Below are 72089 nucleotides of genomic sequence, written 5' to 3'. Positions count from 1 at the left end.
CTTAGCCCTGCAAATACTATTCTAAGTGCCCTTTTATTTAACACACACTTCAAAAGTCACTCTCTTTGAACTGTTTCTAACTCAAACCAGAGGGGATCATCCACAAACATCGCATCTTTACCAAGTCCATTCCTGTTTATCATATCATATTGTAACTACTTGTTCACATGACTGTCAACCCACATTGCTGTGACCAGCAGTGCTAACTTATTCATCCCATTCTCCATAGAGTGACACACAGTGGGTGGTGGATAAATATTGGTATGAATTGGTACCGTGCTTTCAAGTTAGAATGACTTACCCATTATTCAGGATATGTGCCTGTATCTGAACTTGCCCCAGACAGCCTTGCTTTTTGTTTTGGTTATTGGTATTTTTCCTGCTTACATTCATCTGTGAACTATAAAAGCAATTTATCGACACAAAATTTAAGTTCTGTCAAAGATAGCAGCGGGCAGGCTCGGAAAGAAGGCCTGAGTGCTTCCACCGAAAGTCAAAGAATTGAGTTGAACTTTTAGTGCACAAACTCTGTGATGTCGATCTGGTCTTCACAGCTGTGTGCCAGGTGGATGAAGTTTCTAGGTTAAATGATCTAAAGGTAAACTTCCTCAACAAAAAGTAAACTGATTCTGTTTGAGCACAGGCACAGCTTAAAGGCAAACTGCTTTATTCACGGCATCCTATATTTGTCTGCTCAGGACAATTCTATCCAGAGGCTGATCTGTATCACTACTGTCAAATTTTAAACACAGAGCCTACAAGATAAATTCAAAACACAGCATGGTTCTTACACAGTTTTATGAGACACCAGTAGATTAGACCTTCACTTGCAGAATGAAGGCTAGTTTTCTGTGCAAATACTTATGTGGATTCACTGTGGAGCTATATCTATCACTCTGTTGGAGGCCATCGTGGGCTAATTTCATTTAACAGTTTTCAGAGTGGGATCCGAGGGTCCCTGGTTGGGAAGGAGGTCTCCAAGGCCCTTCCAAGAGATCCAAGAGGACACAACTGTTTTCATAATACAAAGATACCAGTTGCCTTGTTCACTCGTATTGTCTTGAGTGTACAGTGGAGTTTTCCAGAGCTACGTGACCCAGGAGGACATCCCCACTCTGACAGCTAATGGAATGCGTGCTTGCATGGTTTTGTGTTTTAACACTTTCTCAGTTCTAACATCTGATACAGTAATTATTGACAGATAAAGCCCAAATAAGCAAAAGCTCTTTGGGGGTCTTCAATAAATGTTAATTTTAATTTTGTCCTGAGACAGTCCAGAGGAAATGCTGAAATATTTGGACTGCGTTCTGTACCAACTGCTGCAAAGACACCTTCAAATCACAACTAATCGAGTCCTTCATTTAATCCTCAAAATCACCCCACTGGGGGGGGTAACTTTAGGATCCCCGCTTCATGCATGAGGAAATGGGGGCTGCGTATGTAGGTATTAGTCCCTGTGTACACACATATCCAGTTACTAAGTGTCAGAGCCAGTCCCAGCTACATAATGTATGTGGGGTCCAAGGCAAAATGAAAATGTAGGAACCCTTGCTCAAAAATTATTAACAATAAAGATTTTCCAATTAAAGAAACAATCCTATTTACCAGCACATCAAAAAGAATAAAATACCTAGGAATAAACCTACCTAAGGAGGTAAAAGACCTGTACAGAAAACTACAAGACACTGATGAAAGAAATCAAAGATGACACAAACAGATGGAGAGATATACCGTGTTCTTGGATTGGAAGAATCAATATTGTGAAAATGACTATACTACCCAAAGCAATCTACAAATTCAGTGCAATCCCTATCAAACTACCAATGGCATTTTTCACAGAACTAGAACAAATAATCTTAAAACTTGTATGGAGACACAGAAGACCCCAAATAGCCAAAGCAATCTTAAGAAAGAAACACGGAGCTGGAGGAATCAGGGTCCCTGACTTCAGACTGTACTACAAAGCTACAGTAATCAAGACAATATGGTACTGGCACAGAAACAGAAATATAGATCAATGGAACAGGATAGAAAGCCCAGAGATAAACCCACGCACCTATGGTCAACTAATCTGTGACAAAGGAGGCAAGGATATACAATGGAGAAAAGACAGTCTCTTCAATAAGTGGTGCTGGGAAAACTGGACAGCTGTATGTAAAAGAATGAAATTAGAACACTCCTTAACACCATACACAAAAATAAACTCAAAATGGATTAAAGACCTAAATGTAAGGCTGGATACTATAAATCTCTTAAAGGAAAACATAGGCAAAACACTCTCTGACATAAATCACAGCAGGATCTTTTTTGATCCACCTCCTAGAGTAACGGAAATAAAAACAAAAATAAACAAATGGGACCTAATGAAACTTAAAAGCTTTTGCACAGCAAAGGAAACCATAAGCAAAATGAAAAGACTACCCTCAGAATGGGAGAAAATATTTGCAAACGAAGCAACCGACAAGGCAGTAATCTCCAAAATGTACAAGCAGCTCATGCAGCTCAATATCAAAAAAACAAACAACCCAATCCAAAAATGGGCAGAAGACCCAAATAGACATTTCTCCAAATAAGATATACAGATTGCCAACAAACACATGAAAGGATGCTCAACATCACTAATCATTAGAGAAATGCAAATCAAAACTACAATGAGGTATCACCTCACATGGGTCAGAATGGCCACCATCAAAAAGTCTACAGACAATAAGTGCTGGAGAGGGTGTGGAGAAAAGGGAACCCTCTACACTGTTGGTGGGAATGTAAATTGGTACAACCATTATGGAGAACAGTATGGAGGTTCCTTAAGAAACTAAAAATAGAGCTACCATATGATCCAGCAATCCCACTCCTGGGCATCCAGAGAAAACCATGGTTTGAACGGAAACATGCACCCCAGTGTTCACTGCAGCACTGTTTACAATAGCCACGACATGGAAGCAACCTAAACGTCCATCAACAGATGAATGGATCAAGAAGATTTGGTACATATATACAATGGAATATACTCAGCCACTAAAAAGAAGGAAATAATGCCAATTGCAGCAACGTGGATGGACCTGGAGATTACCATACTAAGCGAACTAAGTCAGAGAGAGAAAGACAAATATCAGATGATATCGCTTCTATGCAGAATCTAAAAAAAAGATACAAATGAACTTATTTACAAAACAGAAACAGACTCAGACTTTGAAAACAAACTTATAGTTACCAAAGGGTAAAGGTGGGGGGGAGGGATAAATTGGAATTAAAATATATGCATTACTATATATAAAATAGATAACCAACAAGGACCTACTGTATAGCACAGGGAACTATACTCAGTATTCTGTAAGAACCTAAATGGGAAAAGAATTTGGAAAAGAACAGATACATATATATGTATAACTGAATCACTTTACGGTACCCCTGAAACTAACACAACACTGTAAATTAACTATACTCCAACATAAAATAAAAATTAAAAAAATTTTTTTCCAGATGGCAACACCAGAGCATTAAACTAAGAAGTTTAGTTTACGCAGGACCCTCCTAAGTAGGGGACCCATCTAAGCACAAGGCCCAACACAGCAGCACAGGGGGCAAGCCAGGAAGCTGGCACTGGCTATAGTTAAATCCAGATCTGTGTAATCCCACTGGTTAACACTGCCTCCCACTGGTTTTCACAGTAAGCACTCCTGTCCTTTCTGTCTTCGGACTGTGTTTTGCTTTCTGTACTTTCTCATTCAATTCCAAAGTTTTAATTTCTTAAAGTCCTGTGGTTTTGTGCTTCCATTATTCCCCAGGATTAATGGATACTGAAGCTTTAGCTCTGTTTTCCTTCCTGCCGTAATGATTTTGAAGGGAAGCTTCACTTCCTTCATAGTGACAGGGTTATACCTCTGCATTGCATTGTTAGTTATGATTTTTAAAACAACATCGTAAAAGCAAAACAACAATAATTGTAATTATATGAAGTAGTAAAAAGTGTAATTAAATGGCCATAAGTATTATACACACTGATGATACAAGGAACCTCAACGTGTCTTAAAATGAATATAGACAGAGCCACCTGAAAACATTACTGAATGTCGGGAACTTAAAGTACTTTCATTTCTTCGAGGCACAGACAGGGGAAGATGAAAATAAACAGCACAGCGCTAGTTAAGGAAGTATTGCTCTCAGTGGGGCCCTTTGAGAAAGTGGCAAACAAACTACCAAAACCAGTGAATTTATACAGTATTCTTGTTTTAGCTAAGTTGTAAATTACCTGTATCACTTTTTCACCAAGTCCCTGTAATTTGAAGTGCAAATGCATGAAACTTGACAAACATCCTTTAATCCTACTTAATTCCTAAACTTCTGAAAGAGAATGGCCTTTCTTTTTTCAGTCTTTAAAAACTGATACTTTAAAGTATGTATGCATTTGATTGATTTGACCTAGTTTCTAGTCCTGTTTAAAGTCTTATTTTGTAGGTACTTCCTTTTATTTAGGTACTTATTTAAGAATGGCTAAACACAGGAAAGGCAACCCAAGCAAAGGCCAGAGTAATCCCACACGGAGTGCACAGTGCCTAGTAAAATACATAATACCTGACTTTCCTATCTGTATGGCTATGGTTAGCTTGAAGCGGGAAAAAAAAATCCTAACAGTTTCACTAGAGCAGGTTTAGCAAAGATTAAAGGGTTCAGTTCTTCCCCTATTGAAAAAAAATCCATACAAATGATTGGGGGCGGGGTGGGGAATTCCTAGCTCTGCTAAAATGAGAAGGTAAACCCGGTTCAGTTTAGAATCTGAAGAAAGACAACATGATGAACAAGAACAAAAAAATACAGTGAATCAGAGGTAATAGAGCAATCATAATTGGATTTTGAAATAATATGCTCAGAGATCTAAAGGAAGACCATATGAGATGAATTAAAAACGTATTAAGAAACAGGAACAAATCAGAGGCTAAGAAATGGAAAATATGAGAGATGGGCTAGTAGTACAATGGACAAAACCGCAGTCAGACTCGGATATGGAAGCCAGATACAGAAGTTCTAACATCGGTCTAAGGGTGTGATCCATGGAGAGAGAAAAAAGATGAAAGAGGAAGAAATTAATAGCTGAAAAAAAAATAATGGCTGAGATTCTCTAAGAACTGAATAAAGGGATGAGTTCTTAAAATGAATTATCAGGATACAATGAACAATAACATTCAGAGAGAAGATCTGAATACCATAATTAACAAGGCTGATCTAATAGTGACATATAAAAGTATGTACCCCATCGACAGATGAATGGGATAAAGAAGATGTGGTACATATATACAATGGAATATTACTCAGCTATAAGAAAGAATGAAATAATGACATTTGCAGTAACATGGATAGACCTAGAGATTATCACACTAAGTCAGTCAGACAAAGACAAATACCATATGATAATCACTTATGTGGAATCTAAGATATGGCACAAATGCACCTATCTACAAAACAGAAACAGACTCACAGACACAGAGATCGGACTTGTGGTTGCCAAGGGGAAGAGGGGGAAGGAGAGGGATGGACTGGGAGTTTGGGGTTGGTACATGCAAACAATTGTATACAGAATGGATACACAACAAGTTCCTACTGTATAGCACAGGGAACTATATCCAGTCTCCTGGGATAAGTCATAATGGAAAAGAATATTTTTTTAAAAATGTATTTATATATGTGTATAACTGAGTCACTTTGCTGTACAGCAGAGACTGGCACAACACTGTAAATCAACTAAACTTCAATAAAATAAATAGAATTTAGAAATAAACATTTCTAAAATTAAATACATAAATAAATACATATTAAGAGTATGTACCCAAGAGAGACTTATGGAGAGACCATATAGTCTCTTCAAACACAAATAGTTTATTCATAATTACTGACCATAAATGGAATTTTAATATATTCCAAAAAACTGATATCATACAAGGCCACGTTCATTGATTATATGCATTAAATTAGAAACGAACAATGAAATGAGACCCCAAATTCTTATACCCAGACACTGAAGTCCTTATGGCTAGAATTAGAGATAATTGATGGTTTAAAGAGGTAATGAAAATAGAAATTACGGACTCCTAAAACTAAATGATAATGAAGGCACTGCATTTCAAAACCTGATAGGATATATACTCAGAGAAAAAATGTATAGCCTAAGCCTCATATATTGGAGAAAAATTTTAAAATAAACTAAGCTTTCAACTCGAGAAGCCAGAAAAAGAACCAAATAATTCCACAAAAAGTACAAGGAATTAAAAGAAAAGCAAACAGTAATGAAATGGGGGCAAGGAGGTGACAGACTTCATTGCTTAAATTTTACTAACAAAAGACACAACTTTGGAAATTGGTGAAAAAAAGGCGGCGTAATTTATCATTGGGAAGAAAAAAAATTTACCATTTATCTGTAGTTCTCAAATGTTTTAAAAATTGTTAATTTACATAGGTGTGATAATACCTTATCTTTTAGAGTTTTATGCTAAATTATTAATGAATAAAATACCTGGGGTTTGCTTCAAAATACATGGGGAGGAAATTGACATGAAACAACACCAGCTATGAGCTGATGATTGTTTCAGTTTAGTGATGGTGCAGTGAGGGTTACTATGCCTTGTATACATTTGATATTTTCTTTAATAAAAGGTTAAAAACAATAGAAGTATTTTAAAGGAAATGAAATAAACATTTAAAACTATTTATAACTCTATACCAATAAATTTTTAAGCCTACCTAATCAAAGTAAATGATATTTAGTGAACACAATGTACCAGTCAGTCTCTGTTCTGAGCCATTGACATGTATCAGCTCAAATGTAAGCTCTAGTCTCCCGAACTATGAGACCTTGGCCAGTTACTTCCCCTGGATGTGCCTTGTTTCTTCAACCTCAAAATGGGGATACTAATAGTACCTGTAGTACTGGGTTATTCTGAGAATTAAGTTGACACATGTAAAGTACTTATAAGAGAGCCTGGCACATAGAGTTTTCAACCCATTAAGGCCCACTAAGTTTTGACCAGTCTACGTTTGAACAACAGCACACAGAGAGAACATTTAATGTAACCTTGATTAAGAAGACAAACAAGGCTAGCACCAGAATGGAACAGTATAAGCCAATGTTACTTACTTGAATATGGGTACAAAGGTCTAAAAAAAATACTGTCAAAAACCCAGTGTGTTATAGTAAGAGAATTATATACATCATGAAAAAGATTTATCCTAGGAATATAGAGCTGCTTAAATGGTACCAAAAATTGCTCTCAGTGAATTCAGAACATTATTAAAGGAATTTTTTTTAAATCAGTAGATGTTCAAAAACATACAATAAAATAACACCCATTCATAATCCCCTTCCCCAAAAGAAAACACTCTTAGCAAACGAAAAGTCAAAAGCAGTCTCTTTAACTTGATGTTACTTCTCAGAAGCCTATAGCAAATATTTTTATTTAATATTAAAAAATTAGAAGCTTTACCATTAAAGAACACAATATGACACCTCTTCACAGTGTTAGAATGCAAAACTATTGTATCCTAGCCAATACAGTAAAAGCAAAAGATGTAAGAAGTATAAAAGAAAGAGACAAGTGGCGTTGCTAGCAGATAAAGATGTAGCCAACTTCCCAGAGAATCCACAAATTATTAGAACTTAAGAAGAGTCCTGCATGGCTGGATACAAGTTCACCACGTGAAAATCAATAACTTTCCTATATATCAACTGAAACCAAACAGTAATGTCGCAAAAAGAGGCCATTCTTTGGAGTAACAGAAACTACCTAGGATTTACCCTAAAATGAAATTGGCAAAAGACTACGTAGAAAACTGTAAAATCTAATTGAAAACTATAAAAGCCCTGAATAAATGGAGAAAAGACATCGTGTTCATGAACAGAAAAACTCAAAAAGATGTTAATTTCCTCAGATCTATCTATATATTCAGTGCAGCCTAACCAAAGTCCCAACAAAACTTTTTGTGTTCCTTGACAGCCCAGTATCAATCAACATGAAACAGGATGGGATGCAGTAGAAGCGTAGAGGTATATGGAAACGAGTGTACAAGTGAAAAATGAAAATATGTATGTTTGAAGCACTAAAAGTGAAACAATAAATATAGAGGCAGCCAAGACTATTGTGCAAACTTGCTTTATCCGGTATCAAGACTTACTAAAAACCTATGGGAATTTAAACGAATGTGGGGAAATACAGTATAAAAAAACAGACAAGCAGATTAAAGGGCCAAAATAGAGAGTTCAGAAATAGGGCTGCATATATGAGAATTTAGACTATTAAAAAGGCAGCTCAAATCAATGAGGAAACATGAGGCAATTCAATAAAAAATGCTGGCACAGAGGGAGCGAAGACTGCTGCCATGTCCTGCATGTCCTGCCTGCTGCAGTCTGCGCATACAGTGGGATGTCGCTCCAGGACCCTGCTTCAGACATGTAAGCTCCCCCATCCATTAAACCTTCGGCGTCTCTGTTGCTGACTCTGGCTCTTTCTTTGGTCTTGAGGCTGGGCAAGTACAGGGCCTGCAGGCCTGTGGCGTGCAGCCCAACAACCGTGAACTCAGGTAATCTTGTCAATGTAGCAGGCGTCAATCCCATATGTGGAAAGTGAAAGAAAGAGTATGTGTGAGATGGAAAAGATTCAGAAAAGGCTCAACATGTTTATGGAGCATAGAAGACTAGTTATCAAGGTATAGTTGGATTGCCAGATGTATTAGGAAGTTACTGGGTTTTGTGATTCTGTGTTTAGAAGAGGATCAATATTCTAATCATGTGCTTCATCTGAAGCACCCACTGAATAGGGAACAATTTTGAGTCACTGGGATTGGTGTCTTGATCATGAGATACAGTAAAAGGTCAGATAGACTTAGGAATCATTTGTCTTAATAAATATAGGTTTAAATAAGTAAATGGGGATGAAATTAGGCTAGGCAGTAGGAATGAGGAACGTTAGGGGCTGATGGATGGAAAGTGGGGAATGGAATATTGGATTCCCATGTGGTAGGAGAGCTTGTACATGGGGAGTGATCCTGTGAATGAGCTGGAAGTAGACAATGTTGTGGTTCCTGGATGTGGTCTCTGATAATTGATTTTATAGGTCACATTCATGGTGAAAGCTAAGTGTGGTATGTATTCCTAAAGATGACCATTTTTATAAACGTTAGGTTGGAAAACAAAGCAAAATTTGCACTATAGTTGTGGCATTGTCTAACCATGGAATTTGGTGATATTATGCCTTCTGAACCTTTGTTCACATTATTTGTTAAATAAACCAAATCAGCACATTTTAAAATGAGGATTAATAAAGCAAATATATGTTAAAAAAATGCTGGCACAAGTGGTTATCCATTGGAAAAATAACTAAATTCAGACCCCTACCTTACATCAAAACAAGAATAAGATTCCAATGAATTAAACAATTACATGTAAAAAAAAAAAAAAGTAGAAAAATATAGGAGAATATTTTTTAAATACTGGGGTAAAGAAAGCATTAACAAACAAGATTCCAAAAAAGCTAAAGATTGATAAATTTGATTATATCTAAACTACATTTCAGCATTAACAGAAACAACCACAAACAATGCTAAGAGAAAGTAGAGACTGAAAAAAATACTTGCAACATGTACTGCAGATAATATAAAATAACTCCTAGAAATTCATTTAAAAGAGACATACCCAATAGAAAAATGGCCGAAGTATATTAATAGGCAGTTTCAGAAGAGGAAATACAGATGGGTCAATAAACATAGAAAGATATTCAACTCCCCTGGTAACCAAGGAAATGCAAATTAAACCAACAGTAAGATTCAAGTTTTCACACATCAGACTGGCAAAAGCCAAACTTTAAAATGATGAGGAGAAACTAGTATTCTCTGGCTGGGAGGAGTATGGACAGGTAACAACACGTGGGAGAGAAATACCGCAGTGTCTTTAAAACTAAATGGGCATACCCGTGACCTAGCTCTTCTCCTCATGGTAAGGTGCAACTCTGTACTACTCTGCTATGTGCACAAGGCACAAACAACCTAAATGTCCATCCATGGGGAAGTGAGGACATCCGATATGCATGCAGCAGATGAAATAATGAGCCAGATCGACATGTACTGATATCCTTAAATCTAGGAAGGCTGTACCTAAATGCATAACAGTTTTTTCCCTTAGACAGATTACCTCTGAAGTTGGGGTGGTGGTTAGGGAGACGTTGGCTTTATTTGCATTACAGAAGTAAAAACATCTGTACTGTTTTAATTTCATGTAAGAATAAATTTAGAAACAATATTTAATAGTTATTAACAGAACAGTGGACACAGGGCATCTAAATTCTAGTCTTATTTCTGCCACCAACCAGCAACACCTCCTTGAACAATTCATTTAATCCATCTGTTTTCTCATCATTAATAGGGAAACTATGTGCCACACAGGTTCCTGTAAAAACTGAAGATGCCAACCTGGCCTGATGAAAAAGTCTGCTACCCTTCTAAGCCTTTTTTGTGCCTGTGTGTGAAGCAAAGAGAACCATATTTTTCCAAGAATTTTATAGAAGGTGCTCATACTTGGAAACTTCCACTTCAGTGCCAAAAATAATTACTAAATATGAAACTCATTTTGGAAATTCTCTGACTGCATTTTAAGCCACATATTTCCATTTTTATTCATATTCTGGAAGTTCAATTTAGCCCTTCGGGATTGTTAAAAAAATTTTTTCCAGAGCCTTTCACCACTTTCTACTTGTCTCATAGCCTCTAGTTAAAATTCTCGTATTATTTTTCCTACTATATCACCCAGCTTGTCCCCGACATCAAATCTTCTTACAGCCCTCCCAAGTCTAATTTTGAACTTCTAACTTCATATTAGACATCAAGCTAAACATCTGGTAAGCCCGTCTGAGAGATGTCACATTCAGAAACAAATGTCACCTTTATGCTAACCTCTAAATCCCTGCCCTTGTCCAGCATTTCATTCATTTTTGTGTTCTAGAGTAGATATCAATACAGTCTACCTAGCTTCTACGGAAATAGGTGATGGTAATTTTGTTCCAATATATTCTGTCCTTTAGTGAATCTGAAATAGCTTTTTTTTGCCTTCCCAAGGTACGGCGCAGTTTCCGCAGGAATGCTGTGTGCCCTTACCACCTTGTCTCAGCAACTGGAGAATGAAAATGCTGTGGATGTGTTCCAGGTTGCAAAAATGATCAATCTGATGAGGCCTGGAGTATTCACAGACATTGTAAGTACTTTGCTTATTTGTGACACTTGTACATCATTTGAAACTCAGCCTCACCCTTTAGAACAGTGGTTCTGATTGGGGGTGACTTTGCCCCCCGGGGAATGTTGGGCAATGTCTGGAGACCTTTTTTGGTTGTCACAGCCGGAGATGGAGTTAAGTGAGTAGAGCCCAGGATGCTGGTAAACGTCCTGCAACGCCTAAGACAGCCCCCCACAATAAAGAATTAGCTGGCCCACGTGTCCAAAGGGCTGAGGTTGAGAAACTCTGCTTTCTAAAATGTAGTATCCTCTGATTATAAAATATGGATATCCTATTATCTTAGTGGACTGTCAACACTGAGAATTCATTCCAAGGTAACAGAGATCAAAAGGACATGAAGAAGGTGTAGGTCTTGATTATAAAGGACTCAAGAGATTATTTTTTAAGTGTCTGAACTAGCAGAGACATAATTCCTGTTTCTCTAGTATATTTTTCACATTTACATTTTTAGTCAGTATTTCCACCTGAGATGAAATAAATGATTAAGCTGCTCTTTGGCTCAAAAACTGTCTCCCTCTTGTTTTCCAGGAACAATACCAGTTTGTCTACAAAGCAATGCTCAGCTTGGTCAGCACTAAAGAAAATGGAAATGGTCCCATGACAGTGGACAAAAATGGTGCTGTTCTCATGGCAGATGAATCGGACCCTGCCGAGAGCATGGAATCTCTAGTGTGATCAGAATCCTGAAAGGGCGCTTCATTTGTAAAACTTCTGAAGACTGAGAACTTTTTTGAGGCCTTTTTTTGCCAGACTCTACGTTATACAATAACCCGGTTACTTTTTTACACTGATAAAAGTTTTGATATTTATTTTTTGCCATTTTATGTCTTAATGGTATCCTACTGAGCATTTGCACCTCTGTTCATTTCACACAGTGAAACGCGGTTTTACCTAGTTTGCACTATCTGATCAGTGTTACTGCCTATAATCTAATACTAAAGCAAACCCTGATGTGACATTCCATGACAGCACACATGCTACTTTTTAATTCAGTACAGTGAAGGTCTTTGTTATGACAGTGAATCTTGGTTCTTTTAATTATTATTATTATTGTTGCTAAAGCAGTTGCATTCTACTAGCGGGCAAGGCTGTACTTTTCCTCAGATCTCCTCTTCTGTTTTTTCAAGGCACTGTTCAATACTGTATGCCTTCTGTATTTTAATGGAGTGGATGAGCATTGTTTTCTTTTAAAGAATTGCAGGTGTGGGGAAGCTACTCTGAAGGTCTGTCAAACCTCATGGCCTTGAAACAGTTCCATTTATGATGGTGAAGATAGCCATTAAGAAATTAGAAGGTTTGAGTTGTTTCATGTGAACATCACTTATTAGTTACAAAAGTTATATTCATAGCTTAAAAAAATGCCCAATTGTGTCAAAATAAAAGATATCTCTGTATTACAGTTTTCACAGTAGCTATGTGGACAGTGTGTGTTGTTTCCATTTTGACTCTCTGAAATAGCTACACCCCAAAATCAGGGCCATCTTTTACCAAAGAGAGATGGCAATATTTTATATAACTCCAGATATGAAACCCTTTAGTGAATCTCCATTAATGCTTCATGGTTTATAATACCATACCCTCATGGCAGGTGGAATAATGAAAATCTTTGCAGGTGTGTAATTTTGAAACTAGTCCTCTAAAATATTCCTATTACTCCTATAGCAATCTAATAAAAACTACCTATATAGCTAACATTCTTACATTCTTTTCTTTCCTTTTTTTGCCAAATGTTTCATGATAAATCTCATAATTACATGCATTCTTCTACTTCTTAGGATTAAACTGAGAATACTGTATTAGCAAAAGTCTTTGGGACTATCTAGATTCCCACACATGGGTAAACCTGATTTGGAGAGAGAAAATTAGAATCTTGAGTGAAAGGTGATAGTGACATTTTCAAACAATTTTTAAAAATAGGAGACAGCTTTGTAATGCTTTTGTGTAGTTTAGCCTCAAAAACAGATAAAAAGACACTGCTCATCATGACACAGAGCCCAAGGAAGTAATTTCTTGGAGCCATATTCACCCTGCTGTACATCATGGGAAAATTAGGAGCATTAATAAGAAATTTCAGTTCAGTTATTTAGAAAAATAAGCTACTTACTGAGATCTGTTTCTTCGACTACACATTTGCTCTTGAGGGATGACTTCTGTCAGAAGTGAAACCATCAGCAGAACTGGGCCTGTTAAGAAGAAAAGGGTTTTGGTTATTTTTTATGTCAATAAACTTCAACCAAAAGTCCATACTGGCTATTATCATACCATCTGGATAGGCATTAAAACATTCATGATAATCAGCCTTGAGATTCTGTTTATCTTGAGTTGGGTTTCTATGAAGTTTGTCAGAGTGGACCTGAAGGAGCAAAGCTGCTAAGGAGAGAGAGGCTACAGGACTAGCCCAGGATTTCTAACACATAGGCCAGGTCAACGGAGTTTTCGTGAACTACATAACTTGCCAGGGTTCATCTCGTCTTTTCATCACATAGATTCAGCCACACAGAACAGTCCACTGTTCACGAACTGTGTAGGCTAGGTTGAGAAAAGCTGTACAAGTGAGCCAAGTTTGCTAAACTGTATGTGCTAGAGGACACAGACACCTTTACCGCCCCTCTGCTCCCATCCGAGGTGACACAAGGAAGCTCTGCCTAACACTTAAGAAAAAAAGCTTTAACGTAGGAACACTACAGTTGCCGGCTGGCTGAGGGAAATCAGTAAGGGAAAGGTTTCACATCATGGCAAGAGCTGGATCATTTTACTCAATTAAGTAGGTTCCTCTAGTTGTATAGAGTATTGATATGAGCTAATTCTCAATAGATGGTACAGTGGACTTGAGTTTCAGAAGTAACATTCAAGTTGGGGTTCATGGTCCCTCTGTCATTTTTTCTTAACAAAAGTAAACACTGGTTACAAGACACATGGCAAGTATTCCCTTCTGTGCTATTACAGAGGGGTCAATTCATGGAAATGCATACCCTCCAATTCTGTGACCATCTCTTCCAGAGGTATCAGAATCATGATAAAAGAGAGATAGCTAGTAAATACAATAGAAACATTACAAGGATGGCTTATAAGTTTTCTGTGAGCAATTGTGTGTCTGTAGCGGTCTTGAACCAAAGTCTACAAATCCCGACACACTGAACTATGAGCAATTGCTATTTGCCCATCTTGCCAAAGTGGTCCAAACACACTTCACTGAGGATAGTTATATTCAGCCGTTCCTCACTTTGACCATGGAGTGTATCCTCACTATTATTCTTCATCTGTTATTGGCAAATATATGCTTGCATCTTTCCAGAGGCAAAGATGGTGTTCTCTTTGAGACATAAGCACATTGCTTAACTACATAACAAGGTTATTACCACTTGCACTCAGGAGGAAAGGAAATAGCTATTGCAAATTAATCTGTGCTATGTTATAAAAATAAGCTTTTGGGAGTGTATGAATTTAGCTCTAGGTAAGCAGAATGCACACATCATTCAAAACTGAATTGCAAAGATCAGAACAAGTGGCCATGCTGGACATCAGAAAAAACACACCTTATTGCCATCAAGAGAACTCTCCTTCATCTAAAGGCCACAATATCATCTTTTATATTTTAAAAAAAAGTTTCCTTCTGAAATTCAACATGGTTAAAATTAGGTGAATTGGTTTTCCTAATTTTTATGTCTTGGCGCTTTTAGAGTCTATTTCGAGTTGAAAAGTCCAGCAAGGTCAGAGAAGGTTATGGCATTTAAGGTCTGGCTGTTGGAGTTTTTAGCCCAGAGTGACATACTGAAATCAACAAATAACCTTAATTACTTTATAATGACAAAGCACAACTGCCTTGTTATGAATTTTTTCTTAAATGCATATACACTGTATTTAAAAATTAAAATATAGATACCAATTTACCAAAGATACATACTACTAATTCTAAGCAAAAAATTAAAAGAAGAAACCCAAACTCATCATAATTTAAGAAATAATAATCAAAATGTAGTTTGTCTTAAGAATTTAGCAGTTATACTGGAAAATGCATTTTCAACTCCTATGTCCTAAAGTTTATGTTCAAATGGTGCCAGTGAATTTTTATATGAAGGGAAAATGCCTGCTTTTTTTTTTTTTTTTAAACAGCTGTAATTTCACTTACCCCTTTGCGCTTGCCCTTAGTTGCCACTTAACATGCAATATTGGCTTTACTTATCTCTAGAAAGAAGGCATGCTACAAATAGGAAGGAATTGTAATAATGATATTTGGCCTCTACTTTGTCTTAGCTGTTAAACTGTTTTTAGTATTTTTGTTAAATATTTGCAAAGGGAAGCATTTTCTACAGAGGATAATTAATTTCAAGAAAAATATCTTGAGTTTTAAGAAATAAACATCTCCAGAAAAGGAGACGGCCGATTTTATAAAATGTCGCAACTCTCCAACATTTGGGGTAGCGACTCCTTTTTTGTTAGGACGTTTGAAACTAGCAAGCAGCCATTGTTTCTAAAAAAAAAAAAATTCAGCCTTCATGTTGATTCATGTTTCTTTCACTTCATTTTGAAATAGCTAAAATCATTAAAACTGTAAATATTTTGTTGCTTGGATAAGCATCTTCTGGGAACTTTGTATCTATGGTATATAATCATAGAATTTTATATTTTCATATAAAGCTAATTTTTTTCTAGTTTCAACTCTGTCATAGTTTTTTTTTTTTTTTTTTCCTTTGTGGTGGATATGTGAATTCAACTTTCTGTGTATTGAAGTAGCAAGAACCATCTTTGCATTCCAAAAGAATCCAACATGTGTTATTTCTTTGAGGAAGTGATTGTGAAAGTTGGGTTTTCCTTTTTAATTTCATTGACCATTTGTGCAATAGGAATTAGACATAATTAGTCACTGAATACAGTCGTTGCATTGACCCATTTGGAAAAAGTGGTTTTTTTGGTTTTTTGGTTTTTTAATTTGTTCGGGGGGTTTTGTAACCTGAAAATTTTCCCTTTTTTCTTCTGTTTAAAACTATATCAAATCATTCTATTATAGTGTTATTTAATATGTAAATTGTATTGCTATACATAAAATAAAGTATGGTTTTTGATGTATTCATTAGTGCTGAGCATTTCTATGAAAATATCTACATCCAATAAAATCAGATTACTCGTTTCTCTTAATAGATCACATTTATACCCACAGACCCTTGGTCTTCGTTTTCATGGTAGTAAAATGATTATTAGGAGCCATTTTACATAGGCAGAAAACCAGAAGTGTCTTTTCTGAGTTCCTCCTGCTTTAAAGAGTAAACAGTGACCACATTGTAACTGCATGTTGAGTCAAACTTTATTCGCTTTATGAGTCTGCTGCTAAGTTATAAGTAGAATTATTATTTTCTCCAGTGTATCAACTAGATTTGTAGCAAGTTCTCCCTCTTAATTTTTACTGTGTAGGATGAAGGATATCTCTTGGCAAGACTTTGGGAGAATCTATGAAATACATATATAGGATCGCTATGATTGCTTCTACTTATGAGGAATTTTGCCATTTCCAAACAGGAGTCCCAAACTTGGCAGCTTGGGTCCACCATTATCTCTCAACTTTTAGAGGCCCCACATCAGGAATTCAACTCTCATTATCAGGGCTCCAATTTTTCTTTCCACAAAGATAAAGAACTGATAGTTCATTCTCCATAACTAACTGGGAATTTAAGAAACAGTGTATTAACCTTTTCCAGTAGTATCTAGAAGAAAGACCAACTCACCACAAAAGAATGAACCTCTCTAATTATATAATCCTAGTCTTCCTCAAATTACACCCATGGGGACTCAATACTCTGTATCACAGAGTACACAAGAGGTCACAAATTGTTGACCTGTAGATCATATTCACTCTACAGATATATTTAGGCCATAATTTTAAAAAGTCTTCTTAGTTTCCAACATGTAAAAAAACAAAAAACTTTTTCGTTAAGATTCAGATTTCAAGCTTTTTTCAAAAATTTTGGTGGTGTTACAACACCAGGCTCCTGTTCTCAGGTGGGCAGAACAAGCTGGAGGGGAGTAGCTGTTGCCCCTTTTAGGTGACGCATGTACTCTCCAGTTCACCAGAGTCTACATCTGTCACATTACATTATGTCTGCCCATCGTCAGTCTAACTTGCCTGGATCCTATGAGCAGTTGCATACAAATTTTAAGACTGTCTACCATCTCAGGCTGCTAAACCATCAACCAAAAGCAGCAGTAAAAGTATTTATACTCGTCTTCCATCATTAAAATACTAGGAAGCCAGCATAGGGTAAAGGGGGGTTCTAAGAAACAGGACTTATGACTGTTCAAAATAATTAACAAATCAGTTCTCTACTCCATGGCTTTTACTGTCCAGGATATAACTCTAGACAAGGAAACTTCATTTCTGCTACCAAGAATGGGGCAAAGAAACAAGGGTGCAAAAAGCTGCTGGTCCAAAACCCCATTTTCTAACAGTTAATTTAGACTGTTGAGAACATTAAGATTTAGGAACAAGTCACTACTAACCATGCCTGGATTCAGAGACAGGATTAAAAACACTGGTTTTATATTTCTGCCTGCATTGGTGAAATAGCATAAAGGAACTAGAAAACGATAGGAACTAGAAGTTGGGAACCAACAAGGTAAAATTGGCTTTTGTGATCATGAAGTTTGGCAGCGAAGATAGACCCGCAGTTTATGTGAATCTAACAATTATATTATGTTGCTCAAAAATTGAAAAATAGGAAGTTAACTTTATCTGATTTGTGGTCATTTGAAATCATTTGACTTTTATAGATACTGGCCTATTATCACCAACTTAGAAAAACTTGATTCAAGGCACCACTGACTATCATCTCATTTTGGTGCTTCACTCTGACTATAAAACTTCTTGAAAGGGTTGTCTATACTCAAAAGATCCATTTCTGTCTTCCATTCTCTCCACCTGTTTAACTTGGGGTTCCATCATCATCATCCCACAGCTCTTACCAAGTTCTCCAAATACCTTGTTCTTTAACCTCAACTCCACTAATTTGTCAGCAATTGACCACACCACTTTCTTCTTTCAGGAGTCAACAGATATTTACATAGCAACCACTAGGTACCAGGAGGTGTTCTAAGTGCTAGGGATAAGTAAAGTAGTTCACAAAATAAAGTCCTTGACCTCATGGAACTTACAGTTGATAGACCACAAATACATAAGCAATATTTAATACAATGTCAGGTAAAAGGGCAAAGAAGAAAACTAAATCGGAGAGGGGGAAAGAGAGTAACGGGAGGATGATAGATAAAGTGGTCAAGCCTATCTACTGAGCAAAAATACAAAGTTTAAACGTTGAAACATCTCTTTTTCCCTATGATTTTTCTTTTAATGTTTCTCTTACCTCATTGGTAAAGAAGGTTCTGAGAACTACCTGGGGTCTGAGAAATGTGGCTCCTTTAGGTACTTTTGGAGAGTGAAAATTACTCAGGGTTTAAAGGTAGGATTTTTTTCTCCTTCCTCATTATCTGTTATTTTTCAAGTCTCCATTGTTGGATTCACTTCATATTTTCAGCCTCTAAATGTTGGCCTGTCCCAGGCTTCTGTTAAAGTAGCCCTTTTTTTTGCCATTTATAGCCCTGTTCCCAAATAATTCCATCCAATCCACGGAATTAAATGCTTCCTATATGCCAATAACTACCAAGGTATATCTCTAATCCCAACCAATGCCCAGGACTCCAGATTAATATCCAACTGATTATTTAACATCTTCATTTGTACATCTAATAATGATCCTAAATTTAACATGACAAAAGCACAAATCTGATTTCCCCCTAAACTGCTCCTTCCCCACTGTTCTACCACCTAAGTATCAATAAATAGCAGTAGCATCTACTCAGGTAATCATGATAAAAACTAGTTATTGGGATCTCTATATTTCCTGCCATTTAATAAGAAACAATCCAATTTTAAACAGAGAAAAAATAGCTGAACAGACACTTCATTAAAGAAGGTACATAGATGGCAAGTGAACACATAAAAAGATGCTTCATATTATTAGTCATCAAGTAAATATAAAATAAAACCACAATGTAATACACTTATTAGATTCACTGAACTTGAAGAAAGGTTAATAGATGTGACCTAAAATGAAATGCAAACAGAAAAAGAGCAAACAAAAACAACACAGAGAATCCAGGTACTGTGGGCAATATCAAACAATATAAATACATATAATTGAAATTCCAAAAGGAGAAGGGAGGAAGAGGCAGGAAAAAATATTTTAGGAAATAATGGACTAGATTTTCCAATATTCATGACACCAAATAACAGATTCAAATGACTTAGAGAACACCAAGCAGGATGAATTAAATTAAAAAAATCACACCTAGGCATATCATATTCAAATTGCTGAAAACCAAAGTTAAAGAACAACAACAACACACACACATTACTTAAAAGGAAGGAAGGGGGACTTCTCTGGTGGCGCAGTGGTTAAGAATCCGCCTGCCAATGCAGGGGTCACGGGTTCAAGCCCTGGTCCGGGAAGATCCCACATGCCACGGAGTAACTAAGCCCGTGTGCCACAACTACTGAGCCTGTGCTCTAGAGCCCACGAGCCACAACTACTGAGCCCACGTGCCACAACTACTGAAGCCCATGCGCCTAGAGCCCGTGCTCCGCAACAAGAGAAGCCACCACAAGAGACGCCCGCTCACCACAAGTAGAAAAAGCCCACGCGCAGCAACGAAGACCCAACGCAGCCAAAAATAAATAAATAAATAAAATTATTTTAAAAAAAAAAAGGAAGGAAGGAAAGAATTACAGCAGAATTCATGTTAGAAACCATGCAAATCATAAGACAACAGAGTGACAAATGTGAAGTGTTGAGAAAAAAAAAACCTGTCAACCCAGAATTCTATATCCAGTAAATAGGTTATTCTTCCAAAATGATTTAAGTAAAGGGGTAAAACATATTTTCTATTTAGAGCCATACTCTTACAAGCTATTTTTATTTTCTAAATATAAGTCAATACTTGGTAGAGGCATTTTTTTCCTGGTGATGTTCCATAAATCTGATTTAATGAAAGCCTAATTTGGAGTTGTTAATGTATTTTGTTTAGGGAAAAGCTTAGAAGATTAGTACAATCCCTATGTAAAATTACTGAGTGAAAACTGAGCTAAAATTAGCAGAGGGAATGCTATTACATTATCATACTTTTCTTTTGCCATTAAGATAAGATTAAGTTGCTTTGTTGAAGAGTCCAGTAGACCACAGAAAACTACATTCAGGTTCACATCCACATTATGCAGCAAGAGAAATAAAAATCAAAAAGGCAAGATTAAATTTATTATTAGAGAATAACCAGTGTGTCTTCAAAAAACCCCTTTGGCTGAGCGTCCAAAGAAATCAAAGTACATTGTTGACTTTGCATCATTCAGGCTATGTGCAAGCCACATGAGCAAAAAGGACAAAAGAGCATATGTTTATTCGAAGAATATTTTTAGAGATGCAAGTACATAGCTCTGTTAATAAATCTCCCTTAAAACACAACCAAATTAACCTTGTCTATCCTCAGAGCATTCAATAGTTCTTTCTAAATCACATCAAATATCAACTCTTGACTTTAAAGATGTCATCATTCCTCCCTTTAGTACTACCTTTATCCGACCTTATATTTCTTCTTCTCTTCAACTCACACCTTTGTTCTATCCATGTCCAATCTATTCACTCACTGACCCACAGACTATTTCATTCTTACACTTAGACATTTATCCCTGTCACTCCTCTTACTTCACTCCTACCCAATGCTCAGATGATGACTTTCTCCTGGAAACTGTTTCTGACTAGTTAACCTATAACTTTTAATAGAAAGCTGAACCACTTTGTTCGTGTACTCTTGCTATGACAACTTATCCTAAATCTGTTCTTTATCTTGTTAAGCAGGAGTTGTTCCTGAAAAGTTAAAGGTGGGGAGGGGAGGGTATGTGAAGAATGAGGCCATAAGATATGTGTTACCCTATAAGGAGAAACCAGCATTAAAAGATAAAAGAGCCAAGTGGTGTCCTTTAACATTATAAGCTGACAGGTAAAATATACAAAAATATATACAGATCTAAAAAGTTAAATAATAATACATGACAGTTCATCATTAGGTCCCAAATAAATTAGTATGATTAGCATAAATAAGTGCCACAGGAGTTCACAGCTAAAGTTCAAGAAGGAAAGATACTTCAGTTGAACCTTGAAAGACAGGTAGATTTTAAGTGGCAAAATAGGTAATGAAGACATTCTGTTCATGTAAATGTTGGGGAAAATCCCGCATAAACAAAATTTTCATCTTAAAAAATGAGAAGAACTTGGAAAAGGAGGATGAGGTCTGTACCATGGAAGACCTTAAATATGAAGCTAAGGAGTTTGGACTTTGTCTGAAGGTGAGAGCCCTTTACAATGTAGGTACATCAATAATGTTACTGCCATATCGGAAAATGAATGGAGGCACAGACTGACAGAAGAAATGTTTAACAAAGAGCCAGAAGGTTTGGGCTTCCCTGGTGGCGTAGTGGTTGAGAATCTGCCTGCCAACGCAGGGGACACAGGTTCGAGCCCTGGTCTGGGAAGATCCCACATGCCATGGAGCAACTAGGCCCGTGAGCCACAACTACTGAGCCTGCGCGTCTGGAGCCTGTGCTCCGCAACAAGAGAGGCCGCGATAGTGAGAGGCCCGCGCACCGCGATGAGGAGTGGCCCCCACTTGCCGCAACTAGAGAAAGCCCTCGCATAGAAACGAAGACCCAACACAGCAAAAAAAAAATAAATAAATAAATAAATAAATAAATAAATAAATAAAAGTCAGGAGCTCTTAAAAAAGGCAGTTAAATTATAAAAAAAAAAAAAAGAAAAAAAAAAAGAGCCAGAAGGTTTAAAGAACAAACAAACAGAAATTAACAATACAATAACTAAAATGAAAAATACACTAGAAGGAAACAATAGCAGAATAAAAGAGGCAGAAAAATGAATAAGAGAGCTGGAAGACAGAGTGGTGGAAATCACTGATGCAGAACAGAATAAAGAAAAAAGAATGAAAAGGAAATGAGGACGGTCTCAGAGACATCTGGGGCAACATTAAATGCACCAACATTCACATTATAGGGGTCCCAGAAGAAGAAGAGAGACAGAAAGGGCCTGAGAAAATATTTGAAGAGTATATAGCTGAAAACTTCCCTAACACGAGAAAGGAAACACTCACTCAAGTCCAGGAAACGCAGAGAGTCCCATACAAGATAAACCAAGGAGGAACATGCTGAGACACAGATTAATCAAACTGACAAAAATTACAGACAAAGAAAAAATATTAAAAGCAACAAGGGAAAAGCAGCAAATAACATACAAGGGAATCCCCATAAGGTTATCAGCAGATTTTTCAGCAGAAACTCTGCAAGCCAGAAGGGAGTGGCATGATATATTTAAAGTGATGAAAAGGAAAAACCTACAACCAAGAATACTCTACCCAGCAAGGCTATTGTTGAGATTTGATGGAGAAATCAAAAGCTTTACAGACAATCAAAAGCTAAGAAAATTCAGAAACACCAAACCAGCTTTACAACAAATCCTAAAGGAACTTCTCTAGGGGAAAAGAAAAGGCCACAACTAGAAACAAGAAAATTACAAATGGGAAAGCTCACTGTTAAAGGCAAACATAAAGTAAAGGTAGGAAATCATCCACACACAAATATGATATCAAAACTAGAAATTGTGAGAAAAGGAGAGTACAAATGTAGGATATTGGAAATACATTGGAAATCTAGAGACCAGCAACTTAAAACAACCTTGCATATATATATAGACTGCTATAACAAAACCTCATGGGAACTGCAAAGCAAAAATCTACAATAGATATACACACAAAAAAAGAAAAAACAATCCAAACACAATACTAAAGATAGTCATCAAATCACAAGGGACGAGAACAAAAGAGGAAGAGGAGAAAAAAGACCTACAAAAACAAATCCAAAACAGTTAACAAAATGGCAGTAAGAAGATACATACTGATAATTACCTTAAATGTAAATGGATTAAATGCTCCAACCAAAAGACACAAACTGGATGAATGGATACAAAAACAAGACCCATGTATATGCTGTCTACAAGAGACCTACTTCAGATCTAGGGACACACACAGACTGAAAGTGAGGGGATTGAAAAGGGTATTCCATGCAACTGAAAATCAAAAGAAAGCTGGAGTAGCAATACTCATATCAGACAAAATAGACTTTAAAATAAAGACTGTTACAAGAGACAAGACAGATACTACATAATGTTTAACAGAAACAATCCAAGAAGAAGGTATAACAATTATAAATGTATATGCACTCAACATAGGAGCACCTCAATATAAAAGGCAAATGCTAACATCCATAATAGGAGAAATCAACAATAACACAATAATAGTGGGGGACTTTAACACCCCACATTCATCAATAGACAGATCATCCAGTCAGAAAATCAATAAGGAAACACAAGCCTCAAATGATACATTAGATCAGATGGACTTAATTGATATTTATAGAACATTACATTTGAAAACAGCAGAATACACTTTCTTCTCAAGTGCACATGGAACATTCTCCAGAACAGATCACATCCTGGGCCACATATCGAGCCTCAGTAAATTTAAGAATACTGAAATCATATGAAGTATCTTTTGCGACCACAATGCTATGAGATTAGAAATCAATTACAGGGGAAAAAAACTGTAAAAAACACAAACATGTGGAGGCTCAATAATATGTTACTAAACAACCAACAAATCACTGAAGAAATCAAAGAGGAAATCAAAAAAAAAAACAAACCTAGGGAAAAATGACAACAATAACAAGATGATCCAAAACCTATGGGACGCAGCAAAAGCAGTTCTGAGAGGGAAGTTTATAGCAATACAATCTTACCTCAGGAAACAAGAAGAATCTCAAGTAAACAACTTAAACTTACACCTAAAGCAACTAGAGAAAGAACAAAGCCCAAAGTTAGTAGAAGGAAAGAAATCATAAAGATCATAGTAGAAATAAATGAAATAGAGATGATGAAAACAATAGAAAAGATCAATGAAACTAAAAGCTGGTTCTTTGAAAAGATAAACAAAATTGATAAACCTTTAGCCAGACTTATCAGGAAAAAAAGGGATAAATCAATAAAATTAGAAATGAAAAAGAAGAACAATGGACACCACAGAAATACAAAGGATCATAAGAGACTACTACAAACAACTATATGCCAAAAAAATGGACTACCTAGAAGAAATGGACAAATTCTTAGAAAGGTACAAACTTTCAAGACTGAACCAGAAGAAATAGAAAATATGAACAGACCAATCACAAGTACTGAAATTCAAACTGTGATTTTAAAAATTCCAACAAACAAAAGTTCAGGACCAGATGGCTTCACAGGCACATTCTTTAAAACATTTAGAGAAGAGTTAACACCGATCTTTCAGAAACTCTTCCAAAAAATTGCAGAGGAAGGAACACTCCCAAGTTCATTCTATGAGACCACCATCACCCTGATACCAGACAAAAATATCATAAAAAAAGAAAATTAGGGCTTCCCTGGTGGCACAGTGGTTGAGAGTCTGCCTGCCAATGCAGGGGACACGGGTTCGGGCCCTGGTCTGGGAGGATCCCACATGCCGCGGAGCAACTAGGCCCGTGAGCCACAATTACTGAGCCTGCGCATCTGGAGCCCGTGCTCCCCAACAAGAGAGGCCACGATAGTGAGAGGCCCGCGCACCGCAATGAGGAGTGGCCCCCACTTGCTGCAACTAGAGAAAGCCCTCGCACAGAAACAAAGACCTAACACAGCCATAAATAAAATAAATAAATAAATAAATAATTTAAAAAAAAAAGTAAATCACCTGCAAATTTCAATATTTAAAAAAAAAAAAAAGAAAGAAAATTACAGGCCACTATCACCAATGAACATAGATACAAAACTACTCAACAAAATACTAGCAAACTGAATCCAAAAACACATTAAAAGGATAATACACCATGATCAAGTGGGCTTTATCCCAGGGATGTTAGGATTTTCAAAATATGCAAACCAATCAATGTGACACACCACATTAACAAACTGAAGAATAAAAACCATATGATCATCTCAACAGATGCAGCAAAAGCTTTTGACAAAATTCAACACCTATTTATGATAAAAAAAAAAACTCTCCAGAGAGTGGGCATAGAGGGAACTTACCTCAACATAATAAGGGGCATATATGACAAACCCCCAGCGAACATCATCCTCAAGGGTGAAAAGCTGAAAGCATTCCCTCTAAGATCAGGAAAAAGGCAAGGATGTCCACTCTTGCCACTTTTATTCAACATAGTTTTGGAAGTCCTAGCCACGGCATTCAGAGAAGAAAAAGAAATAAAAGGAATCCAAATTGGAAAAGAAGAAGTGAAACTGTCACTGTGTGCAGATGACATGATACCATACATAGAAAATCCTAAAGATGCTACCAGAAAACTATGAGAGCTCATCAATGAATTTGGTAAAGTTGCAGGATACAAAATTAATACACAGAAATCTCTTGCATTCCTCTATCCTAACAACGGAAGATCAGAAAGAAACATTAAGGAAACAATCCCATTTACCATCACGTCAAAAAGAATAAAATACCTAGGAATAAACCTGCCTAAGGAGACAAAAGACCTGTACTCAGAAAACTGTAAGATACTGATAAAAGACATCAAAGATGACACAAATAGATGGAGAGATATACCATGTTCTTGGATTGGAGGAATCAGTAATGTCAAAATATATTACCCAAAACAATCTACGAATTCAACGCAACCCCTATCAAACTACCAATGGCATTTTTCCACAGAATTACAACAAAAAGAATCTTAAAATTTGTATGGAAACACAAAAGACCCCAAATAACCAAAGTAATCTTGAGAAAGAAAAACAGAGCTGGAGGAATCAGGCTTCCTGACTTCTGACTATACTACAAAGCTACAGTCATCAAAACAGTATGATACTGGCACAAAAACAGAAATATAGATCAATGGAACAGGATAGAAAGTCCAGAGATAAACCCATGCACCTATGGTCACCTAATCTATGACAAAGGAGGCAAGAATATACAATGGAGAAAAGACAGTCTTTTCAATAAGTGGTTCTGGGAAAGTTGGAAAACTACATGTAAAAGAACGAAATTAGAACACTCCCTAACACCATACACAAAAACTCAAAATGGATTAAAGACCTAAATGTAAGGCCGGATACTATAAATCTCTTAAAGGAAAAGAGAGGCAAAACACTCTCAGACATAAATCACAGCAAGATCTTTTTTGATCCACCTCCTAGCATAATGGAAATAAAAACAAAAATAAACAAATGGGACCTAATGAAACTTAAAAGCTTTTGCACAGTAAAGGAAACCATAAGCAAAACGAAAAGACTACCCTCAGAATGGGAGAAAATATTTGCAAATGAAGCGACCGACAAGGCATTAATCTCCAAAATATACAAGCAGCTCATGCAGCTCCATATCAAAAAAACAAACAACCCAATCCAAAAATACGCAGAAGACCCAAATAGACATTTCTCCAAAGAAGATATACAGATTGCCAACAAACACATGAAAGGATGCTCAACATCACTAATCATTAGAGAAATGCAAATTAAAACTACAATGAGGTATCACCTCACACCGGTCAGAATGGCCATCATCAAAAAGTCTACAAACAATAAATGCTGGAGAGGATGTGGAGAAAAGGGAACCCTCCTACACTGTTGGTGAGAATGTAAATTGGTACAGCCACTATGGAGAAGAGTATGGAGGTTCCTTAAAAAACTAAAAACAGAACTACCATATGATCCAGCAATCCCACTCCTGGGCATATATTCAGAGGAAACCATAATTCGAAAAGATACATGCAACCTAATGTTCATTGCAGCACTATTTACAATAGTCAAGACATGGAAGCAACCTAAATGTCCATCAACAGAGGAATGGATAAAGAAGTTGTGATACATATATACAATGGAATATTACTCACCCATAAAAAGAATGAAATAATGCCATTTGCAGCAACATGGATGGACCTAGAGATTATCATACAAAGTAAGTCAGACAGAGCAAGATAAATATCATATGGTATCGCTCATATGTGGAATCTAATTTTTAAAATGATACAAATGAACTTATTTACAAAACAGAAACAGACTCAGATTTCGAAAACAAACTTATGGTTACCAAAGGGGTAATGTTGCGGGAGAGGGATAAATTAGGAGCTTGGGATTAACATCCACACACTACTATATATGGGATAGATAATCAACAAGGACCTACTATATAGCACAGGGAACTCTACTCAGTATTCTGTAATAACCTATATGGGTAAAGAATCTGAGAAAGAATGGATATATGTATATGTATAACTGAATCACTTTGCTGTACACCTGAAACTAACACAACATTTTAAATCAAGTATACTCCAATAAAATTTTTTTAATTAAAAATAATAAAAGAAAAAAACCCAGAAAAACAAAAAAATAATATTACTGCCAAAGAAAGATTACGAAACAGACTATTTTTCTGAGTCAAGTCAGTTTTCTCTATTTTTTTCATGAAAACATATTCTGAAAGACAGAACAGAATATTCTTGTACAGCTTTGGATAAGGCTCACTCTACTTAAAAGTGTCCCTAGGAATGATTGCAAAATTTAAATACAAATAGTACTACCCTCTTTTTAACAGTGAGTCAGAAATAACTGAATTTTTTTTTCATTCATCTAGGGATTGAAGAGTATTATAATTTTGTGCTTTCAAGAAACACCTCAAAGTCCAATATATTTGTTAATTCCACTCTTCCTGGGAAACTTTACTCTGTAGGTTTAAAAACATCTTAACAGTAAGTTTAGATTACTTACTTATCACTGACTTTTGAGAATTAATTTTTAGAAGTTTCAGAAAGCATGGGGAAAGTTTTTTTTTAATAAATAAATAATAAAAATAAAAATCATGGGAAAATTAGTTCACGAAGCCTAATAAAAAATAAAAAGCTCAGGATACTATTTTAAGATTTATTGTAAAAAAATTTTCCTTTATTTGCACGTTAAATAAGTGTATATCTTTATTCACATACTAAATGAGTTTATCAGTCTTTTCAGGTCATTATTTCAGCAATGAGAGAAAATATTATCTTTGAAAAGATGTGAACTGGAAATTCAAAGAAGAAATCAGAACTAAAATACACCAGAGCCTTGCTATCAAGGAAACCTTAGTCCATGAGACAGAACCATGTTCTAAATTACACAATTTATAATAAGGTTTTTTACCACATGTAACAAGACTATGTGTGATACAGTCTAATAAAATAGATCTGCTTTACCATGAATGACACTCAGAAATGAAAATCTTACATGTCATAGTGTCTATCAATTCTGAAAGCACTTTCATATGCGTTATTTCATTTGGCCCTCACAAGTATCCTGTGAAGTTGAGAAAGAAGGTAATATTTCCCTTTCTGGCCAGTGATGAAACTCAGCTCTTAAGTAGGAAATCTGGAGCTAGAATCCACGTGTTCTAATTCGGCAACATGGCCATTTCAACACACTGCCTCTCTATCAAATATCAGTGCAAGGTTCCGGGGCATTTCAGTTGTAAAGGTCAAACTTTTTAGGTTTATTCACAACATAAACTGGGTTAAAATTTCTATAACATCTGGGATAAGAAGATGAGTTGACTACTTTTATATTTCTTTTTCTATACCTGTTATGTTTAAGGTTGACCTACTCTTACTCAAGGTAGAAATTTTTTTTAATTTTCTTTTTATTTATTTATTTATTTGGTTGCACCAGGTCTTAGTTGCAGCAGGCAGGCTCCTTAGTTGCTGCTCCAGGGCTCATTAGATGCAGCAGGCGGGCTCCTTAGTTGCAACTTGCCAGCTCCTTAGTTGCGGCACGCAGGCTCCCTAGTTGTGGCATGAGAACACTCAGTTGCAGCATGCATGTAGGATCTAGTTCCCCAACTAGGGATCAAACCCGGGCCCCCTGCATTGGGAGCACAGAGTCTTACCCACCGCGCCACCAGGGAAGTCCCGAGGTAGAAATTTTATATGGATATATTTATGTACAGCAAAGTTGGCAGACAAATAAGTTTATATAAAGTTTTTTTCCTCACAGAACTTTCTGTAAAGTTCCATAAGTACTCTCAACAGACTATGTTTAAACTATCAATGAAAACAAAATGGTGAGCTTAAAAAAAATTAAAAGCATTCCCAGCTGTCAGAAAATGTGTCTTACACAAATAGATAAAAGTTCACGTGCAAAACTAGATTACAACAAAAACTACAAGAAAATCTTGATTTCAACAATGCTGAAATACTTCAACAATTTAACATATTTTCTATGTTGTGTCTACTGTGAATTACTTCTCTACCAAGAACTCATATATACTGATATACAAAACAAAGAAAATACCATACAAATAATTATTTAATCTTATTTCTCTGAATCCTTAGTTATCTGACAGCAATTCAAAGTATTACTATGAAACACATCCCAGGATTTTATTGTGAACATCAAATGTTAACATGAGAGTGTAGATTCAGAAAGCATAACTTTCTAATAGATTTTATCTTATTACACTACTCCACATGCAAAATCACACCATGAATTTAGTAAGTCACTTAGGAGAATGTAGTTGTACAAAGCATGTTTAACGTTTTTAATTCTATCATATAATACAGAAAATCAAATTTCTAAAATTGGAAAAAAAAAAACCCTATTGGGGTAAGTGGCTACAATGATGGGTAGCTATATCAAATGTACAGCACTGAGGTACCTGAGTCATAACTTGCCATGTCTTCCTAACTTTGCTTCTGCAGCCCTTTCCAAACTTGAGATCTCTCTTCTATCACTCAATACCAAAGTGGCTACCTAGATCTTATTTATTCATTTATTTGGCAATCCTGTTATGCAGAATAGGGCTAGGCGCTATTCTAAGTATTAAGGATACAGCAGTCAGCAAGTCAGACAAGGTTCCTGCTGTCATGAAATTTATATTCTAGTGGGCGAGACAGACAATAAACAAGTAAGCAAATATATCTGATATATATGTATATGTGTATGTCTATGTGTCTGTGTACATATGTATGCAAATGTATATCAGGGAGAGGTAAACACCACAAAAATAATAAGTTAAGAGGACAGAAAGGGACTTCCCTGGTGGCGCAGTGGTTTAGAATCTGTCTGCCAATACTGGGGACATGGGTTCGAGTCCTGGTCCGGGAAGATCCCACATGCCGCGGAGCAACTAAGCCCATGTGCCACAACTACTGAGCTTGCGCTCTAGAGCCCACAAGCCACAACTACTGAGCCCATGTGCCTAGAGCCCGTGCTCCGCCACAAAGAGAAGCCACTTCAATGAGCAGCCCATGCACCACAACAAAGAGTAGCCCCCGCTCACCGCAACGAGAGAAAGCCCGCAAGCAGCAACGAAGACCCAACGCAGCCAAAAGTAAGTAAGTAAGTAAATAAATAAATATTTTTTAAAGAGGGGACAGAAAATGATGGTGAAAGGGATTATTTTCATCAAAGTGGGCAAGAAAGGACTCTCAGAGAGTGACATGTTAAGAACATGAAAAGCTTTGTGGAAGATGTTCCAGGCAGGGAGAACTCTGAGTGCAAAAGTTCTTAAGATAGGACTGAGCTTGGTGAGCATTAGCAAGATCAGAGTAAACGAGGGGGAATGTGGGGAGAGGTGAGAACACTGGTAACCAGAGCCTGATAAAGCAGGGCCATGGGAAGGAGCATGGATTTTCCTCAAAGGACAATGAAAAACCACCTCAGGGTTTGAGGAAGAGAGTTACAAGTTCTGATTTATGTTTTGAAAAAAAAATCACTGTGACTGTGGAGAAGATTGTAGAAAGAAAAAAGTAGAAGAAAAACTAATGAGGAGGCTATCACGCACTAGTCTTTAGTACTTGCATTTTTGGACCCAAAGCAGGTGGCCTGTGCTACCCATAGCAAGTTACTTCCAAAACCTAATTTAAGGTTATTCTCTGAAAGTGAAATTAGGATGGATTGAAATGCAAAGGATGGGAGCAGATATTTGTAGATATTACTCAAGAGAATGATGGTGAAAATGAAATGGAAGACTTTTAGAAAAATCCCAAAACCTAATTTTAAGAGAACTAAAGTGTAACCTCAAAAAAGTATAATTAGATGACAACCATAACTAAAAGATCTAAATTAATAAATTTTAGAACATGTTATTAAAAAATGAGCTTGCAAAATGAGAGTAGTGCACATTGAAGGTTGCAAGCCATCAGTCCACTGGTATGTGTGTGCACATGTGCTTGCTTTGTTCTTTTTTATTCGAATTAGTTGCTAACACTGAAAAATCAGAAAATTTCACATTAAAATCCAAATTTCTGTCTTCACTTGAAAAAATCAGAAGCTCTGGTAACTTTATATTCATGCAAGGAAACATGCGCAGCAATTACATCAATCATTATAAAATTCTAGCAGAAACTTCTCTAAAATAAATGGGTAAGTTCTTTTACTTCAGTTTTTGAGTAACATCGGACTGTTCTTATGTTGCTCAAAAAAAGGAAAAGAAACAAAGCACTTATCATGTTGCCAAGTTATATTCAGCAAGCATTCATCAAGAAACTATTAGAAACCAACATCTGCTATTAGGAGTTTGGAGTCTAGGGAAATCAATACAAGGGCACCAAACTCTCTAAAGTAGGATCACATCTCTATTATTAGAAAGCCTACTTAACATTTATTCTACCAACTCAAAGGCAAGTGCTAATTCCAGGATCTGAGATGTTCAGGGTTTAAGCTTCCAGTAGGCTACTTTGAACCTCCATACCTTTGTGGCTAAGAGGCAGAACAACTTCACCTGTGCCCTGAGTGCAAGGCCTACAAAGTTTTGGAACTATATGGCCTGGGGGCTCACATGCAGGCCCTTTGCCCTGGGTGTCAGCTACTGCCTATGCATTGATCCACTGTTTGGAAATAAACTCAGGACATAAATTGCTACACACAAAGAAATGAAAGTCAATCAAATAAGTCCTCTCAAAAGGATTTAGTTATTTCATATAAAATCTGCAATCAATAAACTTTTTTAAAGATATCACATCCTTTCTTTTTCTAAGCCACCTGACAAATCAGGTTAGACTAATCAGGTCTACTTTAAGTCCTTTTCGTTCTATTTGCTAGACATCATATCAATGTATAGTAATTATAAACTGGAGATAGTTGCACTCTACATCTATAGAAAGTCTACTCAAAGAGCTAGGACCATGAGATGAGAACAAAGTATGATCTGACAAGCTTTTCCTTTCCTTTATAAATACTATCAAAAACATAATTTTAGTACCTTAAAAGCAATACGCTAACATTGTGAATTAAATATTTACATGTAAAAAAGCATATTTTTAAATGCACAGCCAAGAAAAGTAAAAGTGATCTCAAATGAACATGCTTGGATATCTGTGCCAGATTTTGGAGTGGACTTTTATGGACCAAATTTTTTATGAAAATAAACTTTGCATATATTAAAAATTTTCAAGATATTAAATATGTAATAGTTTTCCCAATGGCATGTGGTTTGAATTGATATTGGTAAATAATTGTACATAAAATAAAACTACACTGAACTAAATGTTAGTAAAAATGGCAAAATTAGATACAGGTACTATACCATTGCACAGGTATATGCCATATTACCAGCTGAAAAAAAATCTTGCAATTACAGGTCTACACTATTTATTTCATTTGTGTGTAATTACATTTTATACATCTTTGTTTAGTAATATCAATCCAAGATATCATTTGGAGAATATAATAAACTGGATGGTAGAAGGGAATGCGTGTGTGTTCTACTATTTTTGTATTTCTGTATTTCAAACAAGTTGGTGTTTGTTAGCTGTGTTTAACTGCCATCTAGAGTTAAAATGAATCCATTTATTTTCCCCTCTACTACTCTTCTTCAAAATTTTAGGCATATGAGCCAACATGTTTAACCCCTATTTCATAACAAATATTCTTCAAACAAAATTGTAAAAGGATAACTATCCAATTTTTCAAAGTACTATTAACAGTTCTACCAGCTTCAAATATTTTAGGTTAACTAAAAAGTGAGGCTCACATGTAATCTAATTAAAACATTGTTTTTGAATATATAAACAAATCAATGAGCAACTAATACACATTTGGACTTAGGGAAATACATTAAAAACTTAAAGAAAAGAAATTTTCAGTCTATTTCTATGGCCTCCTGTTTGTATTTTTTTCAGAGTCCAAGAAAAGCAGACTCGTATATAAGAGTATTAAGGAATTATTTCATTTTTTATATCTGAAAATTTGATTATAAAAATTAGCCAACTTCCCTGGTGGCGCAGTGGTTGAGAATCTGCTTGCCAATGCAGAGGACACGGGTTCGAGCCCTGGTCTGGGAAGATCCCACATGCTGCGGAGCAACTAGGCCCGTGAGCCACAACTACTGAGCCTGTGCGTCTGGAGCCTGTGCTCCGCAACAAGAGAGGCCGCGATAGTGAGAGGCCCGCGCATCGCGATGAAGAGTGGTCCCCGCTTGCCGCAACTGGAGAAAGCCCTCACACAGAAACAAAGACCCAACACAGCCAAAAATAAATAATAAATAAATAACAAATAAATTTTTAAAAAAATTAGCCAAATCCCAAGTGTATATTTAACTACCTAATGTTTTTAATATTCTTATGTTAAAAGTGGCATTCGTATCCAAATCTGAGGAGAAGGTCTGTAAGAATAAACCATCAGTCAATTGCTCAGCTTTCAATTTAAGAAAGTCATTACTGAAAAGCAGTAGCACCTAAACTTACACCTAAAGCAGCTAGAGGAAGAATAAACAAAATCCAAAGTTAGTAGAAAGAAAGAAATCATAAAGATCAGAGCAGAAATAAATGAAATAGAAACAAAGAAAACAAAAGATCAATGCAACTAAAAGCTGGTTCTTTGAAAAGATAAACAAAACTGATAACCCTATAGCCAGACTCAGCAAAAAAGGGAGAGGGCTCAAATCAATAAAATTAGAAATGAAAAAGAAGAAGTTACAAAGGATGCAACAGAAATACAAAGCATCCTAAGAGACTACTATGAGCAACTATACACCAATAAAATGGACAACCTAGAAGAAATGGACAAATTCTTAGAAAGGTACAACCTTCCAAGACTGAACCAGGAAGAAATAGAAAATATGAACAGACCAATCACAACTACTGAAATTGAAACTGTGATTTTAAAACTTCCAACAAACAAAAGTGCAGGACCAGATGGCTTCACAGGCGCATTCTATCAAACATTTGGAGAAGAGTTAACACCGATCCTTCAGAAACTCTTCCAAAAAACTGCAGAGGAAGGAACACTCCCAAACTCATTCTATGAGGCCACCATCACCCTGATACCAAAACCAGTCAAAGATACTACAAAAAAAGAAAATTACAGACCAATAACACTGATGAACACAGACGCAAAAATACTCAACAAAATACCAGCAAACTGAATCCAACAACACATTAAAAGGATCATACACCATGTTCACGTGGGATTTATCCCAGGGATGCAAGGATTCTTCAATATATGTAAATCAATCAGTGTGGTACACCACATTAACAAACTGAAGAATAAAAACCCTATGATCATCTCAATAGATGCAGAAAAGCAATACTAAAGGGATAATTAAGAGAAAAATAAACTTAGATTTGAAAATAAGACCTGATACTCCAGCAAAAGAAGAAATGTATGAACATGAAATTTTTTTTTAAAGAATAGGTAAAACATTTTCTCATGCTATTCTCATATAAATGAAGGATATGGGTGTGTGTGTTTTTTTTTTAAATTATCTGTACCAAACACAGTGAACCACAACAGCCTTTTCTGACAATATTTTTACACATCATTAGATCCTAAAACTAAGAAGTTGCAATGGGGTAAAACTGCAATTTTTGTTCTTTCAAAGGTAAGTAAGTATTCAAGTGGATGCACATAGCAAACAATAATTCCAAAAAACTAGCTGGTGCAAAGAGCCTTGAATGTTTTGGGGACTTCACTGGCGGTCCAGTGGTTAAGACTCCACGCTTCCAATGTAGGGGGCCCGGGTTTAATCCCTGGTTTGGGAACTAAGATTGCACATGCTGTGTGGCGCAGTCAAAAAAAAAAGAAAAAGGAACCTTGAATGTGCTGGATAAACACAGTGGCATAGCATTAAATACAATGCTTACCAAGTAGACAAGTATGCATTTAAGAAAGTTTTTAATTGCTTACTCAATAGAGGACTAATGATAAAGCCGTTACAGGATTTATAAGAGCAAAATGGCGGGGGGCAGAGGGGAGTAGAGAAAATAAACAGGAAGGAAGGCTATGAAAGAGAGAATCCCTGCTTCAAGAAAAACCCAAGTTAGAACTCTACTCAATACTGTGTAATGGCCTATATGGGAAAGGAATCTAAAGAAGAATGGATATATGTATATGTATAACTGATACACCTGAAACTAACACAACATTGTAAAGCCACTACACTCCAATAAAAATTTTAACAAAAAGAATAAAATATTTCACCAAGAAAAAAAAAAAAAAAAAAGAGTGGGTCAAGATAGACAAGAATGGCAGTCACAAAACATTGCTTTCGGGGAGTTTCAAATAGAACTGCCTGCAAAGAATATCAGACAGTGTTTTGCCTTATTGTTCCTAGAGTGGGGGAACCTCTGGTTCACTAACATGACCCAGAACTTGTCTAAATGTCATCTGGTTCACTAGCCTCCTTGATACTAAATGCCAAAGCCATGAAAATTTAGCACAACTCTAAACATTTTCAGTCATGCTACCCTAAAGAACACAAGAGATATGACATCATGGAAATAGATAAAAGGAAATATGACCCTTCCACTGCACCCCCAAATTTCATAGAAAGAAATAAGGGGGGGACTTCCCTGGTGGCGCAGTTGTTAAGACTCTGCACTCCCAATGCAGGGGGCCCAGGTTCGATCCCTGGTCCAGGAACTAGATCCCACATGTGTGCCGCAACTAACAGTTCACATCCCACAACCAAGGAGCCGGTGAGCCACAACTAAGGAGCCCTCAAGCCGCAACTAAGGCGCCCACATGCTGTAACTAAGAAGCCGGCGAGTCGCAACTAAGGAGCCTACCTGTTGCAACTAAGACCTGATGCAACCAAATAAATTAATTAATTTTTAAAAAAGAAATAAGGGTTTTGGTTTTTTTTCCATCAAGAGTGAGGAATAGAAAGGACTTCGATGATGCATGTGGTTCCAGGCTTCAGGCTGGAACTACAACATTGCTTTTTAAAAACCTAGAAATGTTTACTCGTCTTTAAAAATTCAAAAAGTTTCCCTTCTTTAAAACTCCAGAGTCACCTCTTACTTTTTATTCTTCTGCTTCAAAAAAAACAGATAAGGAAAATGAGACCTCTTTATAGATGTTGCATTTTCACTACCATGATATCTTTATTGAATAGAATTTTATGTTCCTGGTCCCTAGCTTGAAAAGTGAAAGGATTGTATACTTTAGATTTTTATTTTGCTTTAAAAATAAAAAACTAAGTTGCTTTTCACTAAGAAAAGAAAAGAAAAACCCAAGTTAAAGAGTTATAGTGAAACTAATGAATGAATTAAAAGTCACTGGGAAATCAAGGAGACAGGACTGAAACAAAAGGCCTTTATAAATTATACACAGCTGCAAGCATGTCAGTTTAAGACAGAAGGCTTGCATGAGCTTTGAATTACTAAAACTTGGGAAGTAACGAGTATATATATTTCTACGTATACAACATACAAATGATCTGCTAAGAATTATCATGTGTACTGTCAACTTTAAAATTCGAATGCTTCCTCAGGTGAATTTTAGAACTGTTGAGGTTTTTAACTTGCCCCCCTAGAAGGAAAAGTCATATGCAAATGTTCACTGGAAATCTCTAGGATGGCCTTGTTCTCCCAGCGAAGAACGTCTACAACGTAGGTACCAGCTGTGATCATGATTTCTAGACTGCAGAGTTTTATCTGATTGGACCTAGATTGATAGCTGAGTCATAGACCAAATATCCCAAAGAGGTATCTCGTTGTAAGTTCTCTCTGGCCAAAACCCATCTGGGGATAATTTAAAGCATTACAGATCTATTTGGAGAATAGAATATTTTTCCATAGTAAAATGGACAGTCTACAACTATGGGAAAAGGTAAGATTCTAATTATTTTATTTCAAAGTGAAGAAAAGCAGAAATACAGGCAAGTAGCCCCACTTTCCAAATTTCATCTGGGATTTCCCAAAACAGAAGAAAAACTAACTCCATTTCAGGCATGAGGTCTTTATTTTCTTAACATTTGACTACACAGAGTAAACCCAAAAGAAATCTAAAAAGATGGCCTCTAATACAAACCACAACAGAATTTACTGTTAGTAATTTGGAGTCTTTCAAATTGTCAAGGATTCTGCAATTCTTTGAATTATTTCTTACTCTAAAGCTTGTCCTTCCTTTTTCATCCCCAAGCCTTCCTCTTCTGTCCTCATTTCTATTCTCTACTTACCGGTCTCATCTCCAATAACGCCTTCTCTTTATTCCTGTCAATCCTCTATTTTCATATCCTCTGGTACCAGAAATGAAAACTTCAAAATTGGGGGAAATGAGGAGAAAACACTGTTCTCAGTGTTTCCTTTCCACTGGCCCTCACTCCAGATGTGTTCTCAAGCACACACTCCTGTGTCCACTGACTCCTTCGCACTGAAGACTTCACACCCCACTCACCTGCCACCTGATACACCCAATCACAAAAACAGACTTCCAAATCCCACCCATTTTTCAAACTCTACTTCAGTCTTCCAAAATGCCATCTAGACTATCCCAACTCATAGTGGTCTCTCCTGTCTTTTCTAGCACTCTCATAATCTGTATGATACGTTTTAATTTCACATTCTCAATATAATATACAGAGTTACTTAGAATACTAACATCAAACAAGCTGCAGTTCATTTACTAGCAGTGTGATCTGAAGTCAGTCATTTCTCTAAGCCTCAGTTTTCTCAGCTATGAACAGGAAGATAGTAAGAGTTCGGCATCCTTGCTCATAGGGTTATTATGAGGATTATTTATGCAAAGTGCCTAGTACAGAGCAAGCACTCAATAGGTATTAGCCATTTTTACATTGTCACCATCATCCTCTAGTTTTTTGCATATATCTTAAGAGCTGAGCCAGATTCTCGGCTGTTGGGAGCAGAGACTACAGAAACATCTTACAGATGTTTAATAAATACATCTTTATGACTAAATGAGCCAATAATTTCTAAATAATAATAAGGGAACAATTATAGCATGCTAGTGCACGGAACTAGTCTAAGGTTAGGAAATAATAAATAACTTCACTATATATTTACAGAAGGCCTCATTATGGGCCAGATGTTACTTAGTAGGTTACAACAACCTTCATGGTAGACCATGAATACCTCACTCCAGAAAATACCTAAACTTACCTAATAAATACAGAAGCTGTACGTTAATAGCTAGTCTGTGTAATTGCCAGAGATTCTTCCTCCCCAGCCAGGTATCTCAGAAAGGATCAACCATGGGTTATGTCAGGAGGAAGCACGCTATCACAGTAGATCTTTAGATAGGGAGGAGATACTTTTATGGGATACTATAAATTATCACAGTCTATCTAGATAATCTCTAAGTATCTGTGAGATATCCCTGTTTACTGTTCTCCTAAAAACTGCAAGAAAATTTCCAAGGTATTCATTCCTTAGTTCACTGCTAAGGCAGGCAATGACCTAAAGAAGCTGGGCTCAAAGTTGAAAGAGCTGGGATTGTCCCAATTGTGTCACTATGCGAATTCACAAAAAGAAGGGAGATGACTAAAGTTGTCTTCAGCAACATCCAAATGCTTTAATGGGCCATCTTCCAGTTCTCAACTTCAACCCATTACCAATTTAAGCAAAATCCTTATTTGTTAACTTCCATAAAAGATAAACAAGAATGCCTTGTAACTGTGCCAAAGCTCCATTTCATTCCTAGAACACAGGACCATGCAGAGGTCTATTTTTTATCTTTACTAAGTAACACTGTGAAACAGCTAAATCAAAAGTCCTAGCAACTAAAGACAGAGCTCTCTTAAATTATGACAGAATTTCCACAGGGGGAATTATTTCATCCATTCATTCAAAAATATCTACTGAGCACCTATAGTCAGGCAGTTCTAGTTGCTCAGCAAATAGAAGAGACAAAAATATTAAAAGGAAGTTCAGATTCTAGTCGGGGGTGCACTGGTAAACAAATGAACAAGTGACTATAAAATACATGGAATGATGCTGTGTTCTGGAGAAAAGTAAAACAGGAGAAGGAGCAGGAAGGGTGAAGAGACAGACTTGCGATCTTATACTGGAGGTTCAGGGAATGCTTCACTGAGGAAGTAGGACTGAAAGATGAGAAACTCAGTCTATGTCAGTATCTGGGGAAGGGGCTTTCCAAGCAAAGAAAACATAGAAGTGCAGTAGTCCTGAAGCAGGAGCTAAGTTTTATGTAGATATTCCGGAAGGAAAAAAATTTAACACCTGGATTGGAGTCCTAGCTCTTTGCCCTTTACCAACTCAGTAAACTTCAGGAAGAAAACATTACCCCTCTTGAACCTCAACTTCTTCCTCTATAACTAAGGATACTGCCATGTAACTCACAAAGTTATTTCAAGGGGAGAAAAGGATGTTTAAGAATGCACTTTACAACACTAAGGGATTATTCCCAAATGTTTGTCCTGAGGGCTGCGGGGATTCTAATTGAGTCTCTGCTGGCTTCAAGTTACAATTTATGTAAATGACCAAGCTTGTTTCCTCGTCTGTCAAATTAGGAGAATGGCATCCATCTCACCAGGCGTTGTGGGGATCAGTGAATGAGATCATCCACGCAAATACAATGGTTGATACACAAATTCCTCAAGAAGTGAAAGATCAGCATCCTTGTCCCTATGGGGGCTGCCCTACAAGCAGGCAGAGCTCTGCTGCCGGGCTCAGCATCAGATGCCCAGGGCGAAGTTCCTCCTTAGGCTCTTGTGGAATTGACTGTAAAGTCTCTGGACAACTTTGAAGTGTTTTTCCCCTTCCCCATTCTACTGTGATGTTCTGGCTTCTAAGACACCATTTTCACTCTCTGAAGTCTTTTCAACACATGCAAGTACCATTTAAAAAGCGCTTGAAACGGAGCTACCACCAAACGGATTTTCCATGGGGTTCCTGAAGTCCTCCACCAACCTTCTCTTCCTCAGAGCAGCGTCACTTCACTAGCTTTTGGTGAGGGACGCCTTCCTTTTATAAGGACGTGATGACATCACCTCGCGTCGCGTCGCGCTTGCGCAAAGATGGTGGCGTGACCACGCCCAGGTCTGCACCGAGACCTGACGTCTACACAGTCGGCAGCGCCCTCCCGGAAGAGGTCAGTGTGGGGTTCGGTGAGTGAGTGAGGTCCGACAGCAGGACGGCCTGCGGGTGAGTGCCCCGAGTGTCCGAAGGACGGCTGCGCTCTGGTGGGGAGGATACTGTTAAGGGGGAAGAGGTAGGGTGAGGAGGAAAGTTCCCGAGTCCTTCCAGTGTACGCGGAATTTGAGTGGTCCGTGAGCTGATGACTCCGAGAAGCAGCGGATCTTCGGTTCAAAAGGCAGACGTTGTCTTGGGGTTAGTGTGAAGTGCTGATGGTGGTCGCAACAGAAAAGAAGTTACTTTGGACTCACTTCCAGGAATTTCTTTGACGCTGCATTCGAAACTGGGAAGAAGGCGGCGAGGATTGGCCTGCAGTGATTTCATCGGAAAGTATCTGTAACTCGACCCCTTCCGGGCCAGCCTGCGAGTGACTGCTCTCCGCGGTGCTGAAAACAGAGCGGCGCCTTGAGGAGGAAACCCGTTGAGGGCAGGACGGTGTTTCTGTTTCCCTTGGCCGTGCTCAGTGTCCCACGCTCCATGTGTGTGTGAAGGAAGGGCTCAATTTTTTAAAAAATCAGTGCTGGACACTCAGGCGGTGAGCAGACAATCAGTATGAACTAAATAAGATTTAGGAAGGCCAGTGCTTCATTTCAAGAAGGAATTTTCATTCCTGTTTTTTTATTACATCATTACAGCTCAAATTGCATTCTCCCTTTGGGCAGGCACCTTCAGCTCTTGCACCCAACCATATTTGCCTTTAGACTCAGTCTTCCAAGTAGTTCGCTAGACCTCTGTCTGTATTGGCCCAGGCGCTTTCCTCTGTTGAATTTTACACAGTGGGGTTTTTTTTTTTTCTTTCTTTCTTTCTGTTGATTCAATAAAATGTTTACTAGTCTTAGTACCAGCTGCTTGTTTGTTTTGAATTCTGATGAAGGTTAAAAATGTGGGGAAAAAAAGAAGAGGGGAAATATGCTGCATTTACCTGGGTCACAGTGTTCTGGGATGCATCTGGCATATGGAAAACTATGTATCATGAGTAAAAGTGTTTTTAAATGCATTCCTTTCATTTTATACATTATTATAGCTCAAGTAGTATCTTTCCCTTCTGAGAGAACCAGTGGATTGAGGTGCTGAATGATCAAATGTTGCAAAGCTGAGGACATGTGGTAGAAGTAACTTTAAATGTTATTATTTAGCAGAAAGCTTATAAAGGCAGCTTTGATTAAGGATGACGTCCCTGTTTGCTCAAGAAATTCGCCTTTCTAAAAGACATGAAGAGATGTAAGTTTTTTAAAAAGGCTAATCTCAATGTATAAACTGTCCTGGCTTTTATTAGTGAAACTGTGTGCATAGGAAGACTTAAAAATCTGTAAGTGTGTCATTTTAATTTTCTGACACTTGAGAGATTTTGGTGTTAAGGCATGCCATTATCCCTCGAGAATAACAAAGATTAAAAGGTCTAATTGTGTTTTATGTCTTCTTAATTCTTGTTACTAATATTTAGATAAATTCCTTCTCCCTCTAACCTTTCTATACTCCACATTCGTATTTAATGAACTTCTCTAAACCTCTTACCAAGGGCTGGCTCTCATGAGTATGTGACTGTGTAGTCACAGGCCCTGCACTTGATGCTCTAACTTCACTATCTTGAAATCCCCAGTAATTTTTTTTCTTTTTAACAAGGGACCCCAAATAATTTTTTGCCAAGGAGAAAAATTTTCATTTTGCACTTGGCCCTGCAAATTATATGGCCAGTCCTGCACTTATATTTAGTATTAACCCTTCTCTAACCTCTGTATTGTGGGCTCTCATGTTTTCCTTTTCTTTAATTACCAGGCTCTCTACCGTGGCCTCCTAAGGTATTTTTCTTACAAAACTTACTGTTCAGAGACCTGGGGTTTTAGTTCTATCCTCAAGAACAGCCCTATGCAACACAGTGTTTCTTGAAAATCTCAACTATTTGGGAAATGGTTACACTGTTAGGTGTACCATTTGTGTATTTTTTTCTCATCTGATCATTTAATAAGACCAAAATCTTGTAAAAATGAGCATATAACCAGGGAGAAACTTTTAAAGTCCATTATATATATAACAAAGTAGTTTGATAATTTACTTAACACCTTTCTACATCTTTCTTCAGTTACTGTTTTACCTTGTTGTGAGTATGCATGTGTAAACACAGCCTCTCACTCATATATGGAACCATCATCTTTCTCTTGGAAAAAGAGGAAAAAAATATTTTTATTGCTTCTTCAAACATATGGAAGTTTAGCACAATTCTAAATGTGTAACATAAGATTCAGGGGTACTGAAGTGTTAAGCAGAAGGTTTCGTATAGCAAGTTATATCAACGTATGTGTGGGGAGGTATATATAAGTATGTGTACAAAGGGATATGTATTACAGTTTGCATTTTCACTAAATATTTTTCAACACTCTACAATAATTTAAAAAGACCAGAGAGGTTACAAAAACAGAAACATGTACTTACAGCATACATATGAAAATAAAAATAATTTTACCAAGACTTAAGACGTACTGAACTACCTAAGTTTTTCACTGTCTTATTAATTGACATAGTAATTGGCTTTCAAAACAGGTTGAACTTGAAGGGAGGTGCAATTAAAAATGAGTTATTTATCAGTATATTGGTCAAGCAATAAAATGTTTCTTTAAACTTTATATAATCTTCATTTTCTCTAGAGTATCACAAAGATTAATGTTACTTCAACAAATGGAGAATAAACTTGGAGATCAAAACAAGGAAAAGGCCCCTCAGATGCAAACAACTGAGACTGCTTTACAAAGGAACCTTAGTCTTTTAAAGGTAAGATTCTCTGAATTAAATATATTTTCCCCACTTTGCAAAAAGGTTTTAAGTCAACTTCATAACTTTGATTTATGTAATTTCTTTGTTTTGAGTTACAGAAAGAATTAATGAGGTACTGTCCATTTTTAAAACCCATGTTAATTGGACCAGAAGCACGGATTCTCATTTTTTTAAATGAAAAAACTTGAAGTTTGCTTAGGCTAAGGAAAAATCAGTCACCACAGGAAGAATTTTAAGGTCACCTTTGTGCAAGAATAAATACAAGACATAGCTTCTATCTTCCATCTTCTTTTATTCGTAGGGAGATCCTGAAACACGATAAAGCACCTATCATGTATTTAAAACAATTTGATTTTGCCCTACTGGGGCCGCAGTCAACACACAGAATTCATATCTAAGATAACAGATTTCCCCGATCTTTTTTGATGGTGATGGAGGAGGTGGTCAAAGTATGTGATTGCGCAAGGCCTCACCATTTGGCCAGTGTGCCCATTTGGAGTAAAATCATATGTGTAACATTTTTGGCTGCTTGCTATACTTTGCTTCCAGAATTGTATGGCTTCATCCATAATTAAAACCCTAAAGTTTGCTTCCATTCAAGCTTCCAAGAGATCCTATGACTAAAACATTTGGTAGTAAGGCTATATTATTTAAGTTATAAAGCAGTGTTTTCAGTTTTTTATTGTTAAATATTTTCATCGATAGGCATGATGTAGTTCTCTTCTGTCCTCACTAGAGGATAAAGGAAGAGGAAAATTCAGTTATCTTCTCAGCTTCTGGCAGTTTGATCCACAGTAATTTAAGTCACAGCCATAGTGCTACCAAAGCATTCTATATTGCCATATGTCTTACTTGCCCAATGGTGTTTGCAATATTTATTTTTAAGTGGAAATATATAGGATAATCTAGAATTTGCACTGAAAAGTCAGAAAATCTAAATTGGAAGTCTTGAAGGCTTGTTTGCTACTTATTACAGCAAGTGCAGGTAATATTAAGTGTCTTCCTTTTAATGAGAAAGTATTTGATGAATGCCCAGAGAGTCCTTACTATTGAGCTAGTTCTGGGCAGAAAGTGAAGATAATAAATAAGTATAAGTTAGAGTTCTTTAGATCAAGTAGCTTACAGGCTCAGCTGATGACATAAGGTTGTCACACACAAAATAGAGACCTTGTATGATCAAACATTAATTAAATTATGTGGAATACTCAGCACTTTAGGAGTAAGTGTAAAAACTCTTCGAGAGCTAGAATATTCTATGAGGTCTCAGAGAGGAAGCTAAGCTGGAGCTGCATTTCAGTAGGCAGATGGGAAGGCATGCCATTGAATTTTTAAGGAAGATTCAAGACCAGAAGAAGAATGAATGGCCTTACTAATGTTCATGGGATCCTAAGCTAACTAGCTTGGAAAGTCACAGGAAACAAGGCTGAATATGTATTCTGAGACCAGATGAAGAAGTTGAGACTTGGTATGTAGAGATAATATAGTATTGAAAGTGAGCCAAAAAAAAAAAAAAGAGAGAGAGAGACTTATATAAGAAACATATGAATGGGTCTTTAAGAAAGAGTCATTTGCTATTTAGATGCAAAGTGATATCAACAATGGAGAGATTGAATTTAAGGAAGGTAGCTCCTTGTCATATCTAGAAGGAATATAATGAACCTAGTTTCATAGTCATTAGAAACCAGTTTGGTATGGTGCTTTTTCCTTTAATTATCAAAGTAATATATTCTCACTATAAAAAAACTTGAAAGAGCAAAGATGAAAAAGCATACCTTCTATATCATCTGCCCATTTAGAAATTAGTATATTTTTGTATATTTCCTTTCCATCTTTTTATAAGCATTTTTCAACTGTCTCTTACATCCCAGCCAGATACAGTGCTTGCTGTTAGAGACGCAGTGTTTCCTGGTTTTTCTTTTAAACATACTTTGAATAATTGGATATGCAACTTTTTGTCCTTCTTTCCCTCGTGTTATTTTCTTTAACTTTGGGTATAATTTTAGTGGCTCTCTCATAGAAGTTATTGTGAAAGTAAAATAAATAGGACTTGATTACACAATTTGAGTTGGGAGAGACTTTAAAAAGATATAGCTTAGATTCTTATCTAAAGTTTTTTTTTTTTTAAGCATAAAAACTTTTTCCAAAGATATAAAATAGATAAAAGTGGACCTGCTTTGGCCCAAAGCCCTATCCATTCAGCCCTTCTTTGCCTGCACTGCTGTGGCTCTAAGGAACTGTGAAAACCAATGATCTGGGCTAATCCCTTAATTTAGAGATGAGGAAACCATAAGGTAACTACTCCTAATACCCCTTTGTCAAGAACAGGTTAAGTTATAGCAGGATAGGTACTTAAGTACAGAGTGCACTTGAAAATGGTACCATTAAAACCTGGCAGCATTCCTATAAGATAGTAACAAAATAGGGATGACTGTATCACCGTCCATTATTTGACCTTACTCACATGTTCTGAACAATATCATAAACACTAAAGGGGCATGAGCTTTAACTTGCAGAAAGAAAGATATAACACTAGCATCTTTCAATGATATAGTTTTATACTTAGAGAAGCCAAAGTTGTTTCAAAACTGGTATGAGTTGAGTAAAATTAATGGATAAAATGTAAACATATAAAAAACAACAGCAATCCTATATATACAGCTGGAAAATAGACAGCACATTCATATTAGCAATAAAATTATAAAATATATAATTGGGAATGCTTTTAACAAGGGATCTGCATGAATGGTATTAAGATAATTATTACACTTCAGTGGGAGCTTTAAGAGAAAATTTAAATGGAGACATACGCCTTAATCCTGCCTGGGGAGACTATTATTTTTCTAAGTCAGTTGTCACAAAGTTATTTTTAGATTTAATAAAATCCCAACAAAAAATTTCTCTAATTGCACTTGAAAAAATAAATTAGCAGAAATATCAAAGCATGATTTTAAAAGGGGAGCAATAAGAAAGAGACTAATTCCATCAAACATATTAGTAAAAGAATGAATATGGATCTAAGCAGTAAAGAAAACTCACAGTGAAGGTTTAGTCAGCAAAGATAGAAGATAGTGGCTCTTGCAAACAGGCTCAGTGATTTTTTCCATTAGTATTAATACAATGAAATTTAACAAAAACGTAATGGATTTAAAAGAGAGAGAGGATTTTATTTCTACAAATACTTCCATGATATAAACTGCCGTCTCTCCCACCTTTCCCTCCACAAAATTTAGTTTAACCCAAAAAGGCGATTTTGTGGTAACAAACATCCTCTTGTGAGGAGGATGGACAAACACTCTGGAGTGAGGAAGAATGGGAGCATCCTACAGCAGATTAAAGATTCGTGCCATAGAGTAACACTTATACCATCACCCACACTGGAAGCTTGTTTTTTAATTGCTATAAAAATTTCACACCTGTGTAAAAGAAGGACTAGAAGAATGTATTTCCATGCACTTATCACCCAGATTCAATCATTATCGGAACACAGCTAGCCTTGTTTGTCTATACTCCGCACCCCCACCCCTTAAGATCATTTTGAAGCTAATCCTCAGACATTGCATTGTTTCATCTGTAAATATTTCAGTATATCTTTTTTTTTTTTTTTTTTTTTGGCCACGTTGGGTCTTGGTGGCTGCACGCAGGCTTTCTCTAGTTGTGGCTAGCGGGGGCTGCTCTTCATTGAGGTGGCTTCTCTTGTTGAGGAGCACGGGCTCTAGGCTCGCGGGCTTCAGTAGTTGCAGCATGCGGGCTCAGCAGTTGTGGCTCACAGGCTCTAGAACGCAGGCTCAGTAGTTGTGGCGCACGGGCTTAGCTGCTCCGCAGCATGTGGGATCTTCCCAGACCAGGGTTCGAACCCGTGTCCCCTGCACTGGCAGGCGGATTCTTAACCACTACGCCACCAGGGAAGTCCCTCAGTATATCTCTTTCTATATTTCAGTATTTATCACTAAAAGATAAGCCCTATTTTAAGCAAAATCAAAATACCAGTATCAACCTAAGAAGTTAACAATAAATCCTCAAATATCCAATCAGGTTCCAAATAAAATCCAATTTGTAATCGATACATCTCCTAAATTTCTAAAAGTACTCCCTGCCCTTTTTTCCCCCCCTTTTCATATATTTGTTAAAGGAACTGGGTCATTTGTCCTGTTGAGTTTCTGGATATTGCTAATTCCATCACTGAGGTACCCATTTAACACGTTCCTCTCTTCCCCCTCATTCCTATAATTGACAGATCTAAGTTGCGCTGTGCAACAGAAATATAATTCAAGCCACATATGTAATTTTAAATTTCCTAGGAATCATTTTTAAGAACGTCAACATAAACAGATTAAATATTATTAAAATTTCAAACATAAAATATTTCAAATGTAACTGCTATTAAACGTTAGTAAATATTTTATATTTTTTTCTTACTAGACCCTCAAAATTCAGTGTGTATTGTGTGCCTACAAGCACATCTTAAGTCAGACTTGTACATTTCGAGGGCTCAGCAGCCAGTTAAGGCTAAGGAATACTCCACTAACAGTGCAGATTACAGAGGCCTGATCAGATTGAAGTTCGATGTTTTGGGGAAGAACACTTCCGTAATGCCAGGCTCTCTCTCTTTTTTTGGAATGTTAGTCATTGATGATCATTGCCTAAGTATATTCATTAGGGGTTGCAAAAAGCAATATTCAATTATTTTATTCCTTCTCATTCAACTGCTGATTATTTATATTGAGAAACTTCCCCTCATCAATTATTTGGTTACACTGAGGTATATTTCACAGAGGAAAAAGGATGATGAATGCTTGATTCTATTTAGTTTTCAAATTAATAGGTTGGTTCTCTAGTATCCTCCAAAAGTGACCAGTTAGGTGTTGTTGGTTTTGGTTGCTTTTTTGTTTGTTTTTCTTTTTGAGCTGTCTGGGATTTGAAATTTTTCAATCCATTTCCATTTTTATTCCTCCTTATTCTCAACTTGTCCCATTTTTACCAAGTGAGAGCCTCTTCAGATTAGCTCCTGAATACTTCTGATGGCATCTTAACAGTCTGACAGTTTCCTTTCTTTCTGGTCTGATGCAATCTTCCAGGCTCATCATGTGCATTTGCTGCTTAGACCTGGAGTTGGCCATTGTTCCAAGGAGCCCTGGATCCTTTTGGTAGGAAATATGTTCAGAGCCCTCTATCTGTGCACTAGTGGGGTTTATTGCAACTTTTTTTTTTTTTTAAGATAAAATACATCAGGAGCTCATATCAGAAATTCCAGAATTCCAGTTTGCAAGACTTTTAACTTAAAAAATCGTGGATCTTTTACCTCTAACTTCTTTTCCTCAAACCAAAAACCTGTTCCCAAAGAATTTTCCAATACCAGTGTAACTACTGATGTACTTTATCCTGTGATACAGACAGCACTGTCACCACCCACGTGATTACTGAGAATGGTTTTCAGTAACATACTTTTTACAATCCTCTTTGTCATTAGGGTGTATCTCACTAGGGATGCTCAGTCAAAATACTGTTCTCTAAGACCACTTGATATAATTCTTCTCCATGTGGTTATGCCATCAACTAGAGAGCAGTTAGATTTGTTTCATTTTATTTTCAAATTTGTAGGGATTGCTTTTTCATTTGTTCTCTAACTATATAAAATTTTAAATGGTCTAGTGACAAATCTATACAACAAGGCAACAAGGTACAGGTAAAGCTGGCCAGCTAGCCTTTCTTCCTCTCCTCTTTTTTCCTTTTCTCCTCCTACCCCCTTGGGTGCTTTGTAAAAAAATTTGTTTTAAGTTTTTGGTTTATACTCAGGAAACTTTGATACCTCAGTCTGTATTTATTTAATGAATATTTAAGTACCTAGTACATACCCTGCACTTTGTTAGATTCTCAGATGCTTAAAGGTTGTATGAGACACAGCCCTTACCTTCGGGCAGCATATAGTGTAAAGGAAGGTTCTTATATGGAAGTATTAAGATTTAACTTGCTATAGAAGGCTGGGGTCAAACTGCCAAGATTTTGGGTCAGGCTAAGGAAGGCATGTTTGATCCTCTGTGTTGTGAGTACCAATTTTTTTTTTTTTTTAATCTAGGGGAGGACATATTTAAGGTACTTTTTAGCAAAACTAATCAGTTCCATGTTAGGTATGGATTGAACTAAAGTGAGATATGGCCTAGGCATGAGCACAAGTAAGTATTAAGTATTTGTTGAATGAATAAGTGTAATTACAAGGCCACAGCATTGAGAATGACATGGAAAGGCTCGAGGAGACATCCTGATGGAACAATACAGGGAACTTTGAATTTTTCAATGGCAGGAATAAGAACAGTTGGAGTTTGAGGATACAGCATAGGTATCTGAGTGGGTAGAATTCCCACTATTATACATTCAATACATTCAGTAGAAAAAAATGAGTTTAGTTTTATCAGGTTGAGAAATAAGGGTGAGGAAGAAAAGTTAGCCATCCCTCCTCAGTAATAATTAAAGCTAGATCAGCGACAGTCTTGGAGGGAGAAAAATTAAAAAGATGGGGACAGATGTCACAAATCGTAAGAAAGCCCACCCTGAGGATTAAACCAAAGAAAACGGAGCCAGCTGAGGAGAAGGAGTCCAAGAGGTAAGCAAAACATCTAAGAAAGTGAAATATGACTTAAGCTAAGGAGGAAGTTCTCTGGAGGGGTGATAATCCCTTGCTGAAATGCTGCAGAGGTGACAGTTAGGTGAGGCTGACTTGGGCCTGCTTTTCCAGGCCACACGTCCCTCCTCCTAAACTCATCTCCTGCTCTTTGTGTTGCAGATCTGCTCTTCTCTACGAGATATTCAGTATCCTTATTTTCTGATCTTTAAGAAAAATGTTTAATCTTGCCTATAGGTGCTAGGGGCACCCAGATCTCCCAGTAAAGATAACTTTGTAACTGTTCTTAGAATAATGGTAAAATTGGGGTTCTGATTTTTATTGTTTCATTTCTAGAAGTAAAAAGTGGTTCTTCCAGGACCTTCTTAAATTTCAATGTAATCAGAAGACTTGGTCTCCCATGTCTGTTGTATCATCGGCATCAAGAGCTCTTTAAGCCTGAGTCTTGGCCGTGAACTTCTGGTATGGGAGAGACATGCTTATAGATGGGCTTTTTATCCCTAAATTGTTGTCTTTCCCCTTCAAATCACCTTCTTCTAGACAGCAGGTGCATTACTGGTTGTGCAACTTTGGGGAGTCCCTTTAGGGAGTTTCCTGTTTTTCCCTTTTCCATTTCACACCCATTCCTTGCTCCCGCCGCTGCCATCTGCTATCTCTTTTCTCCTGTTCAGCGTTGGCTTCTTCACACCCCACTCCCACGTCCTCTTCCATCGCTCTCCTTCTGTCCAACAGCCCTGTACTTAGATCACTCCAGTGCTTGTACATGGAGCAGAGAACTTTCTCTCTTCTCTCAACTCACTAAGCTCAAAGGAGAGACAAAATTCACATGGCCTTCAACCAACACCCTGGAAACTTGACAAACCTAAAGAAGCACAAGACAACACAGGTGCTGATTTGGGGAGTATTTATTTAACAGGGTTCGAATATTTCTGTAACAACTTGCAAAGTCTTACATTTCTGGGTGTGAACTTTATGCACAGATCTAGATAAAATCTTTACTGAGGTATGAATCAACCTTAAGTACTCTTGTGTTTCTACAACCATAAGAGAAAACACAAACATCTACAAATTCAACTACAACGTACCGCATGATACTTGAATGCCATCAGCTGAAGGATGTATCAATACTACCTAGCAATAAAACTTGCCTTTGAGATTAGCTTAGCAATCTGATACTAAAAATCTAGATAGCATAGTGAAAGGTTCTTGTTGCAAAGTATTCAGGTACCTCATGGACCTTTTCAATATGGGAAGTATTTGCCTAAGTATAAAATTAAAAAATGGAATATTGAACAAATGTAATGTGTGTCATTCATATACCATTTGCATGATCTGGACAGACTAGAACTCTTCACTTTGAAGGTCAGCCTAGCATGGGTCTGAGTATCTGATTGTTTTTCGTATCGGAATATTTGACTATTTTATCCATCTGGCTGTTTTTAAAGGATTTTAAAGCTAAGTTAGTACTCTGAGCAGTTTAGAGGAAGTTCTTTTTCCAAGAATTATTGGCATTTCCTAGCTACTTAAAATGAAAAAGGCAGAACTTAGAAGTACCACCCCCATCCCTGCCTTTTATTTTAAAATAAGAAACCCTGCATCCTCTCTTTGAAACCGGTTAATTAAGCAGTGATCTGTCAGTGCCTGTCCATCAGTTCGAACTGTATATCCAGAGGAGAGTTGAAGCGAGAGATCTGGGATACAGATATTGCTATTACAGGTGCCATTTGTGTGTGCGGTTTAAATACATTTTGTTTTGAAAATGCTTCTATCTGTTACAGGATATAGAAGCGGCAGAGAAGTCTCTACAGACCCAGAATCATCCAGTTCCACCACCTGAGGTGGCTTCTCTTGAGGTGAGAATCTTAAGGAACAAATGTAAAAGAAGAGACCCTCAAAAAAAAAGAAGGAAAAGAGGCTCTTCAGTTAGTAGTGCATTGTAAGTGGCTGTGTATGTATACATCCCAGATTCCTTCATTCAGTAAAATAAATGAGATGTGTCTCACTGATCTCTCTATGTCCACAGTGTCATGCTTTGTATGTAGTGGGTAATCTGTAAGTATCTGGGTTTTAAAAAAATTTTACATCAAGTGAAAATTTTATCAAGACCTTGTGCCTTTTCACCGAGTCACTTAGAAACGACTCTCTTGTTAAATCCTAACAGACAATATGCACTAAATCTTAAGATGACAGCCTAACCAAAATGCTTTTCCTGTTGGCTGATGTTAGAAGTAGCAGCTCAGTCTCTTCACCAAAAATGCAACCAACGCTATTTAAATGCATATTATCATGCAGTATAGCGTGGCTTTTGTCTGTTTGATTTTGCTCAGTTCAAGAACAGATTGGGAAGATGGTTGGCAAAAATAAACCGTATTTGGTATATGAATGTATGTGTGCTGAAAGGGAATTTGCTACATATAGAATAGTTTGATTTTATATTTTTAATGACCTTTTTTCAATACAGTTTTTGTTTGCTGCCTAACCAGGGATGTGAATAGACTCAAAAATTAAAGGCTGAGAATTTGCCCTGCAATTTTCTGTGTCATCTAGAGTAATAAGGAAAGGCAGTGATCAAGGATAGAAAGACCTCCCGTTCAAAGTTGTGCCTTGGGCATGTCTTTTTCTTTGTTGAATTTTCCAATACCTTACTCTGGCCCGTACAGGGCCGACACAATAGGGGTTAATCCAGCCGTGAATGGCAGAGAAACACCCAACCACAGGGCTTGGTCGGTATTTTTCTTAGCTAGTCTCGCACAGCAGGATGACCTTTATTTTAAGTATGTCAGGCTGCTTCTCAGACCACATGCATAGATGCATAGATACATGGAACCCCTCATCATTTTCAGCTTTCAGAGCCCTCATACCTTTTTTTTTAATAATAGCATCTTATTTTTTTTATTTTTTAGTTTTTACTTTTTGGCTGCACCAGGCAGCTTGTGGGATCTTAGTTCCCCGGCCAGGGATTGAACCCAAGCCCGCCGCAGTGGCAGTGCCGAGTCCTAATCACTTGACTGGCAGGGAATTTCCCCCACCCCCTACCTTTTTAATGCTCAACGCGAATAATTATGTCTCCCCAATGCTATCTAACTCTTTGACTGAATTCTGAAAATGAGCTGGATAGTGATGATCTCATATCAAATGCCCTCCTATGACACAGAGCTTTTGGCATCTGACTTTTCTTTGGCCTCCTTAGGGCACTCAGCCAAGAAACCATGCAAGCGTGTAGATGCCATACAGCAATGCAGTTAAGAGCTTCTACAGCTTACAGACTGCTACAGTCAGTCTAGGAACACAGCGTCTCAACTTCCAAGTTACTTGAATTAAAAATAGCTAGATGATGTTGATATTATTGTTATTATCCCAAAAAATGTGGGAAGAAGTTACAGTTTGCCATATCAGGTGCTCTTCTAAAAGATATAGCGGGTGCATAATTTTGCGGATGCATAACTTTAAATGTTTTTCCCCCCTGCAATTAAGGGGTCAGTTCACCTGAGTCCTCTAGCATGCCCCTTATATTTCAGGTGCTGATCTCATCCAGGTCACATCTTTTTCTGTTAGTTCTACAGCAGTTGTTCATTTTGAATCATTTCATTGTGATAATTTTAGTATGAGCAATCATTTGGTATGGGATTGGGAACAGTAAACAAAAACTTTTAATGATTGTGTAGCCGTAAATGATACTACTGGTAATAATCACAAGATTGGCCACAAGAGGGCGTGTAAAATCACAATAAAATTGTAAAACCTGTAATTCTGCCAGGCTCTAGTTTTACTGAGAAATTTGAAAATTAACACTAGTAAGTAGCCAGATTTTTTTCTAAAATTAACATAAAATATTCTGTAGAGGAAGTGCATTCTACGTATATGTGTGACTGTGTGTGTGTGTGTGTGTGTGTGTATACGCACACACACATTTAAGTGAATAAACATTTAGACTATTATGAAAAGCCAAGTTCAATTGCTTGATATGCTTTTTTACTTTTGGATGTTGGTTTTTTTTCCAGACTCTTTACTGGGCATCAGTAGAAGAATATATTCCCAAATGGGAACAGTTTCTTTTAGGAAGAGCACCATATCCTATTGGTGTTGAAAATCCAAATGAAGCAGAAGATACCATTCAAAAGGAGGTGCAGCAATAGCTTCTTCACATACTATTTCAAAAACCTATTTAGGAAAGCTGAGTGTTAAAGAATATGCAGGTCACTGCAGGAACTTTAGGAATCAGACATGTTCACATTGTCTCATTACTTCCTCAATGACAATGAAGATTTGAGAATCTACTTGGAACTTGCAGGCCATCACTGGGAGACCTACTACTCTTTCAGTGTAATGAATTTGCTTTCTACCAAACCCATGGAAGTGTTAAAAGCTGATAATTGAAAGGTGGACTGTTGATTAAATAAGCTGCTGAATGAGTGTTGTGTGCTGTTAAAAAAAAAAAAAAAGTCATTTACTGTCACTCTCATCTAAACAGTGAATACCAGTAGTTCTGATTTTACATCTTCTATAATCTTTACTTTTCAGTTATTTTGTTATGGGGATAAGGCTCAGGATCCAAGTGGTTGTTTGCTCACTCTTTTAGCTTTTTAACAAATGAAAAGACAGTGACAATTGCTTAGTATAATAATATTGATCAGGAAATAGATTCATAGGATTTTGTCCCTCATAGATCACTGGACCTGTAAAAATTCTCGAAGCAAGAACTAAACTACCAAGCATTCAATAAGTAGCCAGTTTCAGGAGGGCTCAGACTGGGTTCTGAAAAAGGACACCTATTAGAGCTGGGAATGGTCGCTGGATTTTGACCTGGTTATTTAAAGATTGCCAACCCTGTGAACACAAGTAACTCTTCTCTCATCTTTTCATCTTTAAATCTACCCTTCCCTGTTCTTTCTATTTTCTTTATTTCTCAAACAACTGTCAGTCAGAAACTTTTGGGTCACAACCCTCAATAGCTTTGGGATTCCTCAATCCACCACTGCTGGAGTGCTCAAGAAAAAAAATTCTGATTTTTCTAATTATAAAAGCAGCTCCTGCTTAGGAGTCCACATCACAATGAAAGATTTTCAATTTTAAACTGGTTTGTGGTTTTATAAGACGACAATAGGACAAACAAACAAAAAAAAAAAAAGTCCATTGTGCTGATAAGTTCCTTTAAACTACCATCTTGGAAATATCCTGTTGAGTGGGTGTTGGTGTGGGTAACAATAATGTTGTTTTCATAGCATGTGCTGGCAGATGAGCACACTTCTCTACAGTGTTAACAGTTGTAATTAAGGAATAAACAGCACAGAGTGTCAGTCCGATGACAATTTCATCTATAGTGTCACAATACAAAATGTCACAAAATATTAGAACTGTTATATAACTATAAAAAGGATTGGCTTAAAAGCCAAAAGCCCTTTAAAAAGGAAGACAGAGAAAGAAAGAAAAAAGAAAACTGGCATAGGGACCAGAACCGTTTTATACCTTCTCAAGAATGTTCTGTCACGAAAATAAATTGATATATATTTTTTTTCCTGTTACATTACAGTTTGGTTTCTAGCCATCCAGTTGATTTAGCAGGAGAATGCAGGGCTTTTTAGCAGCTTTGAATTGGTAAACAGATTTAGATGTAGTAGAGAGAACATGAGGAAGTTTTTTTTTTTTTTTTTTTTTTTAACATCCAATCTTTCCCAGCATATGCACATAAGAAGGTGAATGAAGCGATGTGAAACTTATTTCTCTTTAGTCAAGTGAAAAAAAGGCTAAACATTTGTTGAGATGGTAAAATATTGTGTCAAGCAAGTAGGCATATTCCAAAATTAAACAGTGGTTGATACATGAGCCGTCCTCAAATATTTGAGCATTACGCTTCCTTTGAGTTCTGTAAATTAAAGCACCAGTAGGTTAGATTAAAATACAAAATGAATAGCAATTTAACCATCTCAGGAAAGGTTCAGGTTTTTTTCTCCCCTAAATTGACTAACTTGCTAAATCTTTTTTTTTTTTTTTTAAACCCTTAAGTTTAATGTAAACTGGCTTATGATTTAGGGCAGAAGGGAAGCTATTTCTAGGCTTCAGTTGTACCATTTCCCCCATTTCTAGTTAGTACCTCAAAAACTCCCAGAGGGGACTTTATTCCTGGCCCCCCCCCAGAGTTTCCCCCCAGCCCCCTTCTTGTAGAATGGAACAGATTGCACCACATGGTGTATGTTTAAAGAAAAAAACAATCCCGAAGAGACCTAGATACCCCATTAAAGGGCATTATATTCCTCATGGCAAATTAGCTTTACGTAGGAATTTCCAAATATTGTTTTCTGTAAGGAGGAGAGAAATACAGTATCTAATATACATTTTGTACATAATTAGTAGGAATCAGACAAGGAGAAAGAAATGCCATCTACTGAGACTTTTTCCTCCCTATTCAGGCCCTTACCATACACTACATTGTACCCACTAATCTTTATGAAAACTATGAATTTGTATTTTTTTTTTTTTTTTTTTTTTTTTTAGAATAACGGGGTTTTCAAAATAAACCCTGTTCCAAGAATTTTTCATAGCCTTTCTTGGATTGTTGCAAATGCATAAATATTCAAAGATCATTTTCTGCGGAACACTTCTTGTGTATGATATTGAGTATTATTAAACCATAAAATGCTAAAGTTCAGAAGGAGCTGCAGTTTTTCTCTGAACTTCAAAAAATTAATTTTACTAAGTACTCAGGAAAAAGCCTAATACTCTGGAAACCAGACATCTGGTCTTTCCCATGCGCGGGGAGCAGTGTGAATGAAAGTGATGTCAAACGGACAGTTTTTCTCTGCCTTATGTATAAGGTGTTTTAACTTGCTAGCTTAAGACTTAGATGAGAATTAAAATGATCTTTAACTGTATTTACCATTTTGTCTTCTCTGCCTCATCCCCCCTTTTCTATTAAAAAAAAGAGAGAGAACGATGTATTGGGTATATTTATTTTTGATTCAAAATTAAACTTACTTGGAGGCTATTTTGTCACTTAGGAGACAACTGGCAACATTGGGCGTAGAGTGGGGAAGGGGTATGTGAAAAACCAGGGTATGCAGTCACCAATTTCAGGCAGGAGGAAGATATTAAGCTTTAAACCCAGTGTAAGGTTTTACTGTGTAAAATTTAATGCACAAGGCCATGAATTTGGCTTTATCTACAAAATACATTCTTTTCCTTCCTTAGTCTATTGTCTTTTTATTCTAAGCCAATTCACATCATTTCATTTTTTTTTTTAAGAAAGTCTCTTGTTTAAAACAAAGTTTTAAATCTCCCTGAAGAGTTTTTTCCCCTTTTGAAGAACTGCCCAAACATAATACCTACATGGCTTAAAACACCCTTCATTGCAGTAGTCTATTTTGACCTCTTCCACTTTAATTAGGATAGTAAGTTATTTTTTTAAAGAGTTGCTGACCAAAATCTATTCTTCAGAGAAGGTAGTAACTAGATGGTGAATTCAAACAGTAAAATAAAGTCTATGAAAAATATGGAGAAAGGGAAGGGGAGAGAAATTAGTTTGAGAAAGCTTTAAGTTGGAATGAGAAAGTGTCTCTCTCTCTCTCTCTCTCTCTGGTGGTGTTTTTGTTTGTTTCTCATATAATTCAGAAGTTAATTTGTCTACATAGGAAATTTAATTCTCTACTGCTAATAGGAGAATGCTTAGAGTTTTCTGGGACAAACATGGGGACATGTCAAACTTCAGCAATTAAGGACAGGATTGATTTGTGGATTTGACACCTGGCATTGTGATCCCGCTTTCTAACTGGAACTGAGATTATATCCTTACTAAAATCCAAGACAAGGAAAACGAGTCCAACAAAGACAGAGGCTAAAAAACCGCTTCCGGACATCACCTTACTTCTCAGAGTCAGGTTTCCTTGCTTACAAGAGAAAGGACTGGGTCCCCTACATTGTAATAATGTTTTGAAGTCCTTGCTATTTTAAAAACCCTAATTTGTGTCTCAGACAAAGACAGAGACTGAGACTCTGCTAAAGTAGTAGCCTGACCACAGTACAAATCAATAAATAGTTGCACAGAAGGGACAATGAAGTGTTCTTATTTTAGAAAGTAGGGATGATTTAGTTTGTTTCTCTCATTTTGATGATAACTGGTCTATTTAAGCTCCACTGTTATAGTCAAAGGATTTTTTATTACTCCTTAATAAGTCTAGGTTATCAATGCAGAAATTTTTCTGATGTTTTACACAATACCACTTTAGAGACAATACAATCAAATTAGAAGGAGACAAATTTCCGTTTATAATTTTGTCTATAGTCTATCTCTGCCTTCTTTCATCTCCCAATACAATATCATTATTTTTTATACCTTGTCTCCAACCATTTATAAGGTCTGTAACACTTATAAACATATCATTGTACTAGAACACTCTACCCCAGGAAAACAAATACTGAGTTATTCAAAAGAAGCCTAATCTAGAGCCTTTTAAAAGGATATCCAGTAAACACAAAGGTGGATAACATTTGAGCATCATTCATTCATTCGTTAGATCTTATTGACTTCCTACCAATAAGGAAATTGAATCAGTAATCAAAAACCTCCCAACACAGAAAAGCCCAGGGCCAGATGGCTTCGCTGGAGAGTGAATTCCACCACATATTTAAATAAGAATTAAGGTCACTCCCTCTCAAACTCTTCCAAAAAATATAAGAGGAAGAAACATTCCCAAACTCATTTTTACAAGGCCAGCATTACCCTGATATCAAAGCCAGATAAGGACACTACAAACAAACAAACAAACAACAATAAAACTATAGACCAATATCCCTGATGAATATAAATGCAAAAATTCTCAATAAAGTATTAGCAAACTGAATTCAACAACACATTAAAAGGATCATACACCCTGACCAAGTGGGATTTATCCCTGGGATACAGGGATGGTTCAACAAACATAGCAATAAATGTGATATATCAATACCGCATTAATGGAATGAAAGATAAAAACCATATGATCATCTCACTAGATGCAGAAAAAGCATTTTACAAAATACAACATCCTTTCATGATTAAAAATCCTCAACAAATTGGGTATAGAAGGAAAACCCCTCAACATAATAAAGGCCATATATGACAAACCCACAGCTAACATCATACTCAATGGTGAAAGATCAAAAGCTTTTTGTCTAAGATCAGGAACAAGAAAAGGATGCCCACTCTTACCATTCTAATTCAACATAGTACTGGAAGTCCTAGCTAGAGCAATGAGGCAAGACAAAAAATAACAGGCATCCAAATCAGAAAGGAATAAGTAAAACTGTCCTTATTTGTAGATGATATGATTAAAAATATCATATATATACAAAAAATATATATATATAAATATCATATATATATATATATATATATATATATATATATATATATATATTCCTAAAGACTCAACCAAAAAGCCATTAGAACTAATCTATGAATTCAGTAATCAATAAATGCAGGATATAAAAATCAACACACAGAAATTAGTTGCATTGCTATACACTAACAATGAATTATCTGAAAAAGAAATAAAGATTATCCCATTTACAACAGCATCAAAAACAATACTGAGGAATAAATTTAACCAAGGAAGTAAAAAATTGAACAATGAAAACTACAAGATTTTGGTGAAAGAAACTGAAGAAGACACAAATAAATGGAAAGATATCCCATGTTCATGCATCAGAAAAATTAATATTGTTAAAATGTCCATACTACCCAAAACCATCTATAGATTCAATGCAATCCCTATCAAAATTCCAGTGGCATTTTTCACAGAAATAGAGCAAACAACCCTAAAGTTTTTATGGAACCACAAAAGACCCCAAATAGCCAAAGCAATCCTGAGAAAGAACACAGCCAGAAGCATCACACTTCCCGATTTCAAACTATACTACAAAGCTATAGTAATTCAAACAGTATAACACTGGCATAAAAATAGACACATAGACCAAAGAAACAGAATCCAGTGCCCAGAAATAAATCCCCACATATACAGTCAGCTAACATTTCATAGGGTAGCCACAAACACTCATGGGGAAAGGATAGTCTTTTCAGCAAATGGTGTTGAGAAAACTGGATAACCACATGCAGAAAAATGAAATTGGACCTCAATCTTACACCAGTCACAAAAATTAACTCAAAATGGATTAAACACCTAAATGTAAGACCTGATAAGGTAAAACTCCTAGAAGAAAACATAAGGAAAAATCTCCTTGACATTGGTCTTGGCAATGATTTTTTGGATACAACACCAAAAGCACAAGCAACAAAAGCAAAAAAACAAGTGTGACTACATCAAACTAAAAAGCTTCTGCACAGCAAAAGAAACAATAAATAAAATGAAAAGGCAACCTATGGAATGGGAGAAAATATTTGCAGACCATATAATGGATAAGGGGTTAATATCCAAAATAAAGAACTCGTACCACTCAATAACAACACCAACAACAAAAACAAGTAATGCAATTTTTTAAAAAAATGGACAGAGGAATTGAATAGACATTTTTCCAAAGAAAATATCCAAATGGTCAACAAGTACATGAAAAGGTGCTCAACATCACTAGTCATGAGAGAATCAAAACCAAAAATGAGATATTGCTGCACACCTGTTAGAAGGGCTATTATCAAGAAAACAAGAAAAAACAAATGTTGGGGAGAACACAGAGAAAAGGGAACCCTTGTAGACTGTTGGTGAGAATGTAAGTTGGTTCAGCCACTATGAAAAACAGTTTGGAGGTTCCCCCAAATTAAAAGTACAACCACCATAGGATCCAGCAATCCCACTTCTGGATACATGGCCAAAGGAAAGTAAAACAGAATATCAAAAAGATATCTACACTCTCATGTTCACTACAGCATTATTCACAATAACCAAGATAGGAAACAACCTAAGTGCCTACCAACAGATGAAGGGATAAAGAAAATGTGGCATGTATACACTAGAATATTATTCAGCCATAAGAAGGAAGGAAATCCTGCCATTTGTGACAACGTGAATAGACCATGAGGGCATTAAGCTTAGTGAGATAAGTCAGACAGAGAAAGACAAATACTGTATGATATCACTTCTATGTGAGATCTTTAAAAAGCCAAACTCATAGAAACAGAGTAAAATACGGTGGTTATCAGAGGCAGGGGAGTGGGGGAATTGGGGAGATGTGAAAGAGGACAAACTTGCAACTGAAGGATGAATGAGTTCTGGAGATCTAATGCAGAGCATATTAATTGTAGTCCACAACACAGTACTAAATACTTCAAAATTGCTAGAGCCTAGATCTCAAATGTTCTCACCACACAAAAAATGAAGTGATAGTTATGTGACATGATAAAGTTGTTAACTAAAGCTACAGTGGTGCTCATAAGGCAATATATAAATGTATCAACTTGACATGCACACCCTAAATTTACACAATGTTCTAAGTCAGTTATCTCTTAATTTTGAAATGTGGTTTATCCATAAAATAGAGTATTACTTGGGAAGGAAATTCTGACACAGGCTACAACATGGATGAACCCTGAAGACATTATGTTAAGTGAAATAAACCAGACAGAAAAGGACAATTATTGTATGATTCCACTTATATAAGGTACCTAGAGTAACCAAATTCACGGAGACATAAAGTAGAATGGTGGGTGCCAGGGAGATGGGGAGTTAGTGTTTAAAGGGACAGAGTTTCAGTTTGGGAAGATGAAAAAGTTCCAGAGAGACATGGTGATGATGGTTTCACAACAATGTGAATGTGCTGAATGCCACTGAAATGCCCACTTTTTAAAAAAAGGTTAAAAGGGTAAATTTTATGTTATGTATATGTTGCTGCAATAAAAAATAATCCTCTCTATACATAACCTGAATACTTCCAATGTGTGAGCGCTTTGATTTGTCTTGTTATTTGTGAGAATCAAGCATAGAAAGGCAGGTTAACTCCTCCTAGAAACCTTCTCTATCAATAGTTAAACAATGACTTATTCTCCATGTGTTCAAATTCATTTGACCGTCTGTCTTTTGAAAGGTTGGTGTTCCCAGTGGTGGTTTTCTGTCTATGAAACTCCTTACAAACAACATTCTAGTCCCAGGTCTGCCACTAAGTTTCCTCAGCAGGTTGAATTAGACCTGCGTGGTACAACAGAGCTTTCTGCAATGGTGGAAATGTTCTATGCCTGCACTGTCCAGTATGGCAACCACTAACCACATGTGGCCATTGAGCATTTAAAATGGAGCTAGTGCCCCTGAGAAGCTAAATTTTTATTTCATTTCATTATCGGAAAAAATTTTAAGTATGTTTGTAACAACTTTCAACTGTAAGTTTTATGAAATCTAAATAGAAATCAAGTATTTCCAAGGAAAATTAGCATCCAAATGGAGATGTGCTATAAGTGTAAAATACACATTGGATCTCAAAGACTGTATGAACAAAAGAATGTAGCTTGTTAATAATTTTCATACTGATGACATATTGAAATGGTATTTTCAACATATTGGGTTAAATACATTATTAAAATTAATTTCACTTGTTTCTTTTTACTTTTTCTAAAGTAACTGCTAGAAAATTCAAAGTTCCATATGGGTCTTGCATTATATTTTACTGAAGAGTATTGAAGTAGACAATTCCTCAGAGCCACTGCAATTCCCTGAAACAAGTAGCCTTATAAGCATTTTTAAAAATCCACTCTAATATTTAACAATGAAGAGAATAATTACTGAATTTGGGGGGAAACTTAAATAGTTAATGGACATTTCATACTTTACTTCTAACACAATACTTCAGAAGGTAAGTGAAAGTTTTTAAGAGCAGAGGAGAATATTGTTTTATCCTCAGAGTTGTATTTAGACACATGTTCATTTCTAGAATCTCAAGTCCAAGGACAATGCCCAGGAGATATTAGATGTTCAGTAAATATGTTCCATCGATATTAAAACTAGTACTTTGGGCTTCCCTGGTGGTGCAGTGGTTGAGAATCTGCCTGCCAATGCAGGGGACACGGGTTCGAGCCCTGGTCTGGGAGGATCCCACATGCCGCGGAGCAACTAGGCCCGTGAGCCACAACTACTGAGCCTGCGCGTCTGGAGCCTGTGCTCCGCAACGAGAGAGGCCGCGATAGTGCGAGGCCCGCGCACCGCGATGAAGAGTGGCCCCCACTTGCCGCAACTAGAGAAAGCCCTAGCACAGAAGCGAAGACCCAACATAACAATCAATCAATCAATAAATAAATCTTTAAAAAAAAAATAAAAAATAAAAAAATAAAATAAAACTAGTACTTTGCTTCACAAAGCATGTATTTCAACTTCATAAACTTAATAGGCTGAGTCCAAAATGGAATTAACACCATTGTCACTCACCAGTTAAAGGCTCTGAGCAAGGCCTTTGTATTAACCTTCATTCAAAATTAACTTAGAAAAAACCCAAACAAACAGATCCACCAGGTCCTTGAAGTGTCCTACTCTGCTGTTATGGCAATACCGATGTCATGAGGAATGGTGCTATTTTTTGTATCAACTATGTAGTTGCCTGCTCATCTAATAGAACTTATTTTCTTCATCCACTCCCCTACAATGCTCATCAAATTCAGACTCTCCTCTAATGAGAACAAAGCCTACTTTATCCCATCCTCCCTTTTAAAATGGAATTGGAAGTGAAGTTCAGTTCAACAAATATTTATTACTGAGACCCAGAATGACCTAGGAATTATGGATGGAGATTAACAATGCAGCTGCCCCAGAGCCTCTTGTCTGCGGGGAAGTCAGCTGTAGAGACAAAGTGGAGAGTTATAAGAAGACCAAGGTAGGACTTCGAACACAGTCTGGGAAATGGGGGTGACGGCCATGGGGAGCTAAGGGAGCTGGGAGAGAGAAAGAAACCAGTGCTGCATTCTAAGCAGCTCTGAGTAGAAGAGCCGAATTAGCCAAGACACTTCCAACTTTAAGAGAGCAGAGAAGCAATGGTGACAGCTCTCTCGCTATACCCAACCTTTATAAATGAGGGGGATCTCCACTTCCTCACCTCTGATTTTCTCCCCAGCTCTCTCCACTGAGACTTCTCAAGTAGAAGTCACCAAAGTCTTCGGTCTTACTAAGTCCAATGTGTTGCCCTAAGTACACATCTTTCTTAATCCTTTAACAGCATATGACACAGTCACTCCCTCATTCTTGGTCTCCAGAGCCCTGACAATCCTGTCTACTGGCTTCTGCTTCCGAGCCCCTGCCTCCTAGATACTGGAGTGGCCCTCAGCTCTGTCTTTGACCCTATTTTCCTCTCTAGCTACTCCTTCAGGGATAACACCCAGTCTGGGGCATTAAATATGCTCCCTTAAGGGGACAACTCCCAAATACATATTCTCGGTTCTGATTTTTTTTTAATTAATGCCACTCAACACTTGGATATCTAATAAGCATGTCAAATTTAACATGTCCAAACAGAGCCCTAGATTTCTCCCCTCAAACCTGCTCTCCCCACAGTCTTCTCTACCACCTCTGGAAGTGCCATCACTAGCTGTCCAGTAGCTTAGGCCAAACTCTTGGAGTCACCCCCAACTCTTCTTTTTCCCCTCCTACCACACATACAGATAATCCATTAGCAAGTCATGCTAGCCCCACCTTCAAAATATGTCCCATATCTGACTTCTCACTGCCTCCATCACCATGATCCCGGACACCCTCGCCTTGACTACTGCAATACCCACTTGACTGTTCTCCATACTCCCACGCTTGTCCCCCTTTCCACTACCAGAGTCATCTAAGTGACACTGTCCCAGCCGCAAACCTCCAAGGCTTAACACTGGAAATAAAATTTTAAAACCTTTATCACGGACCTCAAAGTCCGTCATGATCCGGATCCTGGCTACCTTTTCAACTTCATTTCCTACCTTCTGCTTATTGACCTCTGAGCTCCAGCCACACCAACTTCCTTCCCAATCCTCATTCCCACCTCAGTGCTTTTGTACTTGTTGATGATGCATCTCCTGGGAAGGCTCTTCTCTCCCTCACTTCATTCAGGTCTTTGCTCAAATCTCACCTCCTATTAGAGGCCTTCCCGACCACCTTCTCCAAAATAAGACTCTCCCTCCCTTATGCCCATAATTTTCATCACCTTGTCTGCCTTATCTTCACTGGACATGACATTGTACTACATATCCTTTATACATTGTCTCTTTCTCCCACTGAAATGCAAGCTCCATGATGGCAGAGACTCTGTCTTGTCACCACCCTATCATCGGCCCCTATTGCAGTGCCTGATACCTAGCAGGCACTTGAGGAATATTATTTGAATAAATTGAAAGAGAAAGAAGTTAATATCTCTATAACCCCGCTCAAAAACAAGAGGAAAAACCAGCAAAGAGCCAGAAACAGAGAGCAGAGAAGCTGAGAAGCCACAGCAGTGAACCAGGGCCCAAACAAGCAGCCAGACAGGGCAGCCAGAAGTAAAAGAGGCACCGAAGAGGAAATGACAACCACCACCCAAGGTAGGAAATAAGGCCAAGTCTCAACAATAATTCTGGAAATGTGGATTACAACGAGATACCATTTCTCACCCATCAGATTGGAAAAATTAACAGTTTGATATATCATTAAGTGTTGGTAAAAATACGGGGAAAATGTTCTCTCATATGCTGCTGGTATGAGTGTAAAGAGGTGCAGCCACTTTGCAGGGCAATTCTGCAGTATCTATAAAACCCCCAAATTCACACACCCTATGATCCAACATTTCCATTTATATTCTAGAGAAACATTCACACAGTTGGGCAATGAGGCATATACAAGAATGCTGCCTGAAGCTTGGTTTGTAGTATTAAAAAGATCAGGAACAACTTGGATATCCTCAGCAGAGAAATGGAAAAAAGTTCACTATCTATTATATAATGGGATCATATACAACCATTAAAACGCAAGAGATAGAGCTACATATAACAACATGAATACCTCTCCAAGACACACTTTTAAGTGAAAAAGGCTATATGCAGCATTATTCACTATATCATTTCTATTAAAAAAGTGTACACAGGGGTTACTACATGTGTCACAAGGAAATAATGTTTTTGTATGTTGGAGGGCACAAAAGCAAGTAAATTGTCCAAGGGGATCTCATCTTTATATGTAACACTTTACTATTTCATAGGCAATTTACAAAAAGAATATATACTTTTTAAAGTATATATAAGGAAATTAGCTGAGTGAATTGGGATAGGGTTGGTGTTCAGACTGGAACTACCAGTAGAAAACCTGAAATTGTTTGGCATATTTTAAGAACAATTAAGTATATTTCGTTGGAGCAGTAAGATTGAGGCAAGTAGTGGCAGTAATTGAGACTAGAGAGGCTGCCTGGGGCAAGCTGTGAACAGGCTTGTGTACCAGGCTAAATCTCATGGACTTTATCCAATGATTCCACACCATTCATCCATTTCTCTAGTATAATTTGTAGCTTTGAGAACTATGGGAAATTCTCCAATAACTAGGATTGACCTTACACATTTTAAAAATGTATTTGAAATCATCACATTCCCTTGCAGCCTTGCAAAACAGTCATTGTCTATAAATCCCTTTCATAATATACAAAAGTTGCCCTGCTAAAAATCATTATATTCTTTTTTTTTTTTTTTAAATCATTATATTCTTTCAGACATCATAAAAAACAACAGAGGCTGAGTATGGCACCTATTAAATCACCCCTGCCCTATTTCTTTGAAATTCCAAGAAAAAAACCAAAAGTTGAAAGAAAGACAAGGATGCTTAATTATAAAGATGTTTTCAGCCTGCATAATTAACTGCTTTATGGTGACAGCATTCAGTCCATTAGTCAGCATGTCATTCACCCATCAAACTTGTGTTGAGCTCAACTGTGTTAGGTACTCGGACTACCGTGATGAGCAAGGACAATCCCCACTCCCACGGAACTGACAGACGAAGAAGGGAAAGAAATATTAGATGGATTACTGCAACAGAGAAATGTAACACTGCAACACTAATAAGTTCTACAAAAGAATGGCCCACAAAAGAATGGTTTAAGCACATAATGGGGGAATATGACTTAAGAAGGTCATGGAAGGTTTTTCTGGGAAAGGGGAGACTGAGATTTAAAGGAAGAAAAGAAAAAAACTAGGAGAAGCAGCAGTGGGTAAGGAAGTTAATTCCTCTTGATAAATGGAACAGCATATGTGAAGGTCCTATGGCTGGAAAGGTAGAATGCTAATATTTCAATGGACCTTTGAGAACACAATAGCAGGAAAAAAACCTGTTTCTTGCTGTTTCCTAATTTCTTGACCTGGAGAAAGATGAACAGAATATAAATATATCACATAACTAAACACTTGACCTTGCCATCTTGCCCCAAATAATGCTTTTTTTTTTTTTTTCAGTGGCAAACAAGGCTCTAAATCCATTGCTTAAGAATAAGACTGCAAACCTTAGGCTGCATCTCCTCTAGCCTGAGTTACTTAATGAAGTCCTACAAACAATCAAATCAACAGCCTCTTTGAATGAATAGCTTGTGTATTCATAAAATAAGAAAATTCTGATACCTCATTTGGGAGAAGAAAAAAAAAAAAAGAGCCAAAGCATTTTCATAGCTCCACATAGAAGAAACAAGCAATTGATGGCAGAAATTTTAACTTTATGTTATCTTTTGGCATCTATAGAAACTGCCTGTCTAGAAGAAGAAAAAGTTTGCTCGAGTTCCCAACAAAAATCTGTCAACGACCTCAACAATAACTTTCCAGAATGTTTTTAACTGCAACCCACATTAAGAAATTTATTTTACATGGTGACTTACCACAGATATATAGACACATAAATAAAAGTTTTATGTTACAAATAAACCAACTGCAAAAAGATTTTTTAAAAAAAGGGTTCATTGGGACCTATTGTCAACTAATCTATGACAAAGGAGGCAAGAATATACAATGAAGAAAAGATAGTCTCTTCAACAAGTGGTGCTGGGAAAACTGGACAGCTACATGTAAAAGAATGAAATTAGAATACTCTCTAACACCACACACGAAAACTCAAAATGGATTAAAGACCTAAGTGTTAGGCCGGTTACTATAAAACTCTTAGAGGAAAACATAGGCAGAGGAAAACATAGGCAGAACACTCTCTAACATAAATCGCAGCAATATCTTTTCTGACCCACCTCCTAGAGTAATGAAAATAAAAACAAAAATAAACAAATGGGACCTAATTAAACTTAAAAGCTTTTGCACAGCAAAGGAAACCAAAAACAAAACAAAAAGACAACCCACAGAATGGGAGAAAATATTTGCAAACGAAGCGACCAACAAGGGATTAGTCCACAAAATATACAAACAGCTCATGCAGCTCAATATCAAAAAAACAAACAACCCAATCAAAAAAATAGGCGGAAGATCTAAATAACATTTCTCCAAAGACATACAGATGGCCAAAAAGCACATGAAAAGATGCTCTACATCACTATCAGAGAAATGCAAATCAAAACTACAATGAAGTATCACCTCACATCGGTCAGAATGGCCATCACCAAAAAAATCTACAAACAATAAATGCTGGAGAGGATGTGAAGAAAAGGGAACCCTCCTGAAATATATGAGAGTAAAATGAAGTAATGTCTGGGATTCATTTTAAAATATCATCGGCCAAAAAAGAGATGAAACTGGTATGGCACAAATCTTGACAACTGTTGGATCTGGGTGATGAACATATGTGGGTTCATTATACTATTCTCTCTACTTTTGTATATGCTTGAACTTTTTCATAATACAAAATTAAGTTCAAATGAAATCAATCTACTCTTACCCCAGCTATGTATAATGCTCTTTCATATTTTCTGGTGGTTTTTTTTTTTTTTAACTCAATAATAGAAGTAAAAAGAATGGTGGTGATGAGCCCCTAAGTCGATTTCATGATGCTCTGAAGGTTTGGGCTGCATGGTGTGAAGGTTTCTAACTACCTGCTCTTTGTTCTGCCCATATGGAATCATTCGAACACAAAAGACACTTTCTGGTCACTTGATACAAATCAAAAACGAAAAGCCTAATTCTCTTCAATGTTTCCAACTTCCAAAAATGTACTGCTTCCTGACATTTCCATAGTTGTCTATTTAAGTTCAATGTAAATAGCTGCTGCTACTTTGGGAGTGCCTGATAATGTCTATCACAGTACAAGGATATATGTCTCTCTGGTGACATCTAAATGTTGATCTTGTAAATTCTACAGCAACACGTAATGTAGTACAAAGATATGCCAAGTAGCATCAAAAACATTTTTTTTTTCCAAAATCTGGGTTTAATATAAATGTCAAATCAAATTAGAGGAAAACAAATAACAAAATGTATTCAGATGACTTCAGCTAATTAATTCTTTCCATTGATAATATTTTGAACTTGGGACACAGGTTATTAAATGCTTTATTTCTGTTGTTACAATTGCTAACTTACAAAGCATGTTGATTGTATACACTGCTAAGTTTTTTTCAAGACAAGTTCTATCTTTGTATGAAGTGGGAGTTTCCAACATTAAATAATCTATAGCCACTGTTTTTATTGTGCTGAGACATGGATTTAAAAACCCCATGATCCAACAGATACATATATCACACCTCAGCCTTCCTTTTGCTCACCTGGGGGAAATTATCCATCAGGTCTAAAATGCCACTCTGACTTTGTGAATTTGGCTGGCTAGCTAACATTTATAACACTGCTTCCTCCACCGGCTTCTGAACTGCAACTTGATTTTATTCAGATGTCAACTTTTACCAAGCCTCAAGCACTTCAGGGAAGCTGCCCCACCCCTACTTGGTAGTTCCAGGTGATATACTCCATTTTACCTAAACCAGTCATGCTAATTCCCTTCTCCCTGCCATTGATTAGTTTAGGAGTGAACGTGTGATAAAATTCTGGGCAACGAAGTAGGAGAGTAAGCCAGTCAGGAGGGTTTCTGGGAAAGGTTCTCCTGCTCCTAAGAGACAGAAGATTGTTCATCTGGACACTGTTCGAGCTGCACAGGAGGCTGGGACCCGGCAGCATCTTTCTACCAGCCTCAAGGAAAACTTCACATAGAGGAGGACCAATCTAAGACAATCACACGGAAACAGACCTGAGGCTCCTACTTCCCAGTTTCTGACAACGTGAAATGATCCATTTCCTTATCATTTAAGCCACTTGCATGTTACTTACAGCTAAGTGCTCGTAAATGATACATTACCTTTTCAGAATTTTAGACACAACTTCCTATCTATTATTGATTAAGTAATCTGTGAGCTTAAACTAAGAGTGGGTCTGTGTGACTCCAAAACAGCTGGTCATTTCAGCTCAAAAAACCTAAAGTAAGTGTATGAGTTGATATGGGATCAGAGAAAAACACTAATGGTATAAGTCTCTGAGAAGTTTAGGGGTACTCTAGCCAACAGGGTGAGGCTGAATAAAGAGCAGAAACGGTCGACAAAAAAAATGATGCCTAAGTTAACTCTATTAGAAAAAAGAGGTAAAAACTCTCGCACATCTGAATTTCACATGTCATCAACCCTAAAATGTTCGGAGGCATGGCTATAAGGTGTCAGCTGCTACTGAGAAAGATCTCAGCATTCTGGCTAATTACAAGACAAGCTGTACACTTAAAAAGATGTCCAAATAGCTAAAGTTCTGAACACAAACACAAGATGGGCTAACCTATTTCATTACATGGTACTGCGCAGTGTATAAAAGCAGGTGATTTCTGAGGTTAAGTGTCAGCAGAGGGAGAGATGCAGATCTAATCTAAGGCTGGGAGAGAAAGAGGGAAAAAGAGAAGACTATATTTTGACAGATCTTTTTGTGGGAAAGGGGACGCTAGGCCACCCTCATTCTGCAATTGATGATAGATTACTTGGGCAAGGAACGGGCAGAATTGCTGTATCACTCTGTCTTCACCAAGGAGCGTATAATCACTCCTTCGGTTTGTAGTTTTTAGAAAGGCATAGCCTGGTACAGGAAAAGGGAGGTAGGACTTGATTTTCATTAAGTTCAGGAGGGTCATGTGAAGATAGTTGTTTTGACTCTAAAAACATCTTGAGCTCCTTGAAAGAAAGGAATGATGTAATTTTTAAATGAGAAGAATTATGTATTTTATGTAAAGGAGTTATATGCTTGGCGAATGCTATTTAAAGCAAAATGATCACAGCATATGTTTGTTTTCTGTTATTTGAGAAGTGACATTCTATGTTAGAACATCGCCTAGCACATAGTAGGCATGCAGATACTGGTTGAAGGAATATTTGTTGACTAATTACTAGAAAAAGTTGAAAAGGATGAACATTATTCAGCTGAACAAAGGGAAAAAAAGCTTTTTTAACTTCTATAACTTTTAAGTAACTTTAAAAAAATTTTTTTATACATGATATACCTTCAGAGTAAATTATTTCTATTATTACCTTTGGGATATTTTTTTAAAGCTGATATTTTTTTAAACTAGCAAATGTACATATATTTTTGTGTGTGTGTGTGGAGAGCTTTTATTTTTTTAATTTTTTAAAATAAATTTATTTATTTTATTTATTTATTTTTGGCTGTGTTGGGTCTTCGTTGTTGCACGCGGGCTTTCTCTAGTTGCGGTGAGTGGGGGCTATTCTTCGTTGCAGTGCGTGGGCTTCTCACTGTGGTGGCTTCCCTTGCTGCGGAGCACAGGCTCTAGGCGCACGGGCTCAGTAGTTGTGGCTCACAGGCTCTAAAGCACGGGCTCAGTAGTTGTGGCGCATGGGCTTAGTTGCTCCATGGCATGTGGGATCTTCCCGGACCAGGGCTCGAACCCATGTCCCCTGCATTGGCAGGCAGATTCTCAACCACTGCGCCACCAGGGAAGCCCCAGCAAACACATTTTTAAACAGATTCTGAAACTAAATAAAGCTTGATGATTAGGTGTAAATTGAGATGTGAGTGGCAATTCTATTTAAACTCTTTAAAATCCATTCTACACTTCTTAGTATTCTTAATACAAGATTTGAATTTTAGTAGGATTTGAATGGAGATA

The 72089-nt window shown here is 36.9% G+C and overlaps 2 protein-coding genes across 22 annotated transcripts in view; both read left to right on the top strand.

The window, feature by feature from the left end:
• PTPRG (protein tyrosine phosphatase receptor type G) overlaps window positions 1-16333 on the top strand; it is a 718755-nt gene extending 702422 nt beyond the window's left edge. For all 6 annotated transcript variants that reach the window (XM_082344647.1, XM_082344649.1, XM_082344646.1 and 3 more), the window contains 2 exons: window positions 11092-11227; window positions 11795-16333. In XM_082344647.1, coding sequence (XP_082200773.1) covers window positions 11092-11227; window positions 11795-11941 — 283 coding nt within the window. In that variant the 3' untranslated portion in view covers window positions 11942-16333. The remainder of the gene's footprint in view (window positions 1-11091; window positions 11228-11794) is intronic.
• Window positions 16334-28192: 11859 nt separating this feature from the next.
• Window positions 28193-59972, top strand: CEP15 (centrosomal protein 15). Of its 16 annotated transcripts, none has more exons than XR_014232145.1 (7): window positions 28193-40748; window positions 41764-41960; window positions 43382-43505; window positions 50287-50312; window positions 50928-51010; window positions 51903-52060; window positions 54126-54238. XR_014232145.1 is itself a non-coding variant. In XM_082344869.1 (7 exons), exons 2-6 carry the CDS (start codon window positions 41908-41910, stop codon window positions 51959-51961), a joined length of 345 nt encoding a protein of 114 aa, XP_082200995.1. In that variant the 5' UTR covers window positions 28193-40748; window positions 41764-41907; the 3' UTR covers window positions 51962-51977; window positions 54126-54261. The 16 variants fall into 16 exon arrangements, 15 of the variants coding, with proteins under 15 accessions (XP_082200995.1, XP_082200994.1, XP_082200996.1 ...); XM_082344869.1 differs by having other exon boundaries at window positions 51903-51977; window positions 54126-54261; XM_082344878.1 differs by lacking the exons at window positions 50287-50312; window positions 50928-51010 and adding an exon at window positions 40997-41274 and having other exon boundaries at window positions 28196-40748; window positions 41879-41960; window positions 51903-51977; window positions 54126-57051.
• The last annotated feature ends 12117 nt before the right edge of the window (window positions 59973-72089 follow it).

This window comes from Balaenoptera borealis (genome assembly GCF_965194805.1).
Source record: "Balaenoptera borealis genome assembly, chromosome: 12".
Taxonomy (NCBI): domain Eukaryota; kingdom Metazoa; phylum Chordata; class Mammalia; order Artiodactyla; family Balaenopteridae; genus Balaenoptera; species Balaenoptera borealis.
The sequence above is the reverse complement of the archived record's forward strand: the minus strand, read 5'-3'. Positions and strand labels throughout refer to the sequence as shown.

Excerpts from the sequence above, each read along its gene's own strand:
- CEP15 (XM_082344867.1), top strand. The coding sequence starts at position 41,908 with ATGACGTCCCTGTTTGCTCAAGAAATTCGCCTTTCTAAAAGACATGAA. Across the intron at positions 41,961-43,381 it reads TCTAAAAGACATGAAGAGAT|AGTATCACAAAGATTAATGT; the intron begins GTAAGTTTTTTA and ends CATTTTCTCTAG. Across the intron at positions 43,506-51,902 it reads GGAACCTTAGTCTTTTAAAG|GATATAGAAGCGGCAGAGAA; the intron begins GTAAGATTCTCT and ends TATCTGTTACAG.